At 44.1% G+C, this 67,716-nt stretch overlaps 3 protein-coding genes across 5 annotated transcripts; all 3 read left to right on the forward strand.

Moving 5' to 3' along the window:
- The first annotated feature begins 886 nt into the window (after positions 1–886).
- On the forward strand, positions 887–8,296 carry LOC116582369 (integrator complex subunit 6-like). Its single transcript, XM_032329727.1, is given in 4 exon segments — positions 887–1,028; positions 6,949–7,314; positions 7,654–7,747; positions 8,122–8,296. Coding segments are annotated over 4 exon segments (777 nt in total).
- A 17,158-nt stretch (positions 8,297–25,454) lies between these two features.
- On the forward strand, positions 25,455–37,144 carry LOC116583718 (cancer/testis antigen family 45 member A8-like). Its single transcript, XM_032331850.1, has 5 exons — positions 25,455–25,502; positions 34,167–34,347; positions 35,986–36,108; positions 36,451–36,544; positions 36,927–37,144. Exons 2-5 carry the CDS (start codon positions 34,173–34,175, stop codon positions 36,979–36,981), a joined length of 447 nt encoding a protein of 148 aa, XP_032187741.1. The 5' UTR covers positions 25,455–25,502; positions 34,167–34,172; the 3' UTR covers positions 36,982–37,144.
- A 10,234-nt stretch (positions 37,145–47,378) lies between these two features.
- LOC116583271 (integrator complex subunit 6-like) lies at positions 47,379–60,352 on the forward strand. 3 transcript variants are annotated; one of them, XM_032331338.1, is made up of 5 exons: positions 47,379–47,450; positions 57,287–57,467; positions 59,116–59,238; positions 59,611–59,704; positions 60,084–60,352. In XM_032331338.1, the coding sequence occupies exons 2-5, from the start codon at positions 57,293–57,295 to the stop codon at positions 60,181–60,183; spliced, it is 492 nt and encodes a 163-aa protein (XP_032187229.1). In that variant the 5' UTR covers positions 47,379–47,450; positions 57,287–57,292; the 3' UTR covers positions 60,184–60,352. The 3 variants fall into 3 exon arrangements, with proteins under 3 accessions (XP_032187229.1, XP_032187228.1, XP_032187227.1); XM_032331337.1 differs by lacking the exon at positions 47,379–47,450 and adding an exon at positions 56,154–56,257; XM_032331336.1 differs by lacking the exon at positions 47,379–47,450 and adding an exon at positions 56,275–56,405.
- Positions 60,353–67,716: the final 7,364 nt, after the last annotated feature.

Raw genomic sequence — 67,716 nt, forward strand, 5'->3', positions numbered from 1 at the left:
AATCAGGGTCCTCCAGCTGGTGGCTGCGCCCAGGGAGTTAGAAACCTAAGAATTTGATGTGTCATCGCTCCCTTGGAGACAACAGAGCCACATGAGAAGGGCCCGAGAGTGACCTCTAGAGGCGACACTGAGCCCTTGCTAACAACCTGCGAGAAATGCAGCATCTGTCTGATAGCACGAAGGACTTGACTTCCGCCAAAGATGCGAATGAATTCGGAACTGCGTTCCACCCCAGATCTTCCAGACGAGAGCCCAGCTCGGCTGAAATCAGACTTCTGAGCTACAGGACCCTGCGAGAAGAGAGAACAAATATTCTTTCAAGGCTCTAAGTTTGGTATGATTTTTGAAGCCGTGAAAGTGGGGGTAATTTGTCACACAAAATAAAAAAATGAATAAATAGCCTCCCGGAATGGGGATTCGCATACGCTCATGTGGATTTCGCTAAAGCCAGTTGGCTAGAGAAGCAATACGTGCAGCCTGGATTCTAGAGAGTTCTTCCTGATATGCAGGCACTGCCTAGTCCAGTTTCCTTCCAGAACAAGAGAGAAACAGCATAAATAATTTACAGTCTCAGGCACAGGATTTTATACTTAGTTTACTATGTAGCCTATAGGAGGAGGCATGTCTGGGTCGGTGGAGGCAGGGCCTGTGAAAATCCGCTCCAGCATACAGGCAAGGAGAACACGGGCCAATCCTGTCTAATTAACTGCTTTCAGAACCGTGCTAGTTAACCCAAGCCTGGCAACAACCAGAAGAGCCTTCACTCAAGAGAGATGGCTCCCTCCCGCTAGAGACGGGGAGCTTTGGGCTCTTGTCGCCAGCACTGTTCTCACTGCCCCCTCCTCAGCACTGCGGTGGCCTTGAAACCAAGGACCTCGCGTCCACAATGGCTCGGAACACCAGCGACAGTCAGCCACTGGAGGGGACTAAACTGATGGGAGCTCCCCACAAATCTCCTTTCCCAGACTCTTGTCAGTATTTGACGTGCCCGGTGACTCCACCCCCGGGCTCGTCCATCACTGACCAGTGTGAGAGCTCGCTCTGAGCAAACAGCCATTTACTATCTGAAGGTGCAGGGTAGGAGTTCCAGTAGGGAGTGTTGGACAGAAGGGACGACGGTGGGCAAAGTTGTCTCTGATATCACAAACAATACTTCCAATTATTCACCTAGGAATAATGTATTCTGAAGATTTCTGCAGATTTATTTTCATTTTTTAAATTTGTGTAGATTTATATATCCTCCTTAACAAATGCTTTTAACTCTTTCTTCATGAATTCTTGTTGCTTTTTGTCCCGTTTTTTTAAAAATTCTTTGGGATGATCAAGTTACACTCCTTTTGTAGTGTGTTAATAGAGTGCCTAGTTATATTGCCTGTAAGCTCCAAATTTACTCTTGTCCTGCTCTGCGGAAACGTTCTGGGGCCTTTAAATTTTTCTTGTAGCTGTTGTTACTAATGTCTGCCTATAGAGGGCGCCAAAGTCAAGGGAAAAGTTTCGCTTTCTCGTTCTGGGCAGTGGGCACAGCAGGCTGCTGGGGGCGTGAGGCTTCTCCAGCACCAGGCTGTGCACCGCACACAGCTTCTCCGGGGTCGGGCTGCTGCGGGGCAGCGTGGCCAACAGCACCCCAAGTCCTGCAGCTGCCCTTACACCTCCCTGGGGCAGTGATAATAGATCAGAGTCTTCTGGTTGAGCAAGACTTTGCCTTGTGTGCTCTCAGCCCCGACAGGATACTTCCTGGGTGCTCCTTCTCAGCTCTGAGCAGCAGTCTTCCTTGCGGGAGCTCACTCGATCCTTGGGGAATTCCACCTTGAGTGTTTTAACTCAGCCGAGGAATGATGTTCTGTGTGGGGGTTGGGGGGAGCGGCAGTGGGCTTTTCTTTGAATGTTCTATCTCTGCAATGGCCGGGCGAAGAGTGGGAGGATAGGCTGTCTTGGGTGCCACAACAGAGGACCACAGACTGGGTGGCTTAAGAAACGACAGCAATTTATTTCTTACAGTTCTTTTTTTTTTTAAGATTTAATTTATTTATTCAATAGAGATCACAAGTAGGCAGAGAGGCAGGCAGTGGCGGGCGGCGGTGGGGAAAGCAGGCTCCCTGCGGAGCAGAGAGCCCGATGCGGGGCTGGATCCCAGGACTCTGGGATCATGACCTGAGCTGAAGGCAGAGGCTTTAACCCACTAAGTCACCCAGGCGGACCCCCCCCCTTTTTAAAAAAGATTTATTTATTTATTTATTTAACAGTATTTCTTACAGTTCTGAGGCTGGACGTTCAAGACCAGGGTGCCAGCATGGACAGGTTCTGGTGAGGGGCCTCTGCCGGGTGGCAGACAGCTGACTTCTTCTATCCTCACACAACAGAAAAATAACCTCTTCTTACAAGGGCCCTAATCTCACTCCCGCAAAGGTGGAGCCATGTAATTACCATGGAAGCAGAGCCCTTATGACGGAATGACCTCTCCAAAATCTCACCTGCAAATACCGCTATCCTGGGATTAAGATTTCATATATGAACTTAGGGAGGTAGGCACAAACATTTAGCCCATTGCAAGTGTTCTCTTTTAATTCTGGGGACAGTAGCCGCTCCTTGTATCTGCTTTTCCTCTACTTAGAGTTCTGCTTACTTCCTCCCAATCTCTTGTTACTCTTTTCCCCCCTATTTGAGTTAATAATTCTTTATATTAAACATGTAAATGTTTAAACAGTAATGTTCAGATTACTCTGTGATTTCTCTCGACGGATGTGATGCCCTCTGAAACAGAGCTGGGGCTGCAGGCAGGATGGTTCCTGGAGGTAGACCCTTAGGATGAGATTTTGGGGTTGGTTTCACTGGGCCTTTGGGCTTGAGGGCAGTGCTTTGCTTCTTGCCAGTGGTCAAAGGGATAAAAGTAATCCATGGCATGTGGTGATGCCACAATTTTTCACATTGTCACAATGGATGGTTGTGATTAAGTGCCAACTGAGGCACAGAGGAACCTGTGTGTCAATCCAGAAATGTATGAGAGTTCCAGCTACATCGAATTCTCACAAACATAGCTATTCTGGTGGGTGTTTAATGGCATTTCGTTGTGGCTTTGACTTAAATTCCTCTGCTGATTAATGAGTTATTCTTATTTGTCAGTTTAGTGGTCATTTGCAGATGTCCTTATGAAGTTCCTTTTCAGGCAATTTGTTCATCTTTGGTGGGGGGTTGCCTTTTTCTTATCAATTTCTGAAATTAAATCTTATCAATTAAGTTCTGAACTTAAATCTTTTCTCCTACGTATATGCTATGAATATATATCTTCTGTGAGTTCCTGGTTTACTTTTTCACTCTCTTAATAATGTCTTTTGATGAAAAGAGGTTCTGAATGAACTCCAATTAATCAATCTTAGATTTGTTTTTGTACCCTGTTTAAAAATCTTTGCTTACCGCAAAGTCATGAAGATGATGTCACAAGTTTTCTTCTAGATTTCTGATGCATCAGAAATAAATTTTGTGTATGGAAAGTTGTAAAGATCAAGGTTCATTTTCCCCATATGGTTATCTAGTGTACTTATAAAAAGATTCTCAGGGCACCTGGATAGCTCAGTCAGTTAAGTGTCCAACTCTTGATTTTGGCTCAGGTCATGGTCTCACGGTCGTGACATTGAGCCCCTTGTTGGGCTCTGCTCTGGGCATGGAGTCTGCTTAAGATTCTCTCTGTTCCTCTCCCTCTGCTCCCCACTCCCTATGGCATGCATTCTCTCTCGTTCTCTAAAAAAAAATAATTTCCACAAGGATATATAGTTATGTTTTTCTGTGAATTTTTCTATTTCACCTATATTTTCAAATTTAATATAAAGTTCACAGTACTCACCATCCCCTCTTAAAAAATCTTTACTGGATCCTTAGTTATCTTTCCCTTTTCATTCCTAGTATTACTTATTGGTAGATAATCTTTCTCTTGATTAACCTCATTAAAGGCTTGTCAGTGTTTTTGTTGTTCTCAAAGGACAAACTTTGGATTTTGTTGATTTTCTTTATTGAAGTTTCTTTTTCTATTTCATTAATTTCTGCTCTATCTTTACTAGCTCCTTCTTTCTACTTTCTCTGGATTTAGTCTACCTTTCTTCCAACTTCTTCTTTTTTTAAGATTTTATTTATTTATTTAACAGAGAGAGATCAAAAGTAGGCAGAGAGGCAGGCAGAGAGAGAGACAGAGGAGGAAGCAGGCTCCCTGCTGAGCAGAGATTCCCAATGCGGGACTCGATCCCAGGACCCTGAGACCATGACCTGAGCTGAAGGCAGCGGCTTAACCCACTGAGCCACCCAGGTGCCCCTTTCTTCCAACTTCTAACACTGGACAATGATAACTGATTGTCAGTCATTTTTTCCTTTTTTATTTTTATTTTTTAAAAAGATTTTATTTATTTATTTGAGAGAGAGAGAGAGAGAAAACGCACAAGATGGGGGAAGGGCAGAGGGAAAGGGAGAAGCAGACTCCCCGCTAAGCAGAAGGCCTGATGTGGGGCCCAATCCCAGAACCCTGAGATTGTGACCTGAGCCGAAGGCAGACGCTTAGCCAACTGAGCCACCCAGTTACCCCATTTCCCCCTTTTTTAACAAAAGAGCATAAGGAAAGCTATACCTTTGAGGTCCACTTTCATAGCATCCAGAAAGTTCTGTTACGTAATATTTTCCTCATTCATTTCTATGTATTGGTTTAGAAGAGTGTTTAAAAACCTCTAAATACATTTTCCTTTTGCTTTTGACTTCTAATTTAATTTCATTTTGCTTAGAGAGTATGGGCTGTATGAAACTATGTATTTGAACATTGATGAGACTGTGGCCATTTTTAAAAAAATTTTTATTTATTTTGTTAAAATTTCTTTTCAGTGTTCCAGAATTCATTGTTTATGCACCACACCCAGTGCTTCCATGCTGTGGCCATTTTTCTAAGTATGCTTGAAAAGAATTTATACTATGATTTTTGGCCATAAATTGAACTTGTTAATTGTATTATTAACATTTATCCATTTACTCATTTTTTGTCTGTTTGAACTACCAATAATGTAGAGAATTATGTTAAAAATCTTCTGCAATGAAGGTGAAATTTTCAATTTCCTTCAGTAGTTCTGTTTATTCTTGCTTTATATATTTTTGAGGCTGTTATATTAGATTCATGCAAGTGGACAACTCTTAAACATTCCTGGTGAAATTAAATCTGATTATTTTATCATGACCTTTGCACGGTAATAATGCATTTTAAAGTCTCTTTTTATCTGGTATTAATATAACTAACTACCTCTGCTTTCTATTGATTAATATTTGCCAGGTATAAAAATATTTGCCAGGTATAAAATATTAATTTTTAAATTTCAATCATTCCATGTTCTCAACTTTAAATGTTTCTCTTTTAAAGAATGTATAAGTAGAATTTAAAAAAAAATCCCTACTGGTAACCTTCACTGGCAAGTTTAGTTTTGTTTATATTTATTATTACAAATAATATTTGGATTTGTATTTAGCAAGTTAGTTTGTGCTTTTTCTTTGCATTTCTTTGTGCTTACTTTCTCCTTAACTTTGAATTTTGTTAAAGATTTTATTTATTTATTTATCAGAGAGAGAAGGAGAGAGAGAGAAAGCACACAAGCAGCAGGAACAGCTGGTTTTCCCCATTGAGAATGATATTTGCAGTGGGTTTTTCATAGATGGCTTTGATGATATTGAGGTACATACTTCCCTCTTAGTACCACCTTTGCTGTACCCCAAAGGTTTTGAATAGTTGTGTTTTCATTTTCATTTGTTTCCATGAATTTTTAAAGTTCTTCTTTAATTTTCTGGCTGACCCATTCATTCTTTAGTAGGATGCTCTTTAGCTCCATGTATTTGAATTCTTTCCAAATTTCTTCTTGTGATTGAGTTCCTGTTTCAAAGCATTGTGTTCCAAAAATATGCAGGGAATGATCCCAATCTTTTGGTACCAGTATGTGATTTGTGTCCCAGTATGTGATTTATTCTGGAGAATGTTCCATGTGCACTTGAGAAGAATGTGTACTCTGTTGCTTTAGATGGATTGTTCTGAATATATCTGTGAAGTCCATCTGGTCCAGTGTGTCTTTCAAAGTCCTTGTTTCCTTGTTGATCTGCTTGGATGATCTGTCCATTGCGGTGAGTGGGATGTTACTGTTCCCTGTTATTATTGTATTATTACTGATGTGTTTCTTTGATTTTGTTATTAATTGGTTTATATAATTGGATGATCCCATGTTAGGGGCATAAATACTTACAATTGTTCGATATTCTTTTTGGCTAGACCCTTTAATTATGATATAGTGTCCTTCCTCATGTCTTATTACAGTGTTTGGCTTAAAATCTAATTTGATAGAAGGATTGCCACCCCAGCTTTCTTTGATGTCCTCTGACTTCCCCATGAGGATGCAAGTTCCATAAGGGTAGGGACTGTTTCTGTCCGTCTGGTTCCCTGCTGATCTCCCAGCATTTGCCAAGGTTCCTGGCACAGAGAAGGCTGAGCATTTGAAGTAGAGGTGTTGGACTTGGAGTAAAAGGGAATTCACCTTTTTGAAACAGAAAAGACAAATGAGGAAGATCATATACTGACTGGGATTTTTGGTGATAGAGTGCCAAAATCAGACATCTTGACATCAAGTGAGATGTTCAGCTTTCCACCTTGTAAAGGGCATCAAGGAGGCATTAAATCATGAGTGCCTGGGCTCTGTGAATGTGTATTTATTAGTTGTTCTGTCCAACCACATTTTTGTATGAATTCATAGTGCCAAGAGAGAAAAGATGATTTATTGTATAATCTTTACAGAGCCCTATTTGTGGGATCTGACATTTCCACTTGGTACATACTCCTGCTTTATGAAATAAATAATGTTCTCAAAACTGCAGAGGACAGGGATGTCCCTGTGGGAGTGAAAAAATACACCTACCTCAGAGCTCAATCTCTTAACTGGTTTCCAGGTGCTACTGTCACTCATGATGTCCATGAAAAGAAGACAGAAAGTCATCCAACCCCACCTGATGGATTCTTGCCAAAAGCTGCTGCGACAGAAGTTACGAACACGGCAGGAGCTGGTATTCCACCCAACCAACTGGATTCTCCCACTGATGACTTCACTAAAGATGGCCTGATTCCCAAACCTGGCAGTAATTCACTTGGAGGAGGAACCAAAAACTGCAGTGGCTCTGCAGGTGACCCAAAAGGCCCAGCAATGTCTTCACCAGGAGCAGTGCCAAATACATTGCAAATAAGTCCTGCTGTGGCAAAGAAAATTAATGATGAGATAAAATATCAATTAATGAAGGAAGTTCAGAAGTTTGGGCGAAGCAAGTAGTGAAAGAATGGCTCTAATAAAACCATGGGAAGTCTGTCTCATTCCATGATTTAGAATATTCAACCCACCTCTTGAACTCATCCTTTGACCATATTGGGCTTTTATATAATTTAGGGTGATTTCTCTTGAATTGGTCTCAAAATTCCTGAGTACACTTTGCTTGGTTAGTGTTTACAATCGTTTCCTTAGTAAGCATTCAAAACACAAACACCATGTATCCCTCTAGCCCATGAGGAATGATTACTGACAGAGTGGATGCACTAAGGTGGAATTCTAGACCATCTTCATGTTTTTAAAAATGTTGAATTTTTAAAAAAAAAATGATTTTCAGAGTATGAAAGGATTTTCACTTTGATTGAAGAAGTGCAAGGACCTCTTGCAGTCAAGAAACAATTTGTTGAATTCACCATCATGGAAGCTGCAAGGTAGGTGTAAACAAAGAAATCTCCACTTTCTTTTTTTTTTTTTTAACTCTCCAATTTTTTCAAACAGTTGTGTTCAGTGCTGAACAGGGTCACAAAAAAGCCCCAGCACTCAATCGTAGTTCATGCTCATTTCCCTAAGCATATTGGTGAATATTATCCTAGTCTAACCCATTCTTTCAAGCCCATGGAATATCCATATTCACTATATCTGGTGTGGGCATAGGCCCTCAATTGACACTCTTGAAATTTTTCCAAGAAGACGCATTTTCCTATTCCCACGGAGACTGTAAGCTCTATTGTGTATCCACTACTATCTCTTACATATTAGAGATGTGTTAGATAGCCTCTGTACTTGTATTTGTCTTTACTTTCAGGTTTTAAAGAGGTGTCTTAATTCAGCAACTTGAGAAGGTATTAGAAAAAATAGAATCCTGCCCCCATCTCAAGAAAGTTAACCACCAGGAAAGAAAAAAAAATGTGTTCTTGCAAAGACCAGTGAGAAACAAGGATGAACTTTCTATGCAATATGATGGAATGAGATATTGCTGAAGCCCTCCTAAAATGTTGTAGTCAAGAAAATTGTAGTCAAGAAAAGGCTAAGAAAAAAGGCAGTGGAGATTTGAAATTTTATGGTTCTCTCTCAGTATAAGTTAGGCTGTAGCCCTAACAATTTTCTATGAAAGCAGTTTGTTGTTTGTTTTTTTCTTTGTTCTCTTACCTGAGGAGGGGGATGTTATTAACTTACCAACCAGAGGAGGGGGATGTTATTAACTTACCAAGCTCAATGAATGATATTACAGTCCTGGGTTCTGTAGCAGGTCACATGGTTGTAGCTGGAATTTATAACTGCTTCCTTTCACTGCCCACCTCTTATTCTTTTTGCCCTGAGTCAGAACCTCAGCTGGTCATGGTGCTTTGGCTGATAGAGTGACTCAAGTCTTCATTGCTGAAGGGTCTGGGCCATTTGATGTCCTTCCTTAAATGGATTGTTGCCATTTTCCACAAACTTGAAACACAAAATGAGAGAGTAGTAAGAAGCTCTCCAGACACATTGGGCGTACCCCCTCTTAGTTCCTTGTGTAGCAGGAACCCAGATACTCTTCGATTGCCAACCAGTACGGGACTCCCTATTTGCCTCTGGATTGAGACGGCTGAGGGGACCAAAATGTCTAGCTGGCAGTCCCAGTTCCCTCTCATTGGCATCACTGGTGTGTTCCTTGGTGAAATCATGTCTCCCTCTGGGATGAAGACCTTTGGTTTGGCTAAGCCTGAAGTCATAAAGATGGGAAGAATTTAGGGATAAACTATGACATGAGGCTCTTCCATTTTTCAACCCTGGATTTCAAGACCCATGAATCCTGACTGTAGGAGAAAAATCAAATTATGCTGGATGCTGATATACAATAGATACTGTTTCTGAGAAGTCATGATTTCTGGCATAATCTTCATCCCTGCCACTTTGGTGACTTTGCACTTGAGCTCACTGGGGATGATACAAATGCTGTAGAAAGAAGCTGATTGATACCTAGATAATGAATACCTTATTCATTAGATTATTAAACTTCTGCACCAGCAAGGTTATTTGCTGATCACCCATGCGACACACTTATCTTTTTTTTTAATTTTTATTTTTTATAAACATATATTTTTATCCCCAGGGGTACAGGTCTGTGAATCGCCAGGTTTACACACTTCACAGCACTCACCCCAGCACATACCCTCCCCGATGTCCATAACCCGACCCCCCTCTCCCAACCCCTTTCCCCCCAGCAACCCTCAGTTTGTTTTGTGAGACTATGAGTCACTTATGGTTTGTCTCCCTCCCAATCCCATCTTGTTTCATTGATTATTCTCCTACTCCCTTAATACCCCATGTTGCATTTCCACTTCCTCATATCAGGGAGATCATATGATAGTTGTCTTTCTCCGCTTGACTTATTTTGCTAAGCATGATACCCTCTAGTTCCATCCACGTCATCGCAAATGGCAAGATTTCATTTCTTTTGATGGCTGCATAGTATTCCATTGTGTATATATACGACATCTTCTTTATCCATTCATCTGTTGATGGACATCTAGGTTCTTTCCATAGTTTGGCTATTGTGGACATTGCTGCTATAAACATTTGGGTGCACGTGCCCCTTCCGATCACTACGTTTGTATCTTTAGGGTAAATACCCAGTAGTGCAATTGCTGGGTCATAGGGTAGTTCTATTTTCAACATTTTGAGGAACCTCCATGCTGTTTTCCAGAGTGGCTGCACCAGCTTGCATTCCCACCAACAGTGTAGGAGGGTTCCCCTTCCTCCACATCCTCGCCAGCATCTGTCTTTTCCTGACTTGTTAATTTTAGCCATTCTGACTGGTGTGAGGTGATATCTCATTGTGGTTTTGATTTGTATTTCCCTGATGCCGAGTGATATGGAGCACTTTTTCATGTGTCTGTTGGCAATCTGGCTGTCTTCTTTGCATAAATGTCTGTTCATGTCCTCTGCCCATTTCTTGATTAGATTATTCGTTCTTTGGGTGTTGAGTTTGTTAAGATCTTTATATATTTTGGACACCAGCCCTTTATCTGATATGTGGTTTGCAAATATCTTCTCCCATTCTGTCAGTTGTCTTTTGGTTTTGTTAACTGTTTCCTTTGCTGTGCAAAAGGTTTTGATCTTCATGAAATCCCAATAATTCATTTTTGCCCTTGCTTCCCTCCTTTGGCGATGTTCCTAGAAAGATGTTGCTGCAGCTGAGGTCGAAGAGGTTGCTGCCTGTGTTCTCCTCAAGGATTTTGATGGATTCCTTTCTCATATTGAGGTCCTTCATCCATTTTGAGTCTATTTTCGTGTGTGGTGTATGGAAATGGTCCAATTTCATTTTTCTGCATGTGGCTGTCCAATTTTCCCAACACCATTTGTTGAAGAGGCTGTCTTTTTTACATTGGACATTCTTTCCTGCTTTGTCGAAGATGAGTTGACCATAGAGTTGAGGGTCTATTTCTGGGCTCTCTATTCTGTTCCATTGATCTATGTGTCTGTTTTTGTGCCAGTACCATGCTGTCTTGATGATGACAGCTTTGTAATTGAGCTTGAAGTCCGGAATTGTGATGCCACCAACTTTGGCTTTCTTTTTCAATATTCCTTTGGCTATTCGAAGTCTTTTTTGGTTCCATGTAAATTTTAGGATTATTTGTTCCATTTCTTTGAAAAAAAAGTATGGTATTCTGATAGGAATTGCATTAAATATGTACATTGCTTTAGGTAGCATAGACATTTTCATAATATTTATTCTTCCAATCCAGGAGCATGGAACATTTTTCCATTTCTTTGTGTCTTCCTCAATTTCTTTCATGAGTACTTTATAGTTTTCTGAGTATAGATTCTTTGCCTCTTTGGTTAGGTTTATTCCTAGGTATCTTATAGTTTTGGGTGCAATTGTAAATGGGATTGACTCCTTAATTTCTCTTTCTTCTGTCTTGTTGTTGGTGTAGAGAAATGCAACTGATTTCTGTGCATTGATTTTATATCCTGACACTTTACTGAATTCCTGTACAAGTTCCAGCAGTTTTGGAGTGGAGTCTTTTGGGTTTTCCACATATAGTATCATATTATATGCAAAGAGTGATAGTTTGACTTCTTCTTTGCCAATTTGGATGCCTTTAATTTCCTTTTTTTGTCTGATTGCTGAGGCTAGGGCTTCTAGTACTATGTTGAATAGCAGTGGTGATAATGGACATCCCTGCCATGTTCCTGACCCTAGCAGAAAAGCTTTCAGTTTTTCTCCATTGAGAATGATATTTGCAGTGGGTTTTTCATAGATGGCTTTGATGATATTGAGGTATGTGCCCTTTATCCCTACACTTTGAAGAGTTTTGATCAGGAAGGGATGCTGTACTTTGTCAAATGCTTTTTCAGCATCTATTGAGAGTATCATATGGTTCTTGTTCTTTCTTTTATTAATGTGTTGTATCAGATTGATTGATTTGTGGATGTTGAACCAACCTTGCAGCCCTGGAATAAATCCCACTTGGTCGTGGTGAATAATCCTTTTAATGTACTGTTGAATCCTATTGGCTAGTATTCTGGTGAGAATTTTCACATCTGTGTTCATCAAGGATATTGGTCTGCAGTTCTCTTTTTTGATGGGATCCTTGTCTGGTTTTGGGATCAAGGTGATGCTGGCCTCATAAAATGAGTTTGGAAGTTTTCCTTCCATTTCTATTTTTTGGAACAGTTTCAGGACAATAGGAATTAGTTCTTCTTTAAATGTTTGGTAAAATTCCCCTGGGAAGCCGTCTGGCCCTGGGCTTTTGTTTGTTTGGAGATTTTTGATGACTGTTTCAATCTCCTTACTGGTTATGGGTCTGTTCAGGCTTTCTATTTCTTCCTGGTTCAGTTGTGGTAGTTTATATGTCTCTAGAAATGCATCCATTTCTTCCATACTGTCAAATTTGTTGGCATGGAATTGCTCATAGTATGTTCTTATAATTGTCTGTATTTCTTTAGTGTTAGTTGTGATCTCTCCTCTTTCATTCATGATTTTATTTATTTGGGTCCTTTCTCTTTTCTTTTTGATAAGTCTGGCCAGGGGGTTATCAATCTTATTAACTCTTTCAAAGAACCAGCTCCTAGTTTCATTGATTTGTTCTATTGTTTTTTTGGTTTCTATTTCATTGATTTCTGCTCTGATCTTTATGATTTCTATTCTCCTGCTGGGTTTAGGGTTTCTTTCTTGTTCGTTCTCCAGCTCCTTTAGGTGTGGGGTTACATTGTGTACCTGAGACCTTTCTTGTTTCTTGAGAAAGGCTTGTACCACTATATATTTTCCTCTCAGGACTGCCTTTGTTGTGTCCCACAGATTTTGAACCGTTGTGTTTTCATGAATTTTTTCAATTCTACTTTAATTGCCTGTTTGACCCATCCATTCTTTAGAAGGATGCTGTTTAGTCTCCATGTATTTGGGTTCTTTCCAAATTTCCTCTTGTGATTGAGTTCTAGCTTCAGACCATTGTGATCTGAAAATATGCAGGGAATGATCCCAATCTTTTGATACCAGTTGAAACCTGATTTAGGACTGAGGAGGTGATCTATTCTGGAGAATGTTCCATGTGCACTAGAGGAGAATGTGTATTCTGTTGCTTTGGGATTAAATGTTCTGTATATATCTGGTCCAGTGTGTCATTTAAGGGCTTTATTTCCTTGTTGATCTTTTGCTTGGATGATCTGTCCATTTCAGTGGGGGGGAGTGTTAAAGTCCCCTACTATTATTATATTATTGTTGATGTGTTTCTTTGATTTTGTTATTAATTGGTTTATATAGTTGGTTGCTCCCACGTTAGGGGCATAGATATTTAAAATTGTTAGATCTTCTTGTTGGACAGATCCTTTGAGTATGATATAGTGTCCTTCCTCATTTCTTATTATAGTCTTTGGATTAAAATCTATTTGATCTGATGTAAGGATTGCTACCCCTGCTTTATTCTGATGTCCATTAGCATGGTAAACTGTTTTCTACCCCCTCACTTTAAATCTGGAGGTGTCTTCGGGTCTAAAATGAGTTTCTTGTAGGCAACAATGGTTTTGTTTTGTTATCCATTCTGATACCCTGTGTCTTTTGATTGGGACATTTAGCCCATTAACATTCAGGGTAATGATTGAGAATATGAATTTATTGCCATTGTATTGCCTGTAAGGTGACTGTTACTGTATATTGTCTCTGTTCCTTTCTGATCTACCACTTTTAGGCTCTCTCTTTGCTTAGAGGACCCTTTCAATATTTCCTGTAGAGCTGGTTTGGTGTTTGCAAATTCTTTCAGTTTTTGTTTGTCCTGGAAGCTTTTAATCTCTCCTTCTATTTTCAGTGATAGCCTAGCTGGATATAGTATTCTTGGCTGCATGTTTCTCTCGTTTAGTGCTCTGAATATATCATGCCAGCTCTTTCTGGCCTGCCAGGTCTCTATGGATAAGTCTGCTGCCAATCTAATATTTTTACCATTGTATGTTACATACTTCTTTTCCCGGGCTGCTTTCAGCATTTTCTCTTTGTCACTAAGACTTGTAAATTTTACTATTGAATGACGGGGTGTGGACCTATTCTTGTTGATTTTGAGTGGGGTTCTCTGCACCTCCTGGATTTTGATGCTTGTTCCCTTTGCCTTATTGGGGAAATTCTCTCCAATAATTCTCTCCAATATACCTTCTTCTCCCCTTTCTCTTTTTTCTTCTTCTGGAATCCCAATTATTCTATTGTTGTTTCATCTTATGGTGTCACTTATCTCTCGAATTCTCCCCTCGTGGTCCAGTAGCTGTTTGTCCCTCTTTTGCTCAGCTTCTTTATTCTTTGTCATTTGGTCTTCTATATCACTAATTCTTCCTTCTGCCTCATTTATCCTAGCAGTGAGAGCCTCCATTTTTTATTGCACCTCATTAATAGCTTTTTTGATTTCAACTTGGTTAGATTTTAGTTCTTTTATTTCTCCAGAAAGGGCTTTTATATCTCCTGAGAGGTTTCTCTAATATCTTGCATGCCTTTTTCGAGCCTGGCTAGAACCTTGAGAATTGTCCTCTGAACTCTATATCTGACATATTACTAATGTCTGTATTGATTAGGTCCCTAGTCTTCAGTACTGCCTCTTGTTCCTTTTTTTGTGGTGAATTTTTCCACCTTGTCATTTTGTCCATGTAAGAGTATATGAAGGAGCAAGTAAAATACTAAAAGGGTGGCAAAGACCCCAGGAAAATATGCTTTAACCAAATCAGAAGATATCCTAAATCGTGGCGGGGAGAAAGGGGATAAAAAGAGGTTCAGAGAAAAAAAAAAAGAAAAAAAAAGAAACAATTAAAAAAAGAAAACGAATAAAGAAAAAATATAAAAAAGAAAAAAATATATATATATTAGATAAACTAGTTAAAAAGTTAGAAAAGGGTAAAAGTTAAAAAAAAATTTAGCAGAAGAAGAAAAAAAATTGAAAAAGAAGAAAAAAATTAAAAAAATAAAATTAACTGCAAGACTAAGGAATCATGGGGAGAAAGCCATGAGTTCCGTGCTTTGCTTTCTCCTCCTCTGGAATTCCGCCGCTCTCCTTGGTATTGAACCTGCGCTCCTTGGTAGGTGAACTTGGTCTTGGCTGGATTTCTTGTTGATCTTCTGGGGGAGGGGCCTGGTGTAGTGATTCTCAAGTGTCTTTGCCCCAGGCGGAATTGCCCACACAAACCAGGGGCCGGGACGAGTAATCCGCTCGGGTTTGCTTTCAGGAGCTTTTATTCCCTGAGCGCTTTCCGTAGAGTTCCGGAGGACGGGAATACAAATGGCGGCCTCCTGGTCTCCGGCCCAGAGGAGCCGAGAGCCCAGGGCCCCACTCCTCAGTGCGCCCTCAGAGAACAGCGCCCAGTTACTCCCGTCTGCCTGACCTCCGGGCCGCGCTCTGAGCTCACCGAGCCTGCGACCGGTTCAAGGTAACCCCGAGCTGTGAGCTTACTGTCAGCTCTGTCTCTGTAGCCGGCTTCCCCGTTCCAATACCCGCAAGCTCCGCGACACTCAGACACCCCCGATCCTTCTGTGACCCTGCGGGACCTGAGGCCACGCTGACCTGGCGTGGGCTTTGTCCCGATTTAGCCTCTGGAGCGATGTCCCTCAGCGGAACAGACTTTTAAAAGTCCTGATTTTGTGCGCCGTTGCTCCGCCGCTTGCCGGGAGCCGGCCCCTCCCCCCGGGGTCTATCTTCCCGTCGCTTTGGATTCACTTCTCCGCCGGTCCTACCTTTCAGAAAGTGGTTGTTTTTCTGTTTCCAGAATTGCTGTTCTTCTTCTCTTCGATCTGCCGATGGATTTGCAGGTGTTTGCAATCTTTAGATAAGCTATCTAGCTGATCTACTGCTACCTGAAGTAGTCTCAGCCTGCTACTTCTCTGTCATCTTGACTCCTCCCCTTTGACACACTTATCTTCGTATGTCTGGATGGATGGGTGTATCCACATACCTCCTTCTCAGGCCTCCTTGTCACAAATTATCAGTCACATACCATCAAAGTCCCTGACCATTCAGCGAATGACTTGAACACAGCTTGTACAGTACCATACACTTGTACTTCTGCTCAAATCTACCCTCTGGCTTACCCTTCACCGGTCTCCTTCAGGGAAGTCCCAGGTGAGACTGTAGTACGGATGTTGTCCACATTTGGCCTGTGTGGTAGGCAAGTGTTATGACTAAATGTTTGTGTCTTTCCCCTAATTCATATGTTGAAGTCCTAACCCACAATGTGAGGGTATTTGGAAGTGGGCCTTTGGGAAGTAATTAGGTTTAGATGAGGTCATGGGGGTGGAGCCCTCATGATGATATTACTGCTCTTATAAGAAGAAACCAGAGAGCTTGGTCTCTTCCTTCACGATGTGAGAACACAGCAAGATGGCACCTATCTTAGTCTATTAGGGCAGGTATAACAAAACATCATAGACTGGGTAACTTGAAAGCAACAGAAATGTATTTTTCACCATTCTGGAGGCTGGGAAGTCCATGATCAGGCACGGGCAGATTCAGTGTGTGGTGAGAACTTGCTTCTTGGTTCACAAACAGCTGTCTTTTCACTGTGTCCTCACAAGGCTGAAGGAATGAGGGAATACTCTAGAGCCTCTTTTATTTTTTTAAAAGATTTATTTATTTGAGAGAGAGAAAGGGAGAGAGAGATCCATGAGTGGGGGCAGAGGGAGAGAGAGAATCTCAAGCAGACTCCCTGTTGAGAGTGGAGCCCTAGGCAGGGTTTGATCACAGGCTCTGAAATCGTGACCTAAGCTGAAATTAAGAGTTGGATGCCCAACCAACTGAGCCACCCAGGCACCTCTGGAACCTCTTTTAGAAGGGCAAAAATCCTGTTCATGTATATCTGCTGAAGACCCCATTTCAAAGTACATGATGTTGATGTAGAGAGGAGTAGCCACCCCTTTCGTCTACTGACTCCCTGCCTGACTCCAAGCATCAGCAAGGGACAGTCCCTCCCAGCCACTGAGCCCAGAAAGACAGGCACCTACCTCAAAGTACCATCACATTGGGGGATTAAGATTTCAACATATGAATTTGGGGTGGGGGACATAAACATTCAGACCATGGCAGTAGCAGTTGTCTGCAAGCCAGGAAAAGAGCCCTCGTCTGAAAGTGAACCTGCCACAACCTTGATCTTGGACTTCCCAGCCTCCAGAACAGTGAGAAATTGATTTCTGTGGTTGAAGCCTCCCAGTCTACTATATTTTGTTAAAGCAGCATGAGCAGACTAACACAGCAAGATTTTAATCATGCCCTCCCATATTCCCATCTCTTCTATCAAACACAGAAATACCACGTGTGAGTACCATTCTGGTGGGATTTTGCTGATGTAATTAAGATCCCAAGTCAGTTGACCCTGAGATATAGAGAGAATATGGATGGGCCTGACCCACTCAGGGGATCCTTTCAGAGTTTTCCCCATCAAGGAATGGAGGAGGAGGTCAGAGAGACTCAAAGCACAAAAAGCATGTGGCACACAATGACCAAGGTGAGGATAAAGAAGCACTCCTAAGAAGGCATGAAGATGGCTGTAGGACTGTATAGCACCTCTTGCCTGACAGCTGCAAGGAAATGGGGACCTTGTTCCTGTTGGCTGACAGCTGCAAGGAACTGGGGACCTCGTTCTCCACCCTTCAGAAGGTAGACTTGTCAACACCCTCAGTGAGTTGAAGTGGATGATTCCAGAGCTTCTAGATAAGCACCAAATGAGCTAAGGCTTTCACTTGAGTTTGTGAGTCATCCAGCAGAGATGCTAGATGAACCTTCTGGGTCTTTCCACGTCCAGAACTGTGAGGCCATGATGTGTGGTGTTCTAAGATGTTCTGCTTGTGATGATTTCTTGTGTAGCAATATAAAATCAATATAGTGTTGCTGCCTACAGTGAAGGAATACCAATAATCTAGGCCAGAGGTGTTTAGTTTTGTTCTCCAGCCACCTGTTCATAGAAGACTCCTCTGGATGTCATAGGTGTAGGAGCAGAGGACTTTTTCATGTCCTAGGGCCCACTCAAAACTAGTGGGTTTTCAGGTTACTTGACAAAGGGTTCCTAATACACAATAATGAGGAATACATTACCACTAGAACCAACAAGTCCCATTTCTTCTTCCAGCCCATTATAATGGTAGGAAAGAGTAGCTGTCACACATTGTTGCTCACCATTGGACATGCTCCACACCACTCATTTCACATCTCTTCTCCAATTTCAACTTTTTTACATTGTGCTGATATTAATTGACAGTCACTCTGCTTGTGTAGTATTGTTATCTCCAAGCTGGAATGGAAGAACCACGAGAAGAGTGTCCAGTTCACTGTTCTTTCACACCTAGATAAGCAGCTGCCACTTAGATGGTTTAGAGCAAATACTGAATGAATTACTTTTGACCCTCACAACCAGTCTGGGAGGTTGATGCTGTCAGGGGCCTCGGTTTGTAGGAGGGGATGTGGAAACAGAAAGGTTCGGCATATAACCCCAGGTCATGAGCAATACATGCTCATGGGCGGACCTGGAGCAGTCATGCAGAACCAGGGCTGGCTTGAAGCCAAGCTCTTCCCACTGCTCCAGGGCTGCCCCCAGACTTCACAGCCTCCAGCTACTCCTGACCCACAGTCTGCCATTGGTCCTTATTTGTCATCTGACCCTGGCTCTGGAACATTCTCTGCTCACTCTCCCTCCCTGACAGGAGCTCCCAGAAGAGGGGGGTCTTGCTTTCACCTGCCTCAAGCTCTCCCTTAGCTCTTCAGCCCTGAGGGCTTTCAGGAAGAGCTACCCTGTCAGACAGGGCTAAACTTCGGTCCCTCAGCAAATACCTTTCCCAAGGGGGAGTCTGCGGTCTGTGTGCTCCCAAAATGAGATCACTGGCCCCCAATGAATGGCCCACGCTGTACTTTTCTCTGGCCCAGAGCCTGTAGCCTCTCTGAGGTATTGGGCCATGCTTTTCTCCTATAGGCAGCACCAAGCCTGAGCAGAACCTTTCCCAAGCACCTCAAACATGCCAGGGTAGACTTTGGTTCCTTACCATCCTCCTCACCACAACCCCACAGCCACCTAATGAGGCAGAGGTCACAATTTCCACTTAACACCTAAAGACACTGACCACACAAAGAGCCAGTCCTTTCTCCAGGTCTAAGAGCTGGCTGGGAGCTGACGCCAGAGTGATTCCCAGTGTCCCTCAGGCCATAGCGTGTGCTCTTGAGAACTGTAGAGCACCGTTCCCCTGCTTCAAAAAGGGGAACCTATAGTCCTTAGTATATTTAGATCTATAGACTAACAAGTGTCAGGACTTTGCCTTCCCAAGTGAAAAAGTTATGAGCCTTAAAAATAAAACTGTCAGTCATTTTGCCAGCAAAATTTATTTGGGAAAAGCAGAGACTTGCAATCTAGGACAAGCAAATTACAGCAAAATCATAAGCAGGTCCCAGAGAACAAAGGAGAGGAAGCTCTTTTGTAGATTAGAGGGGGCAGTTGTAAACAAGAGTCCACTGGAAGAAACTGGGATTTGGAAGTACAGCAGCTTCTCATTGGTTGGGCTGTGACTGTCCTTCACTGGTTGGGCTCTTGCTGGATGGAGCAGGAAAATCTTTCTTCCTCCTGCTGGGACAGTAAAGCAGTAGTTGAGTTAGTATGGACTTGCAAATTTCCTGTCTTCCTGTTGGATTCCCAATTGGCTACAGATAGTAGGGTGTGAGAGCTCCCCATTCTCGCCTCTTGACCCTGGTTTAGTGAAGTTTCCCTTTATTAATTTTCATAAAGTGCATGACAAGACCTCCTTTGATCTTCAAGTATAGCAGGAGACTTCCTGGGTTCAAGAGACCAGGACAGAAGTTTGAGTGCCTCTAGGCAGTTTCTGCAACATGGAGTGGATCAAGGAAGAAAGGATGGCTTTAATTCTGAAAGCCTGCACCTGGACCAACAGATTCTTCCCTCAAGGGGACTGATGTGAACTGAAAACAAGTTCACATTAACAGTGGAGAGCCTGTTGAAATCTAAAGCCCACATCCCCTTAGGGAGGGTGTTCCTGCCCCCCAAGAGCATGTCAACCTGTGGCTAGCTCTCTGCACATTTAGTGTCTCCCATTTAGAGTGTCTCTGGGTTCCCCAGAGTCCATCTCCATGTAGTGATCACACAGCATTAGGGAGCCCAGCGATCACTCCTCATCACCCTCAGCACGAACCCACAGATTTCTGGGTGCCACTGAGTCCAGCAACACACTCAGAATGTGCAACCTCTTCTATTCCTTCTTACCATCTGTGGAGTAGAGATGATTCGGCTCTTCTGTTGTGAGGAGGAGTTCAAGCCAAGATAGCTGAAGGCACAGGCAAGGTGGCTCTCTCAGGAAGTGATAAAGCCAACTCTTACTGATTAGGGACAGAGAAGCAGCAGGGTCTCTGGAGGCCGGGAATGTTTTTAGGAGCCTTGATGAGGGGGGTGTGATTAACCCTGGATGCTCATCTTCCCACCCTGCTTCCATGACAACTTACCCTGATGGTTCAGGAAAGAGCTTGCACATGAGTAGGTCATCTCTGAAGATCAAAAATCAGGGTCCCACATGATTGTGCCCCTGGATGTGCAGCAGGCCTCCACTTACAGCTGGTCGCCTGCTTTAAGTCGACTTTCCATGATGTCATTATCCAATTCGTGTAATCATTAAAAGTGATGGTCAGGGAACATAAAAGGGGAATAGAGTTATCCCCTTCTATCAAAAGTCCATTTTGTGGGGAGCTGTGGGCTGCACAGACCTGTGTTTAAACTGTTTTAACCATGATCTTGAACCATTTGGCCATGAAGGACTGGCAAGTGCAATCATGGAAGGGCCAGTTGAAAAGATTCATGCCTGTGTCCAAGCACACTTTGGGCCCCCACCTCCCCGCCGTCCCTGCACTACAGCCACCCTGGCCTGTAGCTTCTCAGCATGTGGCAGCCTGCGCCCACTGGGGGTCTTTGCAGTGGACTTCCCACTGCCTCAGTCTCCCTTCCAATGTCTTGTCATCCTTCCTCTCTCTCCTTAAATGTCACCTCCTCAGAGAGGCACTGTGTCGTCCCATCTAAAGTAAAACCCTCAGTTGTATATACCACATCTTCTCTATCCATTTGTCAAAAAAAAGTCAGATAACACGATTTCCCCCATATGTTCAATTTAAGACACAAAACAAATGAACAAAGAAAAAAAGAGACAAACCAAGAACAGACACTTAAGAATAGAGAACAACCTGGTGGGTACCAAAAGGAGGGGGGTAGGTGAAATAGGTGAAGGGGATTAAGAGTCCACTTATCATGATGAGCAGTGAGTAATGTACAGAATCAAAGAATCACTATATAAACCTAGAACTCATTTATCACTATGTTAATTATATTGGAATTAAGGAAGTAAAAATATATTTTTGAAAGTCATTGAAAAGATATTGTAAAATTGAAAGATATGTGTACCCTAACTCACAATACTATTTTCAATTTGAATATTTTTGTACCCAAATAGAATTTGTTATAATTTGGTTTTCTGGCTTTCATGGTAGCCTCATCAATCATATTTTCAACCTATACTTCTTGTCCAATGTCCTTTTTGATGACCAAATTGCCATGTGTGCCAACCTCTCCTGCCAACTGATGATCTCTAATGATTTTTATTTAACTTCAGCTTACTGGAAGTTCTTTTGCAGGATGCTGCTGTGATTGGTGTTCAGTACAAATTTCAAGGCTAGTTCTACATTTTGACAAGAGTAGACAAAGGAAAATTCATAAGTCAGATTTATAAGATCCAAACACAATTCTGATGTGTTACAAAGTCCAGATACTATCCTTGCTTTAAACTAATTGCTATCAATGAAATTTCTACAGAACTTACATTGTCATCACATTTATGAATCATAGCAGTTATTTCTTTTTGTAAAACAGATGTAGTCATACAGAGTGTTTTTCTGTTAAAAATTCCAAGCCTTGAGAACACTTCATTTAATTTGAAATATCTCCATTTGAATGTGAAATTAGTACATTTGTAACTTCCTAATTTCTACTTGATATGCACCCCCCCTTAAAAATTGAATCTATCATGTGGTGATTTGTGCATTTCTAAGTTCTATACTTATCTTCCCTTCACTGAGTACTCAGGAAATATATTCCCATCTTTGCTATGGCTACATAAGCATCAAACATACTTTCAAAGTTACTTTCATTCATGAAATCAAGGGAATAGACCTTTTCTTTTTAAAAGGAAATGGCTTTATATACAGCCATAGTTTATGATTGTAGAGCTTTATTAACCTTCTCAATTTTTTTCATAATATGATCCTGCTTATACAAGTTATGTAAGAAATCATAGTCCATTTGACGATATGCTTTTGCTTTGGTATAATGTCTTTATGTCATCTGATATCATGCCTTTTAGAACTTTGTACAAGTCTCAGGGCACCTGAGCAGCTCGGTCAGTTGAGTGTCTGACTCCTGGTTTGGGTTCAGGTTATGATCTCAGGGTCATGAGATGCAGCCCTGCAATGGGCTCTGGACTCAGTAGAGAGTCTGCTTCAGATTCTCTCTCTCTTTCTGCACCTCCCCATGCCCTGCTAGCATGCATGCATTCTCTCTCTCAAATAAATAAATAAAAATTACAAAACTTTTGTGGCAGTCCCTAATGTGTGTGCAATAGTATCTTGATTGCCTTTGGTCTGATGTCTTATCATGTCTCCATTTGTACTCAAATACACTTTATCTTACAGACAGAAAGAATATTACTCAGCCAGTTGTTTTCATCAAAAATTGAGCCCATCAAGATACAAATTTGACACAATCATTTCAGTGGGCATAATGGCCTCTATGCACACTTGTACATGCCTGTCATAATACTTGGTTCCTTATCATGTCTCTGTCCTGTGCATTTTAATGCCATTGTCATCATATTACAGTGTATGAAAATTTTTATCTCCTAGGCTGTGGTCAGCTTTTTTAAAAAAAAATTTATTTATTTATTTGAGAGAGAGAGAGAGAGAGAGCGTGCACACAAGCAGGAGGAGCAGCAGAGGGAGAGGGAGAAGCAGACTCCTCTCCGAGCAGGGAATCTGCTTTTGGGGCTCCATCCCAGGAGCTGGGAATCATGACCCGAGCTGAAGGGAGATGCCCAAAAGATTGAGCCACTCAGGCCCCCCTGTGATCAGCTCCTCTTCATTTCAACCAAGTCAACAAAACTATTTACTGTTGTGACATTATTATTAGTGTGAACATACATAATAATCAGAAATTTTGGTTGGGATGAATAAAATCTGGTGTACAATCAAGAGGCAAGAACATACACATTTTGCTTCTTTTATTCTCAATAACATGCCACATTTAAAATGTTTTCCTAGAAGTGTGAAACATTTGTTTTTAATTTCATAAGAGAAAGATGATACAGAAGTTTTTTTTATTAAATTTTTAAATTTTTAAATAAACAAATAATATATTATTAGCCCCAGGGGTACAGGTCTGTGAATCACCAGGTTTACACACTTCACAGCATCACTATAGCACATACAATCCCCAATGTCCATAACCCCACCACCCTCTCCCAACCCCCCAACCCTAAGCAACCCTCAGTTTGTTTTGTGAGATAAGAGTCTCTTATGGTTTGTCTCCCTCCTGATCCCATCTTGTTTCATTTATTCTTTTCCTACCCCTAACCCCCCATGTTGCATCTCCACCAGAAGTGTTTTTTATAGTCAGCTAATTTAGCAGTTATATCAACAGTATACAATAGAAATATAGTGTCAATGTTATAATGACCTATGAGTTCAAATCAATTGTAATATTCTAAAGCATTTGGACTTTTAGTCATTTCCTGGGATCTTTTAGGAGAATCAATTATTTTGTGCACAACGCATCAACCTCTGATTTCATTCCACAATACTCAACTGCTTTCTTTGTCTTCTACCCTGATCACCTTCTGCCAATCGTCCTGTATCCTGTATGAAACTGAACATTTGCAAGAAAGCACAGTTTTGAATGGGGACAATGTGGCCAGTGCCCATGCCACCTCTAAGATGTCCCAGGAGGGGGACCTGATGGCAGGCTCTGAGAGGTGAGAGTGGCTTGCAGCTCATGGTCATCTAGAAAACAAGGATGATACTCTCACGTGGCAGGAAACAGGGTTGTGCTTACAATCCTGACTGAGTGTGGAGGCCAGTGTCCCCGCAGGCCTTCCACAGTATGACTTGGCTTGACCACAGTCATGATGTCAGCTTTTTAAGCCCTGAAGCAGAGACCCCAGTCAAGATGATCCTGAATTCCGAGCTACAGAATAATGAGAGAAGGAAGAAATGGGTTTCACCCACCATATTTGGGAGAACTTTTGAAGCCACTGAATTTGGGTAATTTGTTACACAAAATTAAAAACCAGTACACTCTCTGAATCTGCACCCTTGTCCTCATGTGCATTTCACAGAACCAGTTGTCTAGAGAAGCAACTCAGGAGGTTTGGTTTACAGGTAGTTTTCATAATATGCAGACACTACCTATACTAGTTTCCTTCCAGAACAAAAAGGAAAGCAATATAAATGATTTACAGTCAGATGAAGTGGAGTTAAACCTCATTTAAGATGTAACCTATATGAGGAGGCATATCTGGGTTGGTGGAGGCAGGGCCTGTGAAAATCCACTCCAGCATACAGGCAATGAGAATGCCAGCAAATCCTGTATAATTAACTGGTTTCAGAACCATGAAAATTAACCCAAGCCCAGCGAAAACCGGAAGAGTGTCCCATCAAGAAAGATGACTCCATCCCAGTAGGGAGAGTGAGCTTTGGGTTGTTGTCGCCAGCACTGTTCCTACTGCCCCCTCCTCAGATCTGTGCTGGCCTTGAAACCAATGACCTCATGTCCACAGTACTCGGAACACCAGTGACCTGTCAGCCACTGGAGGGGACTAAACTGATTCCCAGACAATTGTCATTATTTGATGTGCCTGGTGACTTCCTGAAAAGGACTGCTCCTGGGCTCGTTCATCTTGGAACAGTCTGAGAGCTTGCTCTGTAGGCACAGCCCTGTTCACTATCTTAAGGTGCCAGGCAGAACACTTGTAAGGAGTGTTGAATATAAGGGACGACAGTGAGCATCTTGTCTTTCTTTCATTTTATGAGCAAGAAATATTTCATATATTTCTCCCCAGGAATAATGGGCAAAGCAGATTTGTATAAGAAAATTTTATGAAATGTTTTTAATTTTTCCTCAGGTTTATGATCACCAAGTATTCCTCCTCTTTCTCTGTTAAAACAAGGAGCAGTTTTTGATTTATTCAATCTCAGCTTCGAACAGAAACTTTTCGCCTGGTACATAAAAAAAAAATTCTGGTTCCTGGAAATGTTTTTTCCTGTGGCCTGTGTGACCGAGTTCTGCCTCCAGGGGGCGCCTGAGACGTGGCCGGGACCACTTGATTCCCTATTCTGGGCAGCAGGCACTGCAGGCTCCTGGGGCGCATGAGGCTTTTCCAGGAAGGAGAACAGCACCTCACACAGCTTCTTGGGAGTCGCGCTGCTGCAGGGCAGTGTGGCCAACAGCACCCCAAGTCCTGTAGATGCCCTTACACCTCGCTGGGGCAATAATAATAGATCAGTCTACTGGCCAGGTAGCTCTCTGTGCACACCATTTCCAGACCCCCTAGGGGGCGTATTTCCAGCAACTCCCAGGGGGCACATTTCTAGAAAGTTCCACGTGAGAGGCACCACAACTTTACTGCCATCGTGTGAGCTGCTTCCAGGATCCTGGAACAAGGTCAGGATTTTAACCCTGGGAGAGGGGATTCTTTCCCCTGGTGCTCTCCCTGGGCCCTGAAAGTGCCTCTCCCTTGGCTGTGGTGTCTTCTTGGGGGGGATCTACCTCAGCTCTGTGGAGAGACGTGGGTGGGTTCTGACCTCAGCACGGGGGAGGCATTTTCTGGGCAGCTTGTCTCAGCCATGTTGGAGAAGAGGCAGTCCTTGGTGGTGTCTTGAGTTCTGAGAGGGACTCTGCTTACGTAATTCTCTCAGCACTGGCGAGGGGACATGTCTTTGGGTGATCCCCTCAGTCCTACGTGAGGGACGGGGGGAGTGGTTCCTGGCTCTCGGTTCAAGCTCTGTGAGGGGATGTTTCCTGGGCTGCACCAGCTCAGCTCTCGGATTCCTGTCCCTGAGGGCTTCTACCTCAGCCTGCGAGACACTCGCCTTGGGGTGCAGTTCAGCACGAGGGGGCATTTTCCCGGGGTGCTCTGTCGCAGCCATGGTGGGCCTGGGCTTCCGTGGTGCTCTGCTGGTCCCTGGTGGGGACTCGTAGTCCTTGGGAGACTTTCGTGGGGGCTCTGTCCCCTCCTATGGGGGTGCCGTTCCTCTGATGGTTTAAGACGATGGGGAAGCTGTCCCCGGGGGGCTCCGTCTGAGCCGGGCGTGGCCGGGAGGGAACTTCACCTTGGGTGCTCGCTCGGCACTGGGGGTTTGGGCTCTTTCTTGGCGCTCCCGCTGCCGTCTGGGGAGCCGAGGCTCTTCCTCGGAAGGTCCATCTCTGCCCAGAAGGGGGGTTCTCCTTGAGTGCTCCCTCCCAGCCCTGGGTGGAGGGTTCCTTGGGCACTTGGTCCCCCTTATGGACGTGGGCGGCTCTTCCTCGGCTGCCCTGTCTCAGCCGTTGCCGGGGGGCATTCTGGGGGCTCTGCTCAGGGGGTGCACTCTCCCTCGTGTGGTCTGTCTCACTCAGCCTTTGGGGTGAATTCTTACTCGGGGGCTCTCGGGCACTTTGGGGTGGTTTGCTCTTGCTTGGATGCTCTGTCTCAGCCCGCGGTGGGGTAGTTTCCCTGGGTTTCTATATCTCAGTCTCTCAGGGGTTTTATCTAACCTTCTATGCGTGACCGTGGTCATCAAAGTGGGAATCTGGGGCGGACAACATATGAGAGTTGGCTGCCTTCTATACTCAGAAACACTTGCTATAGGGCATCTTTAATCTCAGTGCCCTGGTGGGTGTGCAGGGGCCTCTCATTATCTCTTCTACATGTGCATTTTGTACTGGTTAATGTGCTTTACTGGCCATTTCTGTATGTCTTTTGAAGAGACATTCCAGGACTTGCATCCACATCTTACTGAGATATCTGTAGTTTTAAAATTGATTTGCTGTTCAACATATATTTATATTTATATATATAACTTAAAATAACATTTTCTGTGTCTCTGCTGATCTGTTTTGTTTTGTCACTCTCTTTTTTGAGAGGGAGAGAGAAGGCATGCACACAAGAAGCAGGGAGTGACAGAGGGAGAGGGAGAGAGAAAATCGTAAGCAGGTTCCCCACCCAGCAGAGAGCCCAGCTTGGAGCCCAGGTTGGGGCTCAATCTCACCACCTTGATATCAGGACCTTATCCAAAGTCAAGTGTCAGATGCTTAAGTGCCCTAAGTCATTGCCTTCTTAGTATATTTTTGATGCACCGAAATTCTCAGTATAGTTAAGTCTAATTAGTCAATTTATTCATCATGGTCAGTGCTTTCATTCTTTTCAAAAGCTTTACCTTTTAAAACCATGAAGGTAATATCCTACATGTCCGTCTAGCTCTCCTATTCATGGGAGATCAGTGTTATATGGACAAGAAGGGATCAGAGCAGAGTTGCCATTCCCCGCAGGGAGCAGGTGGACTTACTGAATGGACCACAAAGTTTTGCCTGCCCCATTGTCAATGATCTAGCACCTGCTGTTTCCTGAATTATGTCTAGACTCCCTGTCCTGTCTCACTGGTTTATTCGCTCACCCTTGCTCCAACCCCACAGCATTGTCATGGCTCCTATGTCTGCTCTCTTTCCATGTGCATCTTCCAACTTGGTGCTTTTGCCTAAATAGGGTCTCAGCTCTTTTGGGCCCTTTGATATCCATATACTCTTTAATATCAGCTCATGAATTATCCCCAGTATTAACAGGGAGATTTTAAAATTTTAAATAAAAATATTTACATTTAAGCATGATGCAATAATTATTCTGGGCAGAAATGGCAATAATGACTTAATAACGAGTCTTCCCATCCACACGGTATGTATTTCTCCCCATTTACTGAGGCTTTTGATTTCTTTCCATCAGGTTTATGTTTCATGGGTAGTGCTTCAGCACACCCGTGGTTAGCTTTATTCTATGGGTTTTGATTTTTTAAAAATTTCTTTTCAGCCTAGCAGTATTCATTGTTTTTGCACCACACCCAGTGCTCCATGAAAAACATGCCCTCCCTAATACCCACCACCTGGTTCCCTCAACCACCCACCCCCCGCCCCTTCAAAACCCTCAGATTGTTTTTCAGAGACCATAGTCTATCATGGTTCACCTCCCCTTCCAATTTCCCTCAACTCCCTTCTCTCCATCTCCCCTTGTCCTCCATGTTATTTGCTATGCTCCACAAATAAGTGAAACCATATGATAATTGACTTTCTCTGCTTGACTTATTTCACTCAGAATAATCTCTTCCAGTCCTGTCCATGTTGCTACAAAAGTTGGGTATTCATCCTTTCTGATGGAGGCATAATACTCCATAGTGTATATGGACCACATCTCCCTTATCCATTCGTCATTGAAGGGCATCTTGGTTCTTTCCACAGTTTGGTGACCGTGGCCATTGCTACTATAAACATTGGGGTACAGATGGCCTTTCTTTTCATTACATCCGTATCTTTGGGGTAAATCCCCATTAGTGCAATTGCAGGGCCATAGGGAAGCTCTATTTTTAATTTCTTGAGGAATCTCACACTGTTCTCTGGGTTACAAGAGGGGTTCAACATTCACAAATCAATAAATGTGATAGGATAAATCAATAAGGAAGAGAGAAGAACCACATGGTCCTCTCAATTGATACAGAAAAAGCATTTGACAAAATCCAGCATCCCTTCCTGATTAAAACACTTCAAAGGATAGGGATAGAGGGAACATTCCTGAACTTCATAAAATCTATCTATGAAAGACCCACAGCAAATATCATCCTCAATGGGAAAAAGCTTGCAGCCTTACCGTTGAGATCAGGAACATGACAAGGATGCCCACTCTCACCACTCTTGTTCAACATAGTATTAGAAGTCCTAGCAACGGCAATAAGACAACAAAGAGAAATTAAAGATAGCCAAATTGGCAATAAAGAAGTCAAACTCTCTCTCTTCGCAAATGACATGATTCTTTATATGGAAAATCCAAAAGACTCCACCCCCAAACTACTAGAACTCATACAGCAATTCAGTAACGTGGCAGGATACAAAGTCAATGTACAGAAATCAGTGGCTTTCTTATACACTAACAATGAAAATACAGAAAGGGAAATTAGAGAATCGATTCCATTTACTATAGCACCAAGAACCAGATTCCCAGATACCTGGGAATAAACCTAACCAAAGAGGTGAAGGATCTGTACTAAAGGAACTACAGAACACTCATGAAAGAAATTGAAGAAGACACAAAAAGATGGAAAAACATTCCATGCTCTTGGATCAGAAGAATAAACATTGTTAAAATGTCTATGCTGCCTAGAGCAATCTATATCTTTAATGCCATTCCAATAAAATTCCACCAGTATTTTTCAAAGAGCTGGGGCAATAATCCAAAAATTTGTATGGAATCAGAAAAGACCCTGAATTGCTAAGGAAATGTTGAAAAACAAAAACTAAACTGGCAGTATAACGTTACCTGATTTCAAGCTTTACTACAAAGCTGTGATCACCAAGACAGCATGGTACTGGCATAAAAACAGACACATGGACCAGTGGAACGGAGTAGAGAGCCCAGATATGGTCCCTCAACACTATGGGTAAGTGATCTTCGACAAAACAGGAAAAAATATACAGTGGAAAAAAGACAGTCTCTTCAATAAATGGTGCTGGGAAAACTGGACAGCTATATGTAGAAGAAGGAACCTCTACCATTCTCTTACACCATACACAAAGATAAACTCGAAATGGATAAAAGACCTCAACATGAGACAGGAATCCATCAGAATCCTAGAGGAGAACATAGGCAGTAACCTCTTCGATATCAGCCACAGCAACTTCTTTCCAGATATGTCTCCAAAGGCAAAGGAAACAAAAGCAAAAATAAACTTTTGGGACTTCATCAAGATCAAAAGCTTCTGCACAGTGAAGGAAACAGTTAAGAAAACAAAGAAGCAACCCACGGAATGGGAGAAGATAGTTGCAAGTGACAGTACAGACAAAAGGTTGATATCCAGGATCTATAAAGTACTTCTCAAATTCCACACACAAAAAACAGATAATCATATCAAAAAATGGGCAGAAGATATGAACAGACACTTCTCCAATGAAGACATACAAATGGCTATCAGACACATGAAAAAATGTTCATCATCACTAGCCATCAGGGAGATTCAAATTAAAATCACATTGACATACCACCTTACACCAGTTAGAATGGCCAAAATTAACAAGACAGGAAACAACATGTGTTGGAGAGGATGTGGAGAAAGGGGAACCCTCTTACATTGTTGGTGGGAATGCAAGTTGGTGCAGCCACTTTGTAGAACAGTGTGGAGATTCCTCAAGAAATTAAAAGTATGGGTTTTGATTAAAATTTTTTTTCATTTGTAAGTAATCTCTTCATCCAACATTGGGCTTGAACACACAACCCCAGGATCAACAGTCCCACCATCCACTGAGCCAACCAGTTGCCCCTTGATGTGCTTTTCACTGTTCTAATGGTATTTTAAATATCTTTTTCTAATTGGATTTTTATTATACAGAAATACACGTTTTTTATTCTTGCTCTTGCATCCAGTAACTTGGCTACTGTACACTTATTAATTCTCGGTATTTTACATCCTTTTGGATATTCTACATATAGAACATGTCCACTGTGAACAATGACAGCCTCAGTCCTTCTTCTCCAAAATGTATACTTATTATAGTTTACTGACAGTTTTCAGTTCTTCCAATATGTTCTTGAAAACACAGCAGACACCATGTCTTATTTAAAACTCAAGAAAAAAGAGTTGAGTCATCATTAAATAGAACATTTGTGTACATTTTGCGTGGGGGGGGGGAGATAAGCTTTCTTAGTTTAAAGAAGTTGCCTTTCATCCGAATTTGCTGAAGATTTTTACCATGAGTAAGTATTCGGCATCAACCCATTTATTGCAATGTCGCTGTGCATTTTCCCCAGTTTTTGCTGTTTATGTAGCACATTTCACTGACAAATTTTCCAGGGTGAAACCAATCTTCCTTCAAGCAATAGACCCAACAACCCCATGACCTTTGGGTGTTTTTTTTTTTTTAATGTCCTGTGTAATTTCATTTGCTAACCAATTGTTGAGGAGTTGTGTCTCTGTATTCAGGAAAGAGATCTGGGTCTCTCGTTTTCCTTTTCTTCCAGTGCTTTTGGTAGATGTTAGTAACACATTTATATTGGCATCACAAAATGAGTAGGGAACTCACACCCTTTCTTCCCTTTTCTGAAACAGTTTGCATACTGGTATTATATCCATCCGGAATGTCTGAAGCACTCTTCAAGAGAGCCTTTAGGTGTTCAGATTTTCTGTTTCTTCTTGGTGACTTTTGGAATGTTTCCTTGTTCTAGGAAAGTGTCTATGTCATCTCAGTTCCCAGATTTACTATAAAGTCACTCTGGGTGTTCCCGCTGTCTTTCACAGAGCTCCCTTCTGAATGCAGGATTCAGACTCCTGCTTGGTGGCTAGTATTGTTTATCTGTGGCTAAATTGTCCTCGATAATGATGCGAAAGAGCCATCTTGGTCTGTTCAGGCTGCCCTAGCACCATGGCAGAAACTGGAAAGGTGACAGGAACAGAAATGTGTTGCCTAGGGCTGGGGAAGCTGGGAAACCAAAACCAGTCTGCTGGCACCAGGGCGATCTAGGGAGGTCCATGTACTAGTTCAGGGTCAGGCGCCCTCATTTTGCCCTGTTGGAAGGCTTGGTGTCTCTGCAGCCTCCTTTCTGGTTCAGGAGTGGGCCACTGTCTGCACCTCAGCACCCACCAAAGGACGTGGATGCCTCCTGATATCAGCTTCCCTGGGGGTTTGGATTTCAACACAGGCTGTTGGGGAGACACAAGTGTCAAAACACAGCATAGCTCTCACTATAGTCTTTTTGCCTCTTCCTCCAGGGACAGACCTCATTCATTTGCAGCAATGTTTCTTTTCTAACAGAATGTGAAGTTGTAAGCTCCCCCTCCCCATTTCATGTGTCCCACAGAATCAGTCATGTGATGTTTTCTTAGACTTCAATAGTGAGTATTGATTTAGAAGTATGTTACAAACTTTTGGAGTACCTTTTGTTGTGTTGGCAAGAAGTACTTCTTTAATTTCATTTTGTTTAGATATCATAGTCTACAAGAAATTAAGGATTGGGGTTTCGGTGTCACCATTGCCAATGTTTGCCTGCTTGAGAAGAAATTATGTTCTGATTAATGAATACAGGATTCTATGTGAGGCCATGGTCAAACATATTGGGGGTGGTACCTTTCAATCTATGCATTTGCTGTCTGGGGCCTGAGCCGAGGAAATTGTCACATTCTGATTGATGCCCCCCGTAGAGCAAAATGATTGTTGGAGGCGGACATGTGCACAGAAGGATTCCATCACAGCAAACCTTAGGACTTCTTGTGGGAGTGCTACAGAAGGATGTAACCTCATTCTTCTGCTACACAGGACTTGAGTAGCAGGTAACTGAGGAGCTCTGGCAGCCATTTTGCAATCATGAGGAGGAGCCAGAACTCAGATGACGTGGCTTCAAAATGCAGAAGAGAAACCTGGGGAAGGGACCAGTCCCTGGGCCATATTATTGATGGTTTTAGGAACTGGGCAAAGGAACATGACATGGAGTGGAGGTTCCCAACCTCTAGCAACCTGTGGGAAGCAGGATAGTAGAATGTAAGATTGGCAGATATAAGCAGCAGATTACATTCCCAACAGTAGAACCACCTTGGTCTGGTGGACTTCAGTACTGTCCTAGGTTTGAATACCCTTGAATGACCACACAGTAAGGTCTATTTGTTACCCCATCCCCCAGCTGGTGTCCCCTGCTGAGACACCCACCCAAGAAGGCTATGGAAGTCTTAGGACACAGCCATTTTCCTGCTTCTCTATGTGGATTCCTGTGCTTTGCTGCTCAGCACACCAAGCCCCATAGGGGGCGAGAGAGGCATGATCTTCCAGAATTTGCCAAGGGATGTATAGCTAGGATGGGGTGTGTTTCTTCCCAGCTGTGGGTGAGGGGAAACGGCTCCACGCCCTCTGGGGTCCTGCTGGCCTGCTGAGATGTGCCATACCTGGACTGGAGCACACACCACTGTTAGAGGGGAGAAGGTGGGGTCCTGCTCTGGCGGATCCCACTTCTGGTCCTTCTCCTCTTGCCTGACTGTGCTGCCTTCCCTGACCAGCCTGTGTGAGATGCACAAGCAGGTCAAGTTCCTGATGCTGTAGCCACATTAACATGAACAAGCCAGGCCACAAGTGCTAATCTTGCACAAGGGGAGTCCCTTCCCATTCAAGCTCTGGCTCACCTGCCTTTCTGCCTTGGACTTCTACAACTTCTCTGGTGTCTGGTGACAGAATGGGCCCCAGATGCAAAGACCTTTCTACAGGGTGGTCACTCCTAGTCAGCAGAGGAAGCAATCCAACTGTGGGTGTAGGCAGAGAGCCCCCAGAGGAGCCACGTGCATGCTGAAGAAATGCCTGGCTGATGGCTCAGGACGCATTGTGGAGGAGGGAAGGTGCAAGATTGTAAGAGCCGGTCTGGACGGGTGGAATGCTGGCATGGTTTCTCACGTTTTTCTTTAAACTCCAGTTAGGTAACACAGAGATGCTATTAGTGTCAGGTGTAGAACTGAGTGATTCCACACGTGTCTGTACAACAGCCAGTGCTCATCACACAAGGGCCCTCCCTCATCCCTGTCACACACATGTCCCCAAGCCCACCTCCCCTCCAGGACCCTGAGTTTGTTCTCTGCGCTTAGGAGTCTGTTTTCTGGTTTGCCCTTCTTTCCCTCGCCCCGTGGTCATCTGTTTGTTTCTTAAATTCTGCATGTGAGCAAACTCGTTTGCTGTTTGCCTTTCTCTGACGGACTTACTGTGCTTAGCATTCTGCTCTCTAGCTGCACCCACATCATTGCGCATGGCAAGATTTCATTGTTTTTGACAGCAGAGTACTATTCTGCTGTAGACGTACATACACCATGTCTTCTTTTTCCATTTATCAGTCAGTCACCAGTCTGGCTCTTCCCAGAGTTCAGCTGCTGTCGGTGATGCTGCTGTAAACATCGGGGTGCAGGTACCCCTTCAAATCAGTATTTTTGTGTTCTTTTGGTAAATACCTGGTACTGCAAATGTTGGGTCATAACGTAGTTCTATGGTAACATCCCGAGAGACCTCTGTCCTCTTTCAGAGTGGTTGCTTTTTTGTCTTTAATGGAACATGTTTCTTAATCCTCCTCAGGAAGTGATGAGTGATAAAGCAGAGGAGTCCGCTGTTGGGCCCAAAAGCCAAATGAAACATTGTGGAAAACCCATCACTGAACTTCCATTCAAGAAAAGGCTGACCATGGTGCTGCTTTCAATGAGAGAGGAAGTAGAGAGATCATCCCAGCCTGAGGGCTCAGCCATGTCTTTGGAAGATGGTGAGGATGCCCGTCCTCCACACCCCTCTATGACCAGACCCAGGGCAGCACTACCTCCTGCTCCTCCATGCCTCAGGGTCAGTTCTGATCAAGGTCACTGGCTTTGGGTGAGGCTGCCATTAATTTCTCAGCCACACTGGACCAGGTGTTCACTCTGTCCTTCATGGAGCCATTCTTGGCTTCCCAAACTCCAAACTCTACTGGTTTCCTTTTCTTTTCTGATCTCCTTTCTCTCCTTTAACAATATCATTGCTCTTGAGTCCCACTGTTACACTGTCCCTCATTCCACACTGCCTCATCACTCAGCAAGTTTCTCCAGGAGCTTCTGAGCTCAGGTCCTGCTTCCCACTTGACCTTGTATAGCCCATTTGTTTCCATGCACCCAGGGTGACCATGTCCACACAGAAATCAGATCATTACATGCATATCCTGAAACCCATCATTAATTCCACAAGCACTCAGAACAGAGTCTGAGCTCCCAACACTGGTCTCCATGCCATGCACGACCTGACCTTGCCATCCTCTCCTGCCAACTCATGTCCTCTCTGTTTCATCCTTGCTCTCTCTAACTCTGACCTTTGTTCCATGGCCCAGGCTTGTTCCCTTGTATGGGCTGTGCACGGCCTTCATGGCAGCCAGGCCTCCTCCTGTGTGTGTGCACGGGCCGGCTCTGTCTCCTGCTCCTGGCTCTGCCCAGGGGTCAGCTCTTCAGAGGGTCCTGTTTAAGTAAGGCTTCATGGAGGCTTCTCCTCCTGCTCTTGCTCACATCCTTGCTGGCTTCCCTCCTAACACCAAGTCAAAGTGTTTTGTTCCCTTTGTCCATTGTGTGCTTGTCTGCCTTCCCCATGAGGATGTTAAGTTTCATAAGGTTTGTGATTGTCTTTGTCTGTTCTGTCTGTCTGGGTCCTTGCTGATCTCCCAGTTTTTGGCACATGCCTGGCATAAAGGAGGAGGAGTAAAGGCTGTACTGGTGTCAGACTTGGTGTAGAAAGAAATTGGCCTCCTGAGACAGAAAAGCCAGGTGAGGAAGCTCATTTATTGACTGGGATCTCTAGTGATTCAGTGCCAGTATCAGGCATCCTGACATCAAGTGACACGTTCAGCTCTTCTCCTTGTAGAGTGCATCAAGGGAACATTGAATCCTGAGTCCCAGGGCTCTGTGAATGTTTGTTGATTAGTTGTATTGTCCAAGTCTGTTTCTGTGTGTATGCGTAGTGACAAGAATAGAAGAGGCTTCTTTGTTGTATTATTTTCATGAGGTCAAATATTCAGTACTGATACATCTAGCTGGTGTATTCTCCTGCTGCGAAAAGAAATATTAGAGACTGTGAAGCACATGGATGTGCGTATGGGGTTGCTGAAATGCCCATCATTGCAGCTCCTCATTCAGTGAGGTTTCCAGGGGCACCTGCCATTCACAGTATGCACGGGGCGGGGAGGGGAAGTGGTCGATCCCCACCTGATGGCTTCTGGTCAAAATCTGATCTCCAGAGCTTGTGAGCGTGGCAGGAGACAGTATTCCACACAATTAGATTCTTTGTGTCCTGACTTAGCCAGGGTCAACAAGGGGTGGGCCGATTTACAGACCTGGTAGTGATGCCCTGGTGGGAGGAACCTTTCCCAGCTGTCTCTCTGCAGATGAGCCCAAGGGCACAGCAACGTCTGTGTGGGAAGATGTGCCAGATCAACTGCCAATACCAGTGAAAATCAATATGGAAATAAAAGATCAATTAAAGAAGGAAATTCGACATTTTGGAGGAAGTAAGTAGGATAAGAATTTTTCTCAGTGAAACCACAGGAAGTCTTTTCCATTCTATGATCCAGACTAGATTCCACTCACTTCTTGAGGCTCATCCCTTGCCAGAACTGGGTTTTCCCAATTATCTTGACTGAAATGTCTCAGTAAATTTTTTTTGTTCTTTTGTATTTCTTAATTTGTTATTCTATTGGTGGATATGTTGAGAGACCTGAAAGTAAGGATGGAATGCACAGGTACTCTCTAACGTTCTAGCCCTTGAATGATCACTGAAACTTCAAGATTGAGTTCTACCTTTTCTTTGTTCTTCAGAAATGTTGATGATATTGTTTTTCTAATATCTACAGAATATGAAATAGTCTCCAAATTGCTTGAAGGAGTGCAAGGACCTCCAGAAGTACAGAAAAAATTTGTTGTATATGCCATGAAGGAAGCGGCAAGGTGAGTGCAGGAGGAACTGTCCAGAATCTTTCACAGCAGGGCCAGTGGGCTGCTGGGCAAGGGGTGGATTTGGGCCCTGCCTGACTTTTCTCAAACCCTGATCCTCACTCAGAGTTCATGCTGTCTCCACTTATTTAGATTGATATTATCTGAGTCTCACTAGTTCTTGCAAGCTCAAGGAACCTTCTGTTCACACCCAAGTTTGAGGTGGGCCTTGACCTTGAACTGGCACTCTCTGTATCTACTGGATTGTCCCTTACTGTGTAGGAGTGTTTTCTTTTGTGCTGTAAACTGAGCTTCTCTTCGCATTTTTCTATAGAACATCCTGCAACATAGGTTCTTTGGGTATCATTTGGTTAATGACTTGTCTCTTTATTTTCAGATTTAAAAGACGAGACTTAATAAGGCACCTGAAGAAGGTACCAAAAAAATTGTAATCTGACCGGTTTCTCAAAAAAGATAATGACACTCCAAACTTATAATCCTGTTATCACAATCATCAGTGAGAAGGCAGATCCAGTTGGCTGTCCTGGAGTGTGACCAGATATTGTTGATGCCTCTAGCATGAGTTTGCTAAGAAATTGTCTTCTTGAGGCTAAGAAAAAGCACTGCAACTTTCATGTTACAAGTTTCTGTAGTAAAAGTTGAGCTTTTGCCCTAAACATTTTGTCTAAATGGCTAAACTGGAGTTTTTCTGTTTGTTTTCCACTGAGTTTGGGGATATTTTTAAGCCATCAAGTAAATACTTTTCTTTTCATTGGCATGCTCTGGAACTCACTGGTAGTTATGACTGGGTACTGTCTAACTATTTCTTATTCCCTTTGTCTGGGACAACCTCTCAGCTGGTTCTGGTGCTTGTCTTGAGGGGACGACTCATACCTTAATTCCTGGAGGGTCTGGACCAGTAGGTGTTCTGCCTGGATTGTATTGTTGAAATATCCCATTAACTAATCACAGATACCTGGGAGTACCAAGAAGAGCTCTAGACATTTCACACATACTCCTTATTAGGCCATCTGTATTGGCAATCCAGCTTCCTTTGATAGTCACGTTCCATGTCTCCACACCACAGAGGAATGCAACGTGGTTCTTTGGGCAGTCTCAATCTGCATTTCAGGGGAGTCAGTGAGGTCACATGTTGAAAACAATTCTCCACTTGCTGATCCTAACCTTGTGGGGAAGAGAAAGAAAATTTTGCTCCTAGATACATAAGCAGCAATAATGAGCAGAAGTCTTTATGCTGTTATCTTTTGCTTGCTGAAGACAAGAGTTGTGTCTGTTACGGGAACAGCTCCATCTATCTGACCCTAAGATAGGGCTTTCCACTTTCCAGGTTATATTGTCCCCATCGCACACAGCACTGCCACCATGGTCCAACCATAACTGAGGCTTCAGAAGATCATACCACAGTTCAACTGAACCATCATTTCAGGATGATAGGAAACATAATAGCTGTGAGATCCATGAGCATGTTACCTGGGAAGCAAGTTCCATGTTTATAAGTTCCAAGTTTATAAGTTCCATGTTTATAAGTGGAATTCCATGATGTTGGGAAGGAATTTTCTAAGTCCACACATGGTGTTCTACAAAGTACCCTGGGTGAGAAAGAAAACCCCTACCCAGAATAAAGGTGTGTTCATGTACAAAGAGCTGCCCTCTCCCCAGTATTTTTGAAGCAGACCAGAATCGTCAATCTGCCACTGGTAGTTAGCTGACTGACCCCGTGGGGGTATGGTGCCATAGCAGGTGCTCAGTGTGGTCTGTGCTGCTGGCAGATGGAGCAGTCATCAGTATCTGCAACACCATGAGTCTTGCTGAGTGGGAGTTCATGTTTATGTTCCATGCACAATCTTCATTCCTGCTTCCATGATCATGATGCATCATTACTGCGTGGAAGATAGAGGGGTGCACCTCGGGAGGTATGAGGGTGGTCCTCGGAGCTCAGAGTGGCCTCAGCTGAGAGACAGCAAGGAAATGGGGACCTCAGTGTTACAGCCTTAAGAAACTACACCTGACAATAACCTGAAAGGGCTTGGAAGTTGTTTCTCTCCATGACTATCCAGTTAATGACCCAGCATGGTCAACATTTTGACTTCAATTCCATGTGACCCAGTCACGAAGAGAACCTAATCAAGCCTGCCTGGACTTCTCAGCTATAGAACTGTTTGAGAATATATTTATCTAGTTCTAAGCTGTTAAATGTGTGCTGATTGATATGTAGGAATAGAGGTCTAAAATAGGTTGGGCCTGCATATTGGGAAGTAAGAACTGGAAATCACACATGATATTCCTTCTTTTCCAGTCAAGTGGTCACTGGAATGTATGTGAGGTCATATTAGAGAACTTTTTCTTGTTCTGGGCCCCACTCCAAGCTGGTAGGTTTTCAGGTCACTTGAAGATGCATGCCACACTCCTGTGAGTTCTGTGTTACATTCAGCCCCTGAGGTAAGAAGTGGCTTATTGCCAGCCTTTCAAGCTGAAGCCAAACTCTGGTGGTATTTACTGATAGGGGAAAAACCATTTTCCCCCATCAGTAACATATGCCTGGTACCTTGGCAGATGTTTGATTGCTAAAACAACAAAAGCACATGTAAAACAAGCAGCTGTACTTGGAATATTCATGTGGTGAGGGTTATTATAATTGCCTTTCCTTCTCCAAGGTCTGTCTGTTTCTGGACCAGACATACAGGTAGGTTGTAAGGGATGTCCTAGAATCACGACCTGCCCCTTTCAAATCTCAATGCTATATAATCAGTCCATTCCCTCCAAGGTGAAATGTTGCATTTTCTTTTACTATCTTCATAGGTAAGTAGTTCTCATGGCTTCTACTTGGCCTTTCCAACCATAGCAGCCTTCATTTCACAGGTCAGAGAGCCAACATGGGAATTCTATCATCTTCTGACTCTTCTAACTATACACTCTGAATTAGAGGAAATTAATAACCAGACAGTGGATTCAGGGACCAATTGCTGAGATGGGCTTGAGGTAAAACCATATTGATTCAATGATTTCCATGAGCCATTTCTGTAACCCATGAAGTTTTAGCTCTCAAATATTAGTGTCAGTTCAGAGCCAGTATCAAATCTTCTCTTACAATTTGGATTACTAACTTTCTATCATGAATTGTCACCCTATTAATTGGCCACAGGTCTGTTGGGGTAAGGTTGCAATAATGATTAACAGCATAAATATTTGGCAGTGTAGTATGGTCCTTCCTTGAGGGCAAGCCCACAGTGACTTCTGACCAACAGAGAAGAGAAATGCCACCACAGAGCTCTTCACAGATGTCTGGGCTCCCCTTAGAAAGCAATTTACCACAGACTTGGTGACAGCATCCTCCAGATCTCCCAAAGTGAGTGAACACCATCTTATATGATAAATTCACTCTGATGTTCCAATCTCCTTAAGCCTTTCGCTTTCTTCCTTTGTAGTACACCAGGAAAGATCTTGCATTTCTTCTTAAGTCCTTTGGGACTTTCCTAGTAAACCAAGGGTGGAAGACTAAATGTTTTAGGGGTCCCCCCCAACAAATTCATGTTGAAATCCTCACGCCTGATTCAATAGTATTAGAATGTGGGACCTTTGGGAAATGATGGGGTCAGTAGGGTGGAGCCCTCATAAATGGCATTAGTGCCCTTATGAAAGAGAACCTGGAGAGTTCCCTTGCCCCTTCCAACATGTGAGGACACAGCAAGAAGATGGCCATCTGTGACCAGGAAATGGGCCCTCTTCAGACATCAGATCTGCAGATGCTTTGATCTTAGACTTCCCAGACTCCAGATCCATGATAAATACATGTTTGTTTCTTATGCCACCCAGTCTGGAGTTGTTTTCTTAGTGCAGCCTGAATACACCAAGACAGCAATGAAGCAAACAATGAGAGGCTTGCTTAACCCTGAAGCAAAAGCATTTCATCCAGAGTCTGGGCTTAATACACCTGCATCAGTAACTGTGGTCTGATTCAACTCTATTTTCCTTCTACCTCCACACCCCACTTCAAGGAATGATGCTCATGCAAATCCCCAGTATTTTGTGTATATGGATTTTAAAATGATGGAGATCTTTGCGTGACTTTTCTATCTCTGCAAGTGTCACATTTTGCTTTATAATACATGGCCTGTGGGAATATGAGACTTGGGAATTGGAAGGAAAGTGAAGCAGTGGGTGTAGCTTCTGGGGCAGATCAGCAGGGCCCCGCAAGGGTGCTACCTCAGGCAGGACCATCACTGCTTCTTCAGGCTAAGGGGAAATAACCTCCTCAGACAGGAGGAAGATTTGCTTCTACTGGCAAATTATCTCACAGAATTTAGCCGTTCAAATTCCTCAGCTTCCTCAGAGTCGGCATCTGGGTCCCACTCCAGGTGTCAGGATCCCAGCCATTACTTATCAGTGCCCTAATCTGAAGGCCAGAGACCTTGGGAATATGAGCATTCACATTGTGTGGTAAGCCAGCCAGTCACAGGACTAGACTTTGGCTAGGGTTTGCCCACATCTTGACCCTGAAGTGACAAGAGATAACTGGAGCCAGTTCACTGAAGCTTTCTGATCCTTATGTGGACCTTGAAGTGGGACTTTCAGGACCTGTGCGTATTTCATCCCTTAGTTCCCCAGTGGATTTAGGAGCAATCATTGATTTCAGTTATACCCCTTATTTGACAAGTGTGTTCACAGGTAGCTTCTAGTTGCTCACTTGTACCTTTGCCTTTTATAGGGACTTCATTATAGGTACCCAAAATGTGATAATTTGAGACACTTATTTGCTGCCTGCAATGGACTATCAATCCCCATTAAAAACTGGAATAAACGTCACTAAGGGCTTTATTTTTTCCTACATGTTCACAGCTAACACTTCTTTTGTTTTACTTGAGTTATTTAGATTTTAGTAACATTTAAAAATAGAAACAATTAGGATTTTTTTAAAGGAAATCAAATAGTGGACACTGTAGGAGTATTATTAGTTCATTTTCTCTCAGATCATAGCACTATAAGTATTGCATTTCAGCTGCCAAATGTTATCTTTTATAATCTGATTATCTACCTCTACCTCCACCTCTTTATAACAAGTCATTTCCTTTATTTTTTTCCTCTCTGTTTTTGATGTGTTTTTTCTTCCAAATTTTTATTAAAATTCTTATTTTGCTAACCCATAGTTTAATAGTGGTTTCAGGAGTAGAATTTAGTGATTTATCACTTACATATAACACCCAGTGCTCAACACAACAAGTGCCCTCCTTAATCCCCATCACCTATTTACCCTGTCCCCTACCCACTTCCCTCCATCAATTCTCAGTTTGTTCTCTATCGTTAAGAGTCTCCTATGGTTTGCCTCCCAACTCCTCTTTTTTTCCCTTGAATATATTTATCTGCTTTGTTTCCCAAATTGCACATGTAAATGAAATCATATGGTATTTGTCTTTCTCTGACTGACATATTTCGCTTACACAATATGCTCTAGCTCTGTCCAAATTGTTGCAAATGAGAAGATTTTGTTCTTTTTCATGGCTGAGTAATATTCCATTATATATATATGTGTGTGTGTGTGTGTGTGTGTATACACACACATACAGAGAGAGAGAGAGAGAACTTCTTATATCCACTTATCAGTCAATGCACATTTGGATATTCTCCATAGTTTGGCTGTTGTTGATAATGCTACTATAAACATAAGGGTGCATTTACCCCTTAGAATATGTACTTTTCTAACCTTTGGGTAAATACGTAATAGTGCAATTTCTTAATTGTGGGATAGCTATTTTTAACTTTTTGAGGAACCTCCATGCTGATTTCTGGAGATTACTGGCTTTAAATCTAATCAGATTAAAGAAAGAATTCCAGAACCCAGAACAATTCCACAGAAGTCATCCTTATATTTGTTCTTTGTTCTCTAGAAACTGTCAGTATATTTATGTGTGTGTGTGTGTGTGTGTGTGTGTGTGTGTGTGTACATATATGTGTGTTTCATGGATTTGAAACTTCATAAAGAAGTGGTCTTATGCAAAGTTGTAACTCATTGAACAGTCTATAAGGTTGGTGTCTCCCTGTTGGACACCAGAGCAGCTCAGACATTCAGGAAGAAAAGATCACACTCAGGCCTAAACCCGAAGGTATGAGTTGGAACCCCCACAAAGATTTAACTGAAACTCATGTCTTGTCTTTTGCTTTCACCTTGAGAAAAAGGATATTCTGCAGAAACCTGAGCCTTTCACAATACAAAGCCCTTTCCTCTGATTCAGGTTACATGACTGACCTTCAGAGAGACCTTCCCTGACCACCAAATTCAAAGTACCATCTACTTGTGTTCCTTCTCTTCACCTGACTTCAACATTTTTCAATGCACTTACATCATGTTAGAGTCCCTCTGATTGTTTGGTGTTATCTCCCAACTGGAATGGAAGAACCACTAGAAGAGTGTCCAGTTCACTGTTCTTTCACACCTAGATAAGCAGCTGCCACTTAGATGGTTTAGAGCAAATACCGAATGAATTACTTTTGACCCTCACAACCAGTCTGGGAGGTTGATGCTGTCAGGGGCCTCGGTTTGTAGGAGGGGATGTGGAAACACAGAAAGGTTCGGCATATAACCCCAGGTCATGAGCAATACATGCTCATGGGCGGACCTGGAGCAGTCATGCAGAACCAGGGCTGGCTTGAAGCCAAGCTCTTCCCACTGCTCCAGGGCTGCCCCCAGACTTCACAGCCTCCAGCTACTCCTGACCCACAGTCTGCCATTGGTCCTTATTTGTCATCTGACCCTGGCTCTGGAACATTCTCTGCTCACTCTCCCTCCCTGACAGGAGCTCCCAGAAGAGGGGGGGTCTTGCTTTCACCTGCCTCAAGCTCTCCCTTAGCTCTTCAGCCCTGAGGGCTTTCAGGAAGAGCTACCCTGTCAGACAGGGCTAAACTTCGGTCCCTCAGCAAATCCCTGGCCCACAGGGGAGTCTGCTGTCTGTATGCTCTCCAAATGAGAACACTGACCCCCAGTGAATGGCCCACGCTGTACTTTTCTCTGGCCCAGAGCCTGTAGCCTCTCTGAGGTATTGGGCCATGCTTGTCTCCTATAGGCAGCACCAAGCCTGAGCAGAACCTTTCCCAAGCACCTCAAACATGCCAGGGTAGACTTTGGTTTCTTACTATCCTCCTCACCACAACCCCACAGCCACCTAATGAGGCAGAGGTCACAATTTCCACTTAACACCTGAAGACACTGACCCTGCAGAGAGTCTGTCCTTTCTCCAGGTCTAAGATCTGGCTGGGAGCTGACACCAGAGTGATTCCCAGTGTCCCTCAGGCCATAGCGTGTGCTCACGGTGCGTGTACAGCACCTTGCCCCTGCTTCACAAAAGGGAACATGGATTCCTTACTAAACTGAGATCTACAGACTAACGAGTGCCAGGACTTTGTTTCCCAAGTGAAGAAGTTGTGAACCTTAAAAATAAATCTGTTGGGCCACCGAGGTGGCTCAGTTGGTTAAGCATCTGACTTTGGTTTGTGTCATGATTTCAGGGCTCTTGGATCAAGCCCAGTTTGATCTATGCTCAATGGGGAGTCTGCAATTCCCTAGCCCTCTGATACTCCCCCTGTTCATGCTCTCCCTTTCTCATATTAATTAATAAAATCTTAAAACAAATAAAACTGTCAGTTATTGTGCCAACAAAATGCATTTATTTGGAGAAAACAGAGAATTGCAATCAAGAACAAACAAGTTGGGGCGCCTGGGTGGCTCGGTGGGTTAAAGCCTCTGCTTTCAGCTCAGGTCATGATCCCAGGGTCCTGGGATCGAGCCCCACATCGGGCTCTCTGCTCAGCAGGGAGCCTGCTTCCCCCTCTCTCTCTCTGCTTGCTTCTCTGCCTACTTGTGATCTCTCTCTGTCAAATAAATAAATAAAATCTTAAAAAAAAAAAGAACAAACAAGTTACAGCAGAACCATTGGCAAGTCTGGAGATCAAAGGAGAAGGCTCTTTTATTAGAGGAGAATGGACATTTGGAAGGCTGTTACAAAAGAAAAGTCCACTGCAGTAAACTGGGATTTGAATGTATAGCAGCTTCTCATTGGCTGAGCTGTGAGTGTTCCACTTTGTCTGGGCTGTTGCTGGGGGAGGAGGAAAATCTTTCTTCCTCCTGCTGGGATAGTAAGGGAGCAGCTGAAGTAGAATGGACTTGCATGGTAAATTCCCCCTATGGGTGTGCAATGGATAACCAGGGGTAGCGCCTCAGTGCTCCCCCTAGTGGCCCCCCTTGAATCCAGTTTGGTGACCTTATGCTTTATAGGTCTTTTTTTTTTTTTTTTTTTTTTTTTTGTACGTTTTTATAAGTTTCATAGAGTGCATGGCAAGACCCCCCTTTCATGTCCATGTACAGCAAGATTCCCTCCACGGTTCAAGACAAGCACGTAAGGCTTCTAGAAAAAGTTGTCTATGCAGTCCGTAGTGGGCTGTATATACTTGCCTTTAAACCGTTTTAAACAGTTTAAGCTATTTCAAACAGCTTAGCCATTCAGCCAGGAAGGACTGCCAAGTGCAGTCACGCAAGGAGCGCTTGAAAAGGGCGGGTAATTGGGGGAGACGAAGCATGAGAGACTGTGGACTCTGAGAAACAAACTGAGGGTTTTGGAGGGGAGGGGCTGGGGGGTTGGGCGAGCCTGGTGGTGGGCATTAAGGAGTGCATGGATTGCATGGAGCGCTGGGTGTGGTGCATAAACAATGAATCTTGGAACACTGAGGAAATGAAATAAAAAATTTTTTAAAAAGGAAAAAGAGCTGATAGGCTGCCGCAACATTAGAAGTAAGTCTTATATGTGAACGAAAAAGGATCCCTTATGGGTCATAAGCACTTATTCTGCAAATAAATAATGTGTGTCTTTAGACTGATTTTCAATGCAAATCTTTTGAATAAACATCTGATTTTGGCCAAATAAATAAATAAATAAAAAGAAAAGGAAAAAGAAAAGAGAAAGAGAAAGAAAAGAGCGGTGTAACTGTCCAGGCACCCTTGGGACCCGCAGCGCTTCCCCCATCCCTGCTCTGCAGCCACCCCAGCTTCCGACTTCCCTGCCCTGGCAGCCGGAGCCCCAGCCCTTCCGGGGTCTTTGCAGCTGGGCTTCCTGCTGCCTCAGTTATGCTCCCCAGGTCTTGTCGCCCTTCGCCTCTCTCCTCAAATGCCACTTCCTCACTGAAGTGCCTGTCACCCCATCTAAAGTGAGAGCCTCCGTCGTTCTCCTTCCGCCCCTTTTCCGTCCGCGCTACGACGACGTGCAGACAACGGGTGCGCTCCCTGGTGCTGCGTGGGTTCTGCGTGGAGAGGGACTGCGATCCCCTCGCCCGTGTTCCTGAGCCCTTTCTTCCTCATACGCAAACCCTGCCTTCGAGGGGCCACGGGAGGCCTTTCGCAAGATGCAGGCACCGCCTCTACGAGTTTCCTTCCAGAACAAAAAAGGGAAACAGTGTAAATAGTTGACGGTCGGATACACTGGAGTGATACTTAGTATAAGACGCAGCCTATACGAGGAGGCATGTCTGGGTCGGTGGAGGCAGGGCCCGCGAGAATCCACTCCCGCGTACAGGCAAGGAGAACACGGGCCAATCCTGCCGAATCAACCGGCTGCAGAGCCGTGCATCAGTCAATCCGCGCTCGGCAAGAACCGGAAGTGCGTTCACTCCGGAAAGATGGCTCCGTCCCACTGGGGACAGTGGGCTTTGGGCCGTTGTGAGGAGCGCTATTCCTACTGCCCTGTCCTCAGCTCCGGGGTGGCCTTGAAACCAAGGACCTCACGTCCACAGTAGCTCGGAACACCAGCGACAGTCAGCCACTGGAGATGACTAAACTGATGGGAGCTCCCCGCAAATCTCTGTTCCCACACAATTGTTACTATTTAATGTGCTTGGTGACTCCCTGAAAAGCACCGCTCCTGGGACTCGACCAACACAGAACAGTCTAGAGCTCTCTCTGTGGGCACAGCCCTGTCGCCATCTTAAGGTGCCAGGCAGGAGCCCTGCAGGGAGTGTTGAATAGAAGGGATGACGGTGAGCAGTCTTGTCTTCCTTTCATTTCATGTGCAAGAAGTGCTTGAAATGTTTCTCCTCCAAGAAAAACCTGCAAAGCAGAAGTGTGTAGACAAATTTTTACCAAATGCTCTTAAGTGTTCCTCAGGATTACGATGACGAAATAATCCCCCTCCGTTTCTGTTAAAACAATGGGCCACCTTTTTATTTGTGCACTCTCAGCTTTAAACACAACAAGCCTCTCACCTATTATGGGAAAAACATTCTGGTTCCGAGGCGCCTGGGTGGCTCAGTGGGTTAAGCCTCTGCCTTCGGCTCAGGTCATGATCTCAGGGTCCTGGGATCGAGCCCCACAACAGGCTCTCTGCTCAGCGGGAGTCTGCTTCCTCCTCTCTCTCTGCCTGCCTCTCTGCCTGCTCGTGATCTCTCTCTCTCTCTCTCTCTGTCAAATGAATAATGAATAAAATCTTAAAAAAAAAAATTCTGGTTCCTAGAAACGCCTTTTCTTCTGGTCTGTGTGGCCGAGTTCTGCCTGTAGGGGGCGCCTGAGCCGCGGCCCGAAAGACTTGCTTCCTGGTTCTGGGCAGCGGGCACAGCTGGCCCCTGGGGGGCAACAGGCTTCTCCAGCACCTGGTTCCGCACCGCACACAGCTTCTCGGGGGGTCGGGCTGCTGCAGGGCAGTGTGGCCAACAGCCCGCCAAGTCGTGTAAACGCCCTTACACCTCCCCGGGGCAGTAAAAATAAGTAGATCAGCCTTCTGGCCAGACAGCTGTGTGTGCGCACCGCTCCCAGGTCCCCTAGGGGGCGGATGTCCCGAGGTTTCCCAGGGGGCACCTTTCTGTACGGTCCCACCTGAGAGGCACCACGACGTCCCTGCCATTCTTGTTTCCAGGCGCCTGGAACGAGGTCAGGATTTTAACCCTGGGACAGTGGGTTCTGTCCCCTGGCGCGCTGCCTGGGCCCTGAAAGTGCCTCTCCCTTGGCTGTGGTGTCTTCCTGAGGGGATCTACCTCAGCTCTGTGGAGAGACGTGGGTGGGTTCTGACCTCAGCACAAGGGAGGCATTTTCTGGGCAGCTTGTCTCAGCCATGTTGGAGAAGAGGCAGTCCTTGGTGGTGTCTTGAGTTCTGTGAGGGACTCTGCTTACGTAATTCTCTCAGCACTGGCGAGGGGACTTGTCTTTGGGTGATCCCCTCAGTCCTACGTGAGGGACGGGGGGAGTGGTTCCTGGCTCTCGGTTCAAGCTCTGTGAGGGGATGTTTCCTGGGCTGCACCAGCTCAGCCCTCGGATTCCTGTCCCTGAGGGCTTCTACCTCAGCCTGCGAGACACTCGCCTTGGGGTGCAGTTCAGCACGAGGGGGCATTTTCCCGGGGTGCTCTGTCGCAGCCATGGTGGGCCTGGGCTTCCGTGGTGCTCTGCTGGTCCCTGGTGGGGACTCGTAGTCCTGGGGAGACTTCCGTGGGGGCTCTGTCCCCTCCTATGGGGGTGCCGTTCCTCCGATGGTTTAAGACGATGGGGAAGCTGTCCCCGGGGGGCTCCGTCTGAGCCGGGCGTGGCCGGGAGAGAACTTCACCTTGGGTGCTCGCTCGGCACTGGGGGTTTGGGCTCTTTCTTGGCGCTCCCGCTGCCGTCTGGGGAGCCGAGGCTCTTCCTCGGAAGGTCCATCTCTGCCCAGAAGGGGGGTTCTCCTTGAGTGCTCCCTCCCAGCCCTGGGTGGAGGGTTCCTTGGGCACTTGGTCCCCCTTATGGACCTGGGCGGCTCTTCCTCGGCTGCCCTGTCTCAGCCGTTGCCGGGGGGCATTCTGGGGGCTCTGCTCAGGGGCTGCACTCTCCCTCGTGTGGTCTGTCTCACTCAGCCTTTGGGGTGAATTCTTACTCGGGGGCTCTCGGGCACTTTGGGTGGTTTGCTCTTACTTGGATGCTCTGTCTCAGCCCGGGGTGGGGTAGTTTCCCTGGGTTTCTGTATCTCAGTCTCTCAGGGGTTCTATCTAACCTTCTATGCGTGACCGTGGTCATCAAAGTGGGAATCTGGGGCTGACAGTATGTAAGAGTTGGCTGCTTTCCATACTCAGAAACACTTGCTATAGGGCGTCTTCAATCTCAGTGCCCTGGTGGGTGTGCGGGGGCCTCTCGTTATCTCTTCTACATGTGCATTTTGTACTGGTTAATGTGCTTTACTGGCCATTTCTGTATGTCTTTTGAAGAGACATTCCAGGACGTGCATCCACATCTTACTGAGATATCTGTAGTTTTTTTTTTTATTATTATTTCTTTTCAGCTTAACACTATTCATTGTTTTTGCAGCACACCCAGTGCTCCATGCAATCGGTGCCCTCCCTAATACCCACCACCTGGTTCCCCCAACCTCCCACCCCCGCCCCTTCAAACCCCTCAGGTTGTTTTTCAGAGACCATAGTCTCTCATGGTTCACCTCCCCTTCCAATTTCCCTCAACTCCCTTCTCCTCTCCATCTCCCCATGTCCTCCATGTTATTTGTTATGCTCCACAAATAAGTGAAACCATATGATAATTGACTCCCTCTGCTTGAATTATGAGATATCTGTAGTTTTAAAATTGATTTGCTGTTCAACATATGTTTATATTTATACATATACTTAAAAATATAATTTTCTGTGTCTTCTGCTGATCTGTTTTGTTTTGTCACTCTCTTTTTTGAGACGGAGTGAGAAGGCATGCACACAAAAAGCAGGGAGTGACAGAGGGAGAGGGAGAGAGAGAATCATAAGCAGGTTGGCCACCCAGCACAGAGCCCCCGTTGGAGTCCAGGTTGGGGCTCAATCTCACCACCTTGAGATCATAACCTTATCCAAAGTCAAGTGTCAGATGCTTAACCAACTGAGCCACACAGGTGCCCTAAGTCGTTGCCTTCTTAGTATATTTTGGATGCACCGAAATTCTCAGTTTAATTAAGTCTAATTAGTCAACCGATTCATCATGGTCAGTGATTTCATTCTTTTTAAAAGCTTTACCTTTTAAAACCATGAACGTAATATCCTACGTGTCCTTCTATCTCTCCTATTCATGGGAGATCAATGTTATATGGACAGGAAGGGGATCAGAGCAGAATTGCTGTTCTCCGCAGGGAGCAGGTGGACTTACTGAATGGACCACAAAGGCTTGAAGGCCCCAGTGTCAGCAATCTAGCACCCGCTAGATTTCCCGAGTTATGTCTAGACTCCCTGTCCTGTCGCACTGGTGTATCCGCCCACCCTTGCTCCAACTCCACAACGTTGTCATGGCTCCTACGTCTGCTGTCTGGCCGTGTGCATCTTCCAACCTGGTGCTTTTGCCTAAATAGGGTCTCAGCTATTCTAGGCCCTTCGATATCCATATACTCTGTAGTATCAGCTCATGAGTTATCCCCAATATTAACAGGGAGATTTTAAAGTTTTAAATAAAAAATTACTTACATTTAAGCATGATGCAATAATTATTCTGGGCAGAATTGGCAACAATGACTTAATAATGCGTCTTCCCATCCACACGGTATGTATGTATCCACACGGCCCATTTACTGAGGCCTTTGATTTCTGTCCATCAGGTTTATGTTTCATGGGTAGTGCTTAGGCACACCTGTGGTTAGCTTTATTCTATAGGTTTTGATTTTTTTTTAAATTTTTTTATTTGTGAGTAATCTCTTCACCCAACATGGGGCTTGAACAGACAACCCCAAGATCAACCGTCCCACCATCCACTGACTGAGCCAACCAGGTGCCCCTAGATGTGCTTGACACTGTTCTAATGGTATTTTGAATATCTTTTTCTAATCGGATTGTTATTTCACAGAAATACACAGGTTTTTGATTCTTGCTCTTGCATCCAGTAACTTGGCTACTGTACACTTATTAATTCTCGGTATTTTACATCCTTTTGGATATTCTACATATAGAACATGTCCACTGTGAACAATGACAGCCTCAGTCCTTCTTCTCCAAAATGTATACTTATTATTGTTTACTGACAGTTTTCAGTTCCTCCAGTATGTTCTTGAAAACACAGCGGACACCATGTCTTATTTCAAACTCAAGAAGAAAGAGTTGGGCATGTCACCATTAAATACAGCTCTTGTGTGCATTTTGCAGGGGGTGGGGGAGGGGGGGAAGATAAGCTTTCTTAGGTTAAAGAAGTTGCCTTTCATCCAAAGTTGCTGAGGATTTTTACTGTGAATAAGTATCCAGCATCAACCCACTTATTACAATGGCACTGTGCGTTTTGCCCGGTTTTTGCTGTTTATGTAGCACATTTCACGAATAAATTTCCCAGGGTGAAACCAGTCTTCCTTCCAGCAATAGACCCAACTACACCATGACCTTTAGGGTTTGATTGTTTGTTTGTTTTTTAATGTCCTGTTTAATTTTACTTGCTAACGAGTTGTTTAGGAGTGGTGGGTCTATATTCAGGAGAGCGAACTGGGTCTTTTGCTTTCCTTTTCTTCCAGTGTTTTTGGTAGATGTTAGTAACACATTTATCTTGGCGTCACAAAATGAGTAGGGAACTCGCACCCTTTCTTCTCTTCTCCGAAAGCGTTTGCGTAAGACTGGTATTATATCCCCCCTGAATGTTTGAGGGACTCCCCAGGAAAGCCTTTAGAATGGAAAGGCTCATCATTTGGTACTAAACGTTGGACCACATACAGGGGTGTTCAGATTTTCTGTTTGTTCTTGGTGACTTTTGGAATGTTTCCTTGCTCTAGGACAGTGTCTATGTCGTCTCAGTTCCCAAATTTACTATAAAGTCACTCTGGGTGTTCCCACTGTCTTTCACAGAGCTCCCTTCTGGATACAGGGCTCGGTCTCCTGCTTGGTGGACAGTACTGTTATTCTGTGGCTAAGTTGTCCTTGATAATCATGCCAAGGAGCCATCTTGGTCTGTTCAGGCTGCCATAGCACCACGGCAGAAACTGGGAAGGTGACTGGGACAGAAATGTGTTGTCCAGAGCTGGGGAGGCTGGGGCACCACGACCAGGCTGCCGACACCAGGGAGATGTAGGGAGGTCCGTGGCCTAGTTCAGAGTCAGGCGCCCTCATTCTGCCCCGTGGGAGGGCTCGGGGTCTCTGCAGCCTCCTTTCTGAAGCACTAATCCAGCTCAGGAGTGGGCCACTGTCTGCACCTCAGCACCCGCCAAAGGACCCGGATGCCTCCTGATATCAGCTTCCCTGGGGGGTTGGATTTCAACACAGGCTGTTGGGGAGACACAAGTGTCAAAACACAGCATAGCTCTCACTATAGTCTTTTTGCCTCTTCCTCCAGGGACAGACCTCATTCATTTGCAGCAATGTTTCTTTTCTAACAGAATGTGAAGTTGTAAGCTCCCCCCCCCGCCATTTCATGTGTCCCACAGAATCAGTCATGTGATGTTTTCTTAGACTTCAATAGTGAGTATTGATTTAGAAGTATGTTACAAACTTTTGGAGTACCTTTTGTTGTGTTGGCAAGAAGTACTTCTTTAATTTCATTTTGTTTAGATATCATAGTCTACAAGAAATTAAGGATTGGGGTTTCGGTGTCACCATTGCCAATGTTTGCCTGCTTGAGAAGAAATTATATTCTTTTTTAAAAAAATTTATTTATTTTCAGAAAAACAGTATTCATTATTTTTTCACCACACCCAGTGCTCCATGCAATCCGTGCCCTCTATAATACCCACCACCTGGTACCCCAACCTCCCACACCCCCGCCACTTCAAACCCCTCAGATTGTTTTTCAGAGTCCATAGTCTCTCATGATTCACCTCCCCTTCCAATTTACCCCAACTCCCTTCTCCTCTCTACCACCCCTTGCCCTCCATGATATTTGTTATGCTCCACAAATAAGTGAAACCATATGATAATTGACTCTCTCTGCTTGACTTATTTCACTCAGCATAATCTCTTCCAGTCCCGTCCATGTTGCTACAAAAGTTGGGTATTCGTCCTTTCTGATGGAGGCATAATACTCCATAGTGTATATGGACCACATCTTCCTTATCCATTCATCCGTTGAAGGGCATCTTGGTTCTTTCCATAGTGTGGCGACCATGGCCATTGCTGCTATAAACATTGGCGTACAGATGGCCCTTCTTTTCACGACATCTGTATCTTTGGGGTAAATACCCAGGAGTGCAATGGCAGGGTCATAGGGAAGTTCTATTTTTAATTTCTCGAGGAATCTCCACACTGTTTTCCAAAGAGGCTGCACCAACTTGCATTCCCATCAACAGTGTAAGAGGGTGCCCCTTTCTCCACATCCTCTCCAACACATGTTGTTTCCTGTTTTGTTAATTTGGGCCATTCTAACTGGTATAAGGTGATATCTCAATGTGGTTCTAATTTGAATCTCCCTGAGGGCTAATGATGATGAACATTTTTTCATGTGTCTGATAGCCATTTGTATGTCTTGATGGGAGAAGTGTCTGTTCATAGCTTCTGCCCATTTTTTGATATGTTTGCCTGTTTCGCGTGTGTTGAGTTTGAGGAGTTCATTATAGATCCTGGATATCAACCTATTGTCTGTACTGTCATTTGCAAATATCTTCTCCCATTCCATGGGTTTCCTCTTTGTTTTGTTGACTGTTTCCTTTGCTGTGCAGAAGCTTTTGATTTCGATCAGGTGGGATTCATCCCTGGGCTACAAGGATGGTTCAACATTTGCAAATCAATCAATGTGATACAGCAAATTAATATGAGAAGAGAGAAGAACCACATGGTCCTCTCAATTGATGCAGAAAAAGCATTTGACAAAATCGAGCATCCGTTCCTGATTAAAACGCTTCAAAGTATAGGGATAGAGGGAACATTCCTGAACCTCATCAAATCTATCTATGAAAGACCCACAGCAAATATCATCCTCCATGGGAAAAAGCTTGCAGCCTTCCCGTTGAGATCAGGAACAAGACAAGGATACCCACTCTCACCACTCTTGTTCAACATAGTATTAGAAGTCCTAGCAACGGCAATCAGACAACAAAGAGAAATAAAAGGTATCCAAATTGGTAATGAAGAAGTCAAACTCTCTCTCTTCGCAGATGACATGATTCTTTATATGGAAAACCCAAAAGACTCCGCCCCCAAACTACTAGAACTCATACAGCAATTCAGCAACGTGGCAGGATACAAAGTCAATGTGCAGAAATCAGTGGCTTTCTTATACCCTAACAAGGAAAATACAGAAAGGGAAATTAGAGAATCGATTCCATTTACTATAGCACCACGAACCATAAGATACCTGGGAATAAACCTAACCAAAGAGGTAAAGGATCTGTACTCGAGGAACTACAGAACACTCATGAAAGAAATTGAAGAAGACACAAAAAGATGGAAGACCATTCCATGCTCTTGGATCGGAAGAATACACATTGTTAAAATGTCTATACTGCCTAGAGCAATATATACTTTTAATGCCATTGCAATCAAAATTCCACCGGTATTCTTCAAAGAGCTGGAGCAAATAATCCAAAAATTTGTATGGAATCAGAAGAGACCCCGAATCGCTAAGGAAATGTTGAAAAACAAAAATAAAGCTGGGGGCATCACGTTACCTGATTTCAAGCTTTATTACAAAGCTGTGATCACCAAGACAGCATGGTACTGGCATAAAAACAGACGCATAGACCAGTGGAACAGAGTAGAGAGCCCAGATATGGGTCCTCAACTCTATGGTCAATTAATCTTCGACAAAACAGGAAAAAATATACAGTGGAAAAAAGATAGTCTCTTCAATAAATGGTGCTGGGAAAACTGGACAGCTATATGTAGAAGAAGGAAACTCTACCATTCTCTTACACCGTACACAAAGATAAACTCAAAATGGATAAAAGACCTCAACGTGAGACAGGAATCCATCAGAATCCTAGAGGAGAACATAGGCAGTAATCTCTTTGATATCAGCCACGGCAACTTCTTTCAAGATATGTCTCCAAAGGCAAAGGAAACAAAAGCGAAAATAAACTTTGGGGACTTCATCAAAGAAATTATATTCTGATTAATGAATACAGGATCCTATGTGAGGCCATGGTCAACCCTATCAGGGGTGGTATCTTTCGATCTATGCATTTGCTGTCTGGGGCCTGAGCCGAGGAAATTGTCACATTCTGATTGATGCCCCCCCGTAGAGCAAAATGATCGTTGGAGGCAGACATGTGCACAGAAGGATTCCATCACAGCAAACCTTAGGACTTCCTGTGGGAATGCGACAGGAGGATGTAACCTCATTCTTCTGCTACACAGGACTTGAGTAGCAGGTAGCTGAGGAGCCCTGGCATCCACTTTGCAATCATGAGGAGGAGCCAGAACTCGGATGACGTGGCTTCAAAATGCAGAAGAGAAACCTGGGGAAGGGACCAGGCCCTTGGTCATATTATTGATACAGGATTCAGCTCATTTGATGGTAACCTCCACTTAGCTGTTGGCTTCTTGTATCATTTTAGCCAAAACAGGAGAGGTTTGTGGCCCTGTGATTGAAAGCACCTTATGCAAAACAGTGTTCATGGTGGCAAGCAAAAGAGCAAAACACAAGACACATTTGGGAATGGAAGAAATTGTACCAGCTGGCAACAACCACTTTTCACATTCAGTATGCCCAAAGCTTGGCTTCTCCTCATAAAACGGCAATGTTCTTGTTAGATTTGGATCTCAGTGTGAAAAACGTCCCATTTGCCAATGCTCCCCCAGGGTGCACAGGCTCCACTTTTCACAATTCAGAGCCTGCAGAGCAGCTGTGAGAAGGAGAAGGGCTCGTTCTGCCCTTCTGTAGATGGGTACCATGGAGGATGCCAGGAGGGAAGCCTGGGAAACTAAAGGAGGGGCGGCTCCTGGGCTGGAGCGGACTCAGCTTTGAGGACGAATCAGCTTCCTGTGCTGCTCAACCCTCACGTGCTCACATTAGTCCAGGCCCCGACCATCAACATTTCTGGTTCCAGTGCAAAGAAAATGTTGCATGTAAAGGGAAATGCAATGAAACTTTTGTAGTTAAAATGTTACTGAGGAAGTTGGCAGGGGGCGATAGTTCTCAGAAAAAATGGATTCACACCCAGCAAGGTCAGAAGACACAGACAGATAAAGAAGCACTGTGGGATGAGGGAAGTAGCCTCAAGCCGACCGCACTGCTTTTCCACTGGTGGCTCCTGCTTCGTGGTTCCTTGTGAATGTGGGGGAACACAGCTGTTGGGGGCTCAGGCCACGGATTTCAGTGTCCCTCGGTCCTCCTTCTGACCCCTCTTAACGTGACCTGCCCCTCCCTCATCTCGTCGCTTTCGTGAGATGGTCCTCTGCCGAGTAAAGGCATTTTGATGAAGGATGGTACTGCAGGCTGGGGGCTAGTGAGGCGGGAGAAGGCACCTGCGCCTGGCCGCCACCCTTCATGGGAATCTTTGTGCTGGCTGATTGCTCCTGAGCCCCACACCTACCCTTCCTTAGCTTGTATCCAGTTTTTGCCAGAATTCTGCCTTGGTTGGGGGAGTTTCTGAGAGCACGTGGCCTCCTGTTGACCCCAAGTTGGCCGCGGGCTATCGGAAGGCCCTCATCCCTTCCCCTGTCCTTGAACGTAAGTTCCTCTCCGTCGTGGGAGCTGTCACACAGTTCCAGCTTCAGAGGGAGTGTTGTTGGGCCCATCTGGACAGTGCCTGGGATGAAGCCCACGCAGGCGACTATATAAACTGGAAGGGCCCTGCCTGGCAGTGCGCAGATCTCCTCGTGGGGCCGCCCGGGACCAGCCTGGTATGTATGCTCCTTGCTTCTTAGACCCGCCAGGACCCAGCAGGAGTGGCCTGCCTCCTTCGTGGTCTGTCCTTGTCTTCCCTGTCAGGGGCCAGTGGCTGATTTCGCCCAGATGCTCAGCAGCGAGCTCTCAGGGGCCAGAGGCCAGGTGAGCGGAGACATGGGTCTGGACCTTTCTACAGGGAGGCCACTCCTAGACAGCAGAGGAAGCAATCCAACTGTGGGTGTAGGCAGAGAGCCCCCAAAGGAGCCACGTGCATGCTGAAGAAATGCCTGGCTGATGGCTCAGGACACATTGTGGAGGAGGGACGGTGCAAGATTGTGAGAGCCGGTCTGGACGGGTGGAATGCTGGCATGGTTTCTCACATTTTTCTTTAAACTCCAGTTAGGTAACACAGAGATGCTATTAGTGTCAGGTGTAGAACTGAGTGATTCCACACGTCTGTACAACAGCCAGTGCTCATCACACAAGGGCCCTCCCTCATCCCTGTCACACACATGTCCCCAAGCCCACCTCCCCTCCAGGACCCTGAGTTTGTTCTCTGCGCTTAGGAGTCTGTTTTCTGGTTTGCCCTTCTTTCCCTCGCCCCGTGGTCATCTGTTTGTTTCTTAAATTCTGCATGTGAGCAAACTCGTTTGCTGTTTGCCTTTCTCTGACGGACTTACTGTGCTTAGCATTCTGCTCTCTAGCTGCACCCACATCATTTTGCATGGCAAGATTTCATTGCTTTTGACAGCAGAGTACTATTCTGCTGTAGACGTACATACACCATGTCTTCTTTTTCCATTTATCAGTCAGTCACCAGTCTGGCTCTTCCCAGAGTTCAGCTGCTGTCGGCGATGCTGCTGTAAACATCGGGGTGCAGGTACCCCTTCAAATCAGTTTTTGTGTTCTTTGGGTAAATACCTGGTACTGCAAATGTTGGGTCATCACGTAGTTCTATGGTAACGTCCTGAGATACCTCCTTCCTCTTTCAGAGTGGTTGTTTTTTTTGTCATTAATGGAACATGTTTCTTAATGCTCCTCAGGAAGTGATGAGTGATAAAGCAGAGGAGTCCGCCGTTGGGCCCAAAAGCCAAGTGAAACGTTCTGGAAAATCCATCACTCCGCCTCCATTTAAGAAAAGGCTGAGCATGCCGCTGCTGTCAGTGAGAGAGGACGGAGAGGGATCATCCCAGCCTGGGGCCTCAGCCGTGTCCTCGGAAGATGGTGAGGATGCCCTGCCCGTCCTGCCCTCCTCTCCCTGACCTGGCCCAGGGCAGCCCCGCCTCTGGCTCCTCCATGCCTCGGGGTCAGTTCTGATCAAGGTCACTGGCTTTGGGTGAGGCTGCCATTAATTTCCCAGCCACACTGGACCAGGTGATCACTCTGTCCTTCATGGAGACATTCCTGGCTCCCCAAACTCTGCATTCTACAGATGTTCTTCTCCTTTCTGATCTCCTTTCTCTCCTCTTAAGACTGTCGCAGTTCCTGAGTCCCACCGTTATACCGTCCCTCATTCCACACTGCCTCATCACTCAGCAAGGTGTTCCAGAGCTTCTGAGCTCGCGTCCTGCTTCCCCGCCTGAACGTGTGTTGCCCATTTGTTGCCGTGTACCCAGGGTGACCGTGTCCACACAGAAATCAGATCATCACATGCATATCCTGAAACCCATCATTAATTCCCCAAGCGCTCGGAACAGAGTCTCAGCTCCTGACGCTGGTCTCCAGACCGTGCACCTCCTGACCCTGCCATCCTCTCCTGCCATCTCATGTCCTCTCCGTGTCATCCTTGCTCTCTCTGCGTCTGACCCTTATTCTGTGGCCCAGGCTTGTCCCCTTGCACAGGCAGTGCATGGCCTTCATGGCAGCCAGGCCGCCTCCGCTGTGTGTGCACGGGCCGGCTCTGTCTCCTGCTCCTGGCTCTGCCCAGGGCTCACCTCTTCAGACCGCCCTGCCCGACCACGCATCATGGAGGCCTCCTCTCCCACTCTGGCTCACATCCCTGCTGACTTCTTCCTAACACAAAATCAAACCATGTTATTCCCTTTGCCCATTGTACATGTACTCTCTGATGTCCACAGTGGTTGTAACTTCTAAAAGGAAAGGGTTCTTCTGTCTGGTTCACTGCTGATCCCCACTCCTGGCTTGATGCTTGGCACAGAGGAGCATGAGTGAATGAAGTAGATGTGTCAGACTTGGAGTAAAAAAAAATATATATATATCTCCTGAGACAAAAAAAAAAGCCAGATGAGGAAGATCATTTACTGACTGGGATCTCTAGTGATTTAGTGCCAATATCAGGCATCGTGACATCAAGTGACATCAAGTGACACGTTCAGCTCTTCTCCTTGTAGAGTGCATCAAGGGAACATTGAATCCTGAGTCCCAGGGCTCTGTGAATGTTTGTTGATTAGTTGTATTGTCCAAGTCTGTTTCTGTGTGTATGCGTAGTGACCAGAATAGAAGAGGCTTCTCTGTTGTATTATTTTTCATGAGGTCAAATTTTCAGTACTGATACATCTAGCTGGTGTATTGTCCTGCTGCGAAAAGAAATATTAGAGACTGTGAAGCACATGGATGTGCGTATGGGGTTGCTGAAATGCCCATCATTGCAGCTCCTCATTCAGTGAGGCTTCCAGGGGCACCTGCCATTCACAGTATGCACGGGGCGGGGAGGGGAAGTGGTCAATCCCCACCTGATGGCTTCTGGTCAAAATCTGATCTCCAGAGCTTGTGAGCGTGGCAGGAGACGGTATTCCACACAATTAGATTCTTTGTGTCCTGACTTAGCCAGGGTCAACAAGGGGTGGGCCGATTTACAGACCTGGTAGTGATGCCCTGGTGGGAGGAATCTTTCCCAGCTGTCTCTCTGCAGATGAGCCCAAGGGCACAGCAACGTCTGTGTTGGAAGATGTGCCAGATCAACTGCCAATACCAGTGAAAATCAATATGGAAATAAAACTGCAATTGAAGAAGGAAATCCGATATTTTGAAGGAAGTAAGTCGAGTAACCATTTCTGTCCATGAAACCACAGGAAGTCTTTCCCATTCCCTGATCCAGACTAGATTCCACTGACCTCATCCTTTGCCAGAACTGGGTTTTCCCAATTAGAATCGTTCGTCTTTATTTTGACTGAAATGTCCCAGTAAACCTTTTTCTCTTGTTCTTTTGTATTTCTTAATTGGTTATTGTGTACTAGATTCCGTTGGTGGATATATTCGGATGTCTGAAAGTAAGGATGGAACGCACAGGTACTCTGTAACATTCTAGCCCTTGAATGATCACCGAGTCTCCAAGACTGAGTTCTGTCTCCTCTTTGTACTTTAGAAATACTGAAGGGTTTTTTTTTTTCTCTCTAAATATCTTCAGAATATGAAAAAATCCTCAAATTGCTTGAGGGAGTGCAAGGACCTCCGGAAGTGCACAAAAAATTTGCTGTATATGCCATGAAGGAAGCGGCAAAGTGAGTGTAGGAGGACGTGTTCAGAATGTTTCATGGCGGGGCCAGTGGGCTGCTGGGTGAGGGGTGGGTTTGGGCCCTGCCTGACTTTTCTCAAACCCTGATCCTCACTCAGAGTCCATGTTGTCTCCACTTATTTTGATTGATATTATCTGAGTCTCACTCATTCTTGCAAGCTCAAGGAACCTTCTGTTCACACCCGAGTTTGAGGTGGGCCTTGACCTTGAACTGGCACTCTGTATTTACTGGATTGTCCCATACCATGCAGATGTGTTTTCTGTTCTCCAGTAAACTGAGCTTCTCTCTGTATTTTGCACAGTGTGTCCTACAACATGGGTTCTTTGGGTATCATTCGGTTAACGGCTTGTCTCTTTATTTTCAGATTTAAAAGAGAAGGCTTAATAAGTCACCTTGAGAAGGTACTAGAGAAAATAGAACGCGACCAGTTTCTCAACAAAGGTGATGGCTCCCCAAGCTTTTAATCCCGTTATCGCAATCATCAATGAGAAAGCAGAGCCAATTGGCTGTCCTGGAATGCGACCAGATATTGTTGATGGCTCCTAGCATGATTAGCTAAGAAATCGTCTTCTTGGGGCTAAGGAAAAGCGTTGCAACTTTCATGTTATAAGTTTCTATTAGTAAAAGTTGGCCTTTTGCCCTAAGCGTTTTGTCTCAATGCATTGTTTGTTTGTTTGTTTTCCTTCTGTTTAGTCATGAGGGTACACTACATCCTAGGTTCTCTGCAGGTCACAAGTATGTATTTGGTATTTATTGTCATCTTCTATACCAGCCATTTCTTTTTCTTTCTTTCTTTTTTTCTTTCTTTTAATAGAGGGAGGGCCATGAGGAGCAGAAGGAGAGGAAAAAGTATATTTTTAAGCAGGTTCCACATGTAACACACATCCTAAGGTAGAGCTTGATCTCACAAACCTAAGATAATGACCTGAGCCTAAATCAAGAGTCAGTTGCTTAACTGACTGAATCACCTGGGCACCCTGGTTTTTTTTTTTATTTTATTTAAGTAATGTGTACCCCTAGTGTGGGGCTGCATCTCATAACCCTGAGATCAAGAGTCCTGTGCTCCACTGACTGATCCAGCCAGCACCCCATACACTCTCCATTTCTTATTTGTTTTACCTGAGACAGCCCCTCAGCTGGTCACATGGCTTGGCCTGAGGGCACAATGATTCACCACTTACTTACTAATGTACCTGACCATTAGATGTCCTGCCTGAACTGAGTTGTTACAATATTCCTTTGACTTCAGTCACCAACATGACAGTGCTGAGAAAAACCTAAACATCGTAGACAGTCCTCCTCTGGGTCTTGCGTCATGGCAGCCCTGTGTCCTTACCAGTCAGGTTCCATTTCCCCACACTGTGCAGGACCCCCATGTTTGCCTGATGACTGAGGGAGAGGAGCAATCCAGCCTGAACCCTTGGCAGTTTCGCTGTCACTAGATTGCTGACAGTCAGTGAATGACCCATCTTGAAATTCTTGGTGCCCCAGAGCTTGTAGCTTCTCCTGAGTAGTGGATCATGAGTGTTTCCTATAAGCAGTGCTACTGGGGGGAACATGTTGCCAAGCACTTCAGATGCGCCAGGGTTGGCTTTGGCTTCTTACCATCCTTCTCACCTCAACCCCACAGCCACGTTATGCGGCAGCAGCCACAACACCCAGTTAACACCTGAAGAAACTGAGCCCCCAGAGAGCATGCCCTTTGTCCAGGTCAGATAGCTGGTTGGAAGCTGAAGTCAGGGTTGACCCTAGGCCTTTTTGATTTCCTGTACTGCAATTGAACATTTGGGAGGGATCCTCTCCTCCCGGCACCAAGTCATTCACATACACCAGCAGGGGATCTGAGAATTCAACTCAACGCTGACACAATCCACCCAGAGCTAGAATCAGATTCCGCAAGTTAAGGGTTCTGTCCTCCAAGACTGCTCCAACCCCCAATTCAGACAGGAGTTGCAAGCTCCAGGCTGTTATCTATGCTTCTGACTGGCTATGGACTGGAGATTCCAATGACCTCCTTAGGTCTGGTTAATTTGTTAGAGCAGCTCACACAATTCAGCGAAACAGTCATAAGTTTCAACCCTCTAATTGTGTGGTTAGTCCTCCTGGCAATCAGCCTCTGCCCTTGGGTAGAGTCCAAAAGTCACCTTCATTAATAAGACACATTTCTCCTTATGGCTCTGAAGTGTTCTTAGGAACTGTGGATGAGGACCAACTATATCTGAGAAATATATTTTAGTCACTGGAATGACCAAATATATATCCATTATCAATTATTACATTGTACTAGCTGTCCATCATTCTATTTCCAAGGATCTTGAAAATGGTGCAGTACCACACCTATGCTTCAAAAAAGGGAACCTGGGTTCCTTATTAAGTTGATATCTAAACACTGAAAAGTTTGAGGACTTGGCCTTTCCAAGGGAAGAAGGGCACGGCAAGACCCCCTTTCATCTGCAAGTACAGCAGGAGGCCTCTCCGATTTAAGAGATCAGCACAGAAGGCTGAGTGCTCCTAGACAGACAATTTCTGCAACATGGAGTGGATGAAGGGAGAAGGTCTGCTGAAAGCTAAAGCCCACATCCCCTTAGGGATGGTGTTTCCTCCCCACCAAGAGCATGCCAGCTTATGGCTAGCTCTCTGCACATTGAGAGTGTCTCCCCTGTGCTTTAGGTTCCCCAGAGTCGGTCTCCATGTAGTGATCACACAGCATTAAGGAGCCCAGTGATCACTTCTCTTCACCCTCAACATGAACCCACACATTTCTGGGTGCCACTGAGTCCAGGCCCTGAACACACTCGGAATGTTCAACCTCTTCTACTCCTTCTTAATGTCCATGGAGGAGAGATTATTCAGCCCTTCTGTTGTGACAAAATTCAGGCCAAGGAAGGGGAGAGCACAATCAAGGTGGCACTCTCAGTAAGTGGTAATCTCGCCATTCTGTCTCCATGCCAAAAAGAGCTTTTACATGAAAAACAGATTTTCTCCAAAGGTCAAAAAGACCCCCACACAGCTTTGCCCAGAGATGTGAAGCAGGTTCCTGTTTATACCTGATGTTCTGCTTCAAGCCATATTTCACAAATGTTTATGTAATTGATGCAATGTTTAATCTCTGAATCAGAATTAAGGAGTTTGTGAGCCAGATGTTATGGAATATAAAATTATGTAGACACTGGTCTTTCCATCTGAGACAGTTCCATATGTTCTGCATGCTTGTGACACAGATTATGAAAAGCGTTTCCCAAGGAAATGCAAAGCAGACAGTATGTTTGTTCCCTTCTACCAATGTCCATTGTGAAGTCAGAAGTGGGCTGCACAAGCCTGTAGTTTGAGCCCCTTTAAACATACACTTAACCCAGCCCCTGGCAACCACATTTCTGCTTTCTGTTTTTATAAATTTGACTACTCTAGTAATTTGTAGAGTTGTAGCACGTGTCAAAATTTCCTCTTTTCCTACGGCTGAATAATATGCCTTGTATGCTTATACTGCATTTTTTTTTTTTTTTTTTGCCCAGTTCATCTATCGATGGACACTTGAGTGTCTTCTATCTTTTGGCTATTTTGAATAATGCTATGAGCATGGGTGTACAAATATCTCTTTGAAATCCTGATTTAAATTCTTTGAGATGTCTGCCCAGAAGCAGGATTCTGGATCATCTGGCAGTTTTATTTTTGGAATTTTTTGAGGAATTAAGATACCGTTTCCCATAGCAGCTGCACCATGCTATTTCACACCAATAATGCACAAGTGTGCATTATTGTTCTAATTTCTAAGTGTTCTAATTTCTCCACTTCCTCAACAACACTTGTTCTTTTTGTTTTGTTTTTGTTTAAAGATTTATTTATCTATTTTAGAGACACAGAGAGAACATGAGCACGAGGGGCACAGGGAGAGGGAGACATAATCTCAATCTAACTCAGCACTCAGCGTGGAGCCTGATGTAGGGCTTGATCTCACAACCCTGAGATCATGACCTGAGCTGAAACCAAGAGGTAGATACTTAACTGACTCCCATCCAGGCACTCCTCTTTTTTTTTTTTTTTTTTTTTTTTTTATGATAGCCATCCTAACGGGTGTGAGGTGATATCTCAGTATGGTTTTTTTTTTAATTTTTTTATTTTTTATAAACTTATATTTTTATCCCCAGGGGTACAGGTCCATGAATCGCCAGGTCCACACACCCCCACAGCACTCACCAAAGCACACACCCCATGTCCATGACCCCCACCTTCTCCCAACCCCCCTCCTCCCAGCAACCCTCAGTTTGTTTTGTGAGATTAAGAGTCACTTATGGTTTGTCTCCCTCCCAATCCCATCTTGTTTCATTGATTCTTCTCCTACCCACTTAGGCCCCCATGTTGCATCCCCACTTCCTCATATCAGAGAGATCATATGATAGTTGTCTTTCTCTGCTTGACTTATTTCGCTAAGCATGATACGCTCTAGTTCCATCCATGTTGTCGCAAATGGCAAGATTTCATTGCTTTTGATGGCTGCATAGTATTCCATTTTGTATATATACCACATCTTCTTGATCCATTCATCTGTTGATGGACATCTAGGTTCTTTCCATAGTTTGGCTATTGTGGACATTGCTGCTATAAACATTCGGGTGCACGTGCCCCTTCGGATCACTACGTTTGTATCTTTAGGGTAAATACCCAATAGTGCAATTGCTGGGTCATAGGGCAGTTCTATTTTCAACATTTTGAGGAACCTCCATTCTGTTTTCCAGAGTGGTTGCACCAGCTTGCATTCCCACCAAGAGTGTAGGAGGGTTCCCCTTTCTCTGCATCCTCGCCAGCATCTGTCATTTCCTGACTTGTTGATTTTAGCCATTCTGACTGGTGTGAGGTGATATCTCATTGTGGTTTTGATTTGTATTTCCCTGATGCCGAGTGATATGGAGCACTTTTTCATGTGTCTGTTGGCCATCTGGATGTCTTCTTTGCAGAAATGTCTGTTCATGTCCTCTGCCCATTTCTTGACTGGATTATTTGTTCTTTGGGTGTTGAGTTTGCTAAGTTCTTTATAGATTCTGGACACTAGTCCTTTATCTGATATGTCGTTTGCAAATATCTTCTCCCATTCTGTCAGTTGTCGTTTGATTGTGTTAACTGTTTCCTTTGCTGTGCAAAAGCTTTTGATCTTGATGAAATCCCAATAGTTCATTTTTTCCCTTGCTTCCCTTGCCTTTGGCGATGTTCCTAGGAAGATGTTGCTGTGGCTGAGGTCGAAGAGGTTGCTGCCTGTGTTCTCCTCAAGGATTTTGATGGATTCCTTTCTCACATTGAGGTCCTTCATCCATTTTGAGTCTATTTTCATGTGTGGTGTATGGAAATGGTCCAATTTCATTTTTCTGCATGTGGCTGTCCAATTTTCCCAACACCATTTGTTGAAGAGGCTGTCTTTTTTACATTGGACATTCTTTCCTGCTTTGTCGAAGATGAGTTGACCATAGAGTTGAGGGTCTATTTCTGGGCTCTCTATTCTGTTCCATTGATCTATGTGTCTGTTTTTGTGCCAGTACCATGCTGTCTTGATGATGACAGCTTTGTAATAGAGCTTGAAGTCCGGAATTGTGATGCCACCAACTTTGACTTTCTTTTTCAATATTCCTTTGGCTATTCGAGGTCTTTTCTGCTTCCATATAAATTTTAGAATTATTTGTTCCATTTCTTTGAAAAAAAAAAGGATGGTATTTTGATAGGAATTGCATTAAATATGTAGATTGCTTTAGGTAGCATAGACATTTTCACAATATTTATTCTTCCAATCCAGGAGCATGGAACATTTTTCCATTTCTTTGTGTCTTCCTCAATTTCTTTCATGAGTACTTTATAGTTTTCTGAGTATAGATTCTGTGCCTCTTTGGTTAGGTTTATTCCTAGATATCTTATGGTTTTGGGTGCGATTGTAAATGGGATTGGCTCCTTAATTTCTCTTTCTTCTGTCTTGCTGTTGGTGTAGAGAAATGCAACTGATTTCTGTGCATTGATTTTATATCCTGACACTTTACTGAATTCCTGTACAAATTCTAGAAGTTTTGGAGTGGAGTCTTTTGGGTTTTCCACATATAGTATCATATCATCTGCGAAGAGTGATAATTTGACTTCTTCTTTGCCAATTTGGATGCCTTTAATTTCCTTTTGTTGTCTGATTGCTGAGGCTAGGACCTCTAGTACTATGTTGAATAGCAGTGGTGATAATGGACATCCCTGCCGTGTTCCTGACCTTAGCGGAAAAGTTTTCAGTTTTTCTCCATTGAGAATGATATTTGCGGTGGGTTTTTCATAGATGGCTTTGATGATATTGAGGTATGTGCCCTCTATCCCTACACTTTGAAGAGTTTGATCAGGAAGGGATGCTGTACTTTGTCAAATGCTTTTTCAGCATCTATTGAGAGTATCATATGGTTCTTGTTCTTTCTTTTATTGATGTGTTGTATCACATTGACTGATTTGCTGATGTTGAATCAACCTTGCAGCCCTGGAATAAATCCCACTTGGTCGTGGTGAATAATCCTTTTAATGTACTGTTGAATCCTATTGGCTAGTATTTTGTTGAGTATTTTCGCATCTGTGTTCATCAAGGATATTGGTCTATAGCTCTCTTTTTTGATGGGATCCTTGTCTGGTTTTGGGATCAAGGTGATGCTGGCCTCATAAAATGAGTTTGGAAGTTTTCCTTCCATTTCTATTTTTTGGAACAGTTTCAGGAGAATAGGAATTAGTTCTTCTTTAAATGTTTGGTAGAATTCCCCCGGGAAGCCGTCTGTCCCTGGGCTTTTGTTTGTTTGGAGATTTTTAATGACTCTCTCAATCTCCTTACTGGTTATGGGTCTGTTCAGGCTTTCTATTTCTTCCTGGTTCAGTTGTGGTAGTTTATATGTTTCTAGGAATGCATCCATTTCTTCCAGATTGTCAAATTTGTTGGCGTAGAGTTGCTCATAGTATGTTCTTATAATAGTTTGTATTTCTTTGGTGTTAGTTGTGATCTCTCCTCTTTCATTCATGATTTTATTTATTTGGGTCCTTTCTCTTTTCTTTTTGATAAGTCTGGCCAGGGGTTTATCAATTTTACTAATTCTTTCAAAGAACCAGCTCCTAGTTTCATTGATTTGTTCTATTGTTTTTTTGGTTTCTATTTCATTGATTTCTGCTCTGATCTTTATGATTTCTCTTCTCCTGCTGGGTTTAGGGTTTCTTTCTTGTTCTTTCTCCAGCTCCTTTAGGTGTAGGGTGAGGTTGTGTACCTGAGACCTTTCTTGTTTCTTGAGAAAGGCTTGTACCGCTATATATTTTCCTCTCAGGACTGCCTTTGTTGTGTCCCACAGATTTTGAACCATTGTATTTTCATTATCATTTGTTTCCATGATTTTTTTTTCAATTCTTCTTTAATTTCCTGGTTGACCCATTCATTCTTTAGAAGGATGCTGTATCTCAGTATGGTTTTAATTTGCATTTACGTAATTATTAGTGATGTTGAACATCTTCTCATATGCTCGATGGTCTTTTGTATATATCAAGGGAAATTGTTTAATGGATATAGAGTTTCAGTTTTACAAGATGGAAAAGCTCTGAAGACAGTTTGCACAACTGTGGGTTGCACAACTGAAAGGTGCAAACTTAGCACCACTGAGTGGTATGTTAGAAATAGTTGAAATGGTCCGTTTTATGTTACCTATTTTTTACCATGACTTAAAAAACAATGACAGGGCTGAACCTCACCCCCAGAAATTAGACTGCTCCCCAGGAAATGCTAGTGTGCAGTGAAGGTTTAAAACTGCGCTTCTCAGAAACCCGTGTATGCCAGATCACCTGGAGGGCTTTTGGGGGCAGGGAGTCCAGATTTTCAGATCACACCCACGGAGACTATATTCTGGCAGTCTGGGTGCAGGGCCTGAGAATATGCATCCCTGGAAGGTTCCCAGGTGATTTTGATACTGCTCATATGAGGACTATGTTTTGACTGGCAAGGTTTTATAGACTAGTGTGAC

This window comes from Mustela erminea, chromosome X, assembly GCF_009829155.1.
Source record: "Mustela erminea isolate mMusErm1 chromosome X, mMusErm1.Pri, whole genome shotgun sequence".
NCBI classification, from domain to species: domain Eukaryota; kingdom Metazoa; phylum Chordata; class Mammalia; order Carnivora; family Mustelidae; genus Mustela; species Mustela erminea.

Coding starts and splice junctions, on each gene's coding strand:
- LOC116583271 (XM_032331336.1), top strand. CDS start 56,370: ATGCTCAGCAGCGAGCTCTCAGGGGCCAGAGGCCAG. Junction 56,406..57,286: donor TCTCAGGGGCCAGAGGCCAG/GTGAGCGGAGAC, acceptor AATGCTCCTCAG/GAAGTGATGAGTGATAAAGC. Junction 57,468..59,115: donor AGCCGTGTCCTCGGAAGATG/GTGAGGATGCCC, acceptor GTCTCTCTGCAG/ATGAGCCCAAGGGCACAGCA.
- LOC116583718 (XM_032331850.1), top strand. CDS start 34,173: ATGAGTGATAAAGCAGAGGAGTCCGCTGTTGGGCCCAAAAGCCAAATG. Junction 36,109..36,450: donor AATTCGACATTTTGGAGGAA/GTAAGTAGGATA, acceptor TAATATCTACAG/AATATGAAATAGTCTCCAAA. Junction 36,545..36,926: donor GCCATGAAGGAAGCGGCAAG/GTGAGTGCAGGA, acceptor CTTTATTTTCAG/ATTTAAAAGACGAGACTTAA.